Below are 72,089 nucleotides of genomic sequence, written 5' to 3'. Positions count from 1 at the left end.
CTTTCAGTGACGTGTGTAAAACAGGTTTGTCTACACGTTTGTCAAGTAGGTTTTCATCCCTCCTGGAGAGCCACATTCCTGCTTAGTTTAATTTCGTGCTTCAAATAATAGAAAACGCATTCTGTGCCAATACAAGAAATACTGTATGTTGGTGTCACATGTACAGGGCTGCCAACTCTCAGGAATTCTCATGAGACTCACGCAATTGATACTTTTGGCATCAGACCCCTGTCAGATCAGCTGTTGCAGTATTACATGTCAACACAAAACCATGAAGTGGTACAGAAAGATTTTTCTGCACTCTTTGGACTTTGCTGCCACCAATGCTTTCATTGTACTCAAAGAGTTATATATAAAGAGTTTATGAAACAACTTATTACAGAGCTCTATAGTGTGTCAGAAAGCAGCACCAGTAGTGACCATTGACTGGTTCCAGGAGCTGAGCTGACCTCAGATATGGCAGGGATGGTGACACTGCTGGTCACCGGATCTGTTTGTGTTGCAAAACAGTGCATGGTAAAAAGCAACAAACACTGTGGAAATGGCAAGCATCCAATGATCACTTATATCTTCAGTTGAACAGGAACTGTTTTCAAGAGTGGCACAAAGATGTGACACTGTGTTCTACTGTCCACAGCGTGAGGACTGCCTCAAGGACCGTTCACTTCAAAATTGTTAACAGTTCTTATGCGCAATACTATGTGAGTGAGTAGGCTAAGCATATTTGAGTGGGCTTTACAAACCATCCACCTTCAGTAATATTCTCGTCTCTCCCAACTGTATGTGCATTGGACACTTATTTTTCTTTCATTTTGCACCCTGTTTTGCCCTGAATGTCTCTTTTGCACTGTCTTCTGTACCACTGCATTATGTGTTGTTTTATGTGTAAATCCAAGTATATGTCTAATGTTTTAGGTAAGGTATTTTTGTAAAGTATATGTAGCTATGTGTAGGTTTATATCAGATTTATAGTTATGTGTAGGTTTATATGTTATCCTAGACAGCAACATAGTGTCGGCTCACATCTAGTACATGTGGATTCCATGTTGCTGTCTGGGATGTAGATTTATATAGATAATATGGTTAATGTTTCTTTGTTTTATATGTTTATGTGTATTCATATATGTTTACATATGTGGCACCATGGTCCTGTGAATTTGAATACATTGTGCACTATTTTGTAAATAAACTACAATACAATATAATAATACTATCTTTTATACAATAACAAAATACTATCTTTTAACCTTAATCTCCTCACAATCTTTCTTCAGGCTGCCTCACAGCATTCCACCTTGTATATTCATGAGTTTCCCGGGCATGCGCGTGGAACTGAGAGTTTTAGTTCTCAGCATAACAGGTTTAATGTATTATTAAAAAAAAAAAAAAAAGTAAATATTGTTTCAACATGAATATCAATTGTATTTCACATACAATTATTTATCGTTTCGTAAAGTTCATAATGTTTTTATTAGTTTGCACATTTTGTGCAGCCATCCCTGACTGTGCAGACATTCACTTTGTGTAATGTTAGGGTAAAGCACAGCAAACTTTTAACTACTCGTATACATATTTTTATTTCGTTTTACTTTTCCTTTGTACCTTGCAATGCTTTAAAACTGTCTTTTGTTATCATTTGTTGAATATGTCACTCCCCGTAACAACTAAAATAAACCTGTATAAATGTACATAATATTTTTTGTAACACAATATACTGGTGTGATGAACCATATGATGTGTTCAAACCTGTTCTGAGCCAAAATATTCAACATTCTTCACGTTCTCTGGTTGTGGTCTGTCTGCGGTTGTAAAAGTCATAGTGCTGAAAAATGTTACTGAAATTCTATTGATTTTTCATAGGCCTATTTCCAATAAATATATAAATAACTTTTATTTTTACAAACAAATATACATTTACAAATTAAAATTATCACAAGGATTAAGGTTCCATTTTTACTGTGAAACCAAAAATCCCAGAACACCTAATGATTACAGCTACACTTATTTCCAACAGATATAGAATATACTTAAATACATGAAACAATTACCATTTAATTTATTTATTGTTATGCTCTTCTGTTACCTTACCTTATGAAGCTTTAAAACTGTGTCATGTCTGGCAACGACTGAAATAATGTCCACAACCATCAGTGGCCCTATTAAATATTTTGCACCTTTGTCATGTGTTCTTTCTTTGACCATGTGTTGCACTGTGTAGCTGGATGATACACAATATGATGATCATTGATACAAATGCATGATCTATTTGGTTGCACAACAAACACTCATTCAACATTTTTAAAAGGTATAGTTTCATAAACATGTATGTGCTTGGGCTTCAATTATAGAGGCACTTTTGACTTAATCTTGAAAAATGAAACCTTTAAACGTTGTTGAATCTATGTTAAACATGACATTCTTGTCATTTTCATCACTTAAGACTTGCATTACAAAAGTTTGGAATCACTTTGATTTAAGAAATGTATACTTTTATAGCAAGCAAGGATGCATTAAATTGATAAATGACAGCAAAGATTTCTATTTCAAATCAATGCTGTTCTTTTGAACTTGCTACTCAAAGAATCCTGAAAACAGATTCAGTATAATGATTTCCACACTTCATCAAGCAGCACAAACATTTTCAACTGTGATAATATTCAGAAATGTTTCATGTAAATTGTCGTATATTTTTCTCTATTTCGCACCTGACCTAAGTGTAACCCATGTCACGAGTTTAAACAAATTTTGGACCAGTCATAGAAGACTAAGTGTGACTCTCTGGAAGAAAGAAAAAAACAGCAAGAGCAAGAACGGAAAAACCATTCAGACGTCAAAAGTAAGTATTAACTAAGAAAAGTATATTTTTTTCGTATCTCTTTTAGAATTTTTTTTTTCTCTTATTAACTGTTGAAATTAAATGAAGAAAAAAACCCAGAAACACATATAAACAACAGTATGTGCCTCGTTAACTTGGAAAATCAAATGAAAAATAAACAAAGATGGTGTCTCATATCAAATGCAATGTCTCAGTTCAGATGCAGAAAAAAAAAAGATAATGAAAAGATGAAGAGGGGTCACAGAAAAAATTGAAAAGTGCCCTTAGTTCATAAAAAAAGAAAGAAAGAAAGAAAAAAAACTATTCGGTCCAGTAAGAAGAGAAGAGAAAATAAAACAGAAAAACTAAAGTGATCAAAGAGGGAAAAATGGCTTGTCCTACTAATTAGTCTCACACTCTTGTAATTTATGTCACCAGGTACGAATCAAATGGGAATGGCTCGCCAGTCCAAACAACGTGCACACAGCAACAAGCAAGACAGTTCCTCAACAACAATCTCAGCCGCAGGATCTCAGGATCAACAGCAGAAGGAACACGTGCTAATCAACTCACATGTGGTTGATACACTATAATCTTATGTGCAAGACTAGCACCTTGTGTAACACTTTATTGGCAAAAACTTACTTCACAAACATTTACATCGTTTTTCTTTTCTTTTTTTCAACATTAAACACTTTTCACACATTTTCTTTTTCCCATCATAACTCACATTTCTCTACATTAAAGTAGGTAAGATGACAAAAATTTCAAACACCCCTAAGCTCAAAATGGATCACATGACTAGACAGCTATGAAAATTCCCTTTACAATGATACCTCGATTGTGAGAATCAGTTGAGGATTGAGAAAGTTATGATATTTAAAATATGGCGATTATATTAAAATAGTATACATTAATTACAATAGAAGGCATGTGACCGAAAATGCTTATTATTCACGTTTTTGCTTGCAACTTCCTCATTTTATCAGATATTTGCATGAAATTTGAACAGATGGTAGAATTCTGTTAGTTCTTCAAATTAAATCATGAACATTTACTGTTTTAGTTGGATTGGGCATCAGACCCATGGTGCCTCACTGAAAACAAATATAATTAATAAGCGTTCATTCATATTCATAAACATTTACTTTCAGAATAGAAGCAAAGACAACATTACACACCACTATTAATTGTGAATTCATATTTATACATGCTAAAAATACAGCACATGTGTGACTGTGCTGACTGAGTTGACAACTGGTTATTGACAGGCTATTGTACAACCAAGTCATCCAAGATGCCTTTGCATAGATGGACACATGTGCATCAAATTCATACCTCTCTCCGCTCATGGCCCAATAGCCAACAGTGTATTTTTTTAACATCGAAAGTTTCAATTTTCCCACTGAAAATGACCCTGTTGCCACCTAAATCCCACGCATGACATATAAATGCCCCCACCCCTCTGCCACACAACAACTCCTTGATCAAGCTCATTTTTTCTTCTGGGAGTTCTGGAAACGCTTCCTCGATCTTGTCTACACCTAATTATTCAATCTTTTTCTCTAACACTTTCCATTCTTCCATTCTTTCTCTTCTGTTCTTTTGTGGCTTGACATTTGTGCAATTCCTCCTGTAGCTCTCCTTGCTTCTTCCTCCTCTTTCTTCTTTGTATTACCCCCAGCCTCACAGCTTTCCTGAAGACCAGGGGTCCGTTCTTCATACGTTGCTTAAAACATCCGAGATCAATCAAGTTTATGATTATTATAGCTGGATTGAGTTATCAGAGATAATTGCACGTTCATGAGCTGGTTTAAAAGGGGATATGTATCAATAGTAGAAACATGGATGAGCAACGCTGCTATTGGCTGCTCACCGTGGCCAAAGAGCGCGCTCAGTTTTTCTCCGCAGCAGAGCAAAAGTTATCGCTTGAAAGGTTATGCTGAATTTGAAAACTTAATTAAAACACCAGAAGTCTGCAAAAGCCAGGAGAGAGGGCTGGCAAAAAGTAGCAGACAAATTAAATGTGTAAGTGCCCACCATGTTATGGTTCTATCACTTATTACAGTATATATTCTTGTATTTTAATAATTTCATAATTGCTTAATGTCAGAGCCACCTCAGGACCCACTAGAACATGGGAACAAGTAAAAGTGAAGGACAAGAATATTCTTCAAAATGGTAATCTTTTCTACTTCTACTGGTTAGTCTCTTTTACAAATAAACACTGTATATGTTCTCTTCATAAATATTATAATTTTATAGTAATTTATTTTTGCTGAACCTACACATAAATTTGCATAATTGATCAGATTGTCTATTTGAAATAGCTGTGTCGACAGTGTGGTGTCGATGATGTTGGATCCAAAATGGATCTCATTCTCAGACTTCGAAATAAAATATCAAAACAGAGTGACTTACAACAAGGTGTTTGAACAGGTGTGGGGTGCTTCTGTTTTTTTTTTTTTTGTAAACTTTTTTGAAGTTAACAATACAGTATTACAAAATAAACATTTATGAAATATAATATGACAAACTGCCTAAAATAGCAATTACTCGTACCTGTATAATTTCATATGTGGTGGTGGAATGGTTTCACTGATCTTTCAGAAAATGTAATTTTCATTCAAATGTTTTTTATGCTTTTAGGTGGACTGTGTGATAATGTGTCCTTGTGGTGTTGTGTACTCTATTAAATTTAACTTGAGAGCAGAGAGTCCTCTTGTCTTGGAAACACTTTCCCAATATCACAATTTATGATTACGCTAGAGGATTAGTGGCACACACAAATAATCAAAAACTACTTCACCCACCTTTCCATCCCTTTGAGGGCAGAGTACAAGACCCCTCCTCAAAAAGCAAAAGAAGGAAAGCTAAAGGTTCATCTTCCCTTGCTGGCTCACAAGAAAAAAACCTATGGATCCTGACTGCCACCCATTGACAGGGTCCTCAGAGCACTATTGCCTGTGTGACGTTTTCCACCAAAGCAATAGTAAAGACGAGAGCTGCGCACTATTGGTCTTGTACCAGAGCTGGCTGGAAAGATCAATAGTCTGTGCAGAGCAGCTGTTTTCTGAAGTAAAGAGAAACAATTACTTCATGAATATGTTAAGGCCTTCTGCACACATTTTTCTTGCTCGAAACATCCTTCACCACTGGAGTCTCACACGGAACAGGAAGAAGTTGGAACAATTCAAGAAATTGTTTAGTGGAAATCCTAATTTGCAATTAGACTCCAAAGGAAAGGTCATACTTGGTAATGTATAGATATTCTATTAATGTGCTGCACGTGAATAGGTCATTCCATTCTATTAATTGTATTAACTATATCTTTATAACACATGCATAGGAGCAGAACCAAATGTGGGACCAAATTTTCCAAAGACAACCCAAACTTTGAATACAACTCTGAATGAGAACGAAATGCATACAGGTTGAGGTTGTTCTTTAACTCATTGAAGTTTGTGATTTGCTTACATTTTAAGTGAATTTTTTTTTCTTTTTTTTTTTTTACTTATGTACTGCTGTCCAGTCGCAGTGTGACTTTAAACTTTGTCCAAATCCCGTGGTAACAAGCCTGAACATTGTTAAATCAAGCAAAACATTTTGGGGGACAATGCGAAATTGAGGGGCAACAGCAGTTGGTAAGTGAATTTTAGGAATTTTATCTTTACGAAATACTGTTCATCAGCCTGAGCATTTATGTATTTCTATCTGAATGTTAGCTAAACAATGCTTTGGATGTCAGAAAGTGCAAAGACGCGCTATTGACAACTGTATACAACACCACGCTAAACCGATCAGACCTGTGCTGCCTGGGACTGGAAAGAGAAGTTGAGGGAACGGTACACAATTCAAAGACATTATATTTGAATATTTCAATTAATGGTGAATGTTGTTTAAATTGAGTTTGTATATTTTATTTAAACACAGGTTCTCAGCTGTTGCCTGAAAGTGATAGAGAGCATAGCAAAATCACAGGTGAAATAGTCATAAAATGAAAATTGTCATAATTTAGTCACCCTCAAGTTGTTCCACACCAGTATGAGTTTCTTTCTTCTGCTGAACACAAAAGATGATGACGACTGGTAACCAAACAGTTGCTGATCCCCATTGTCTTCCATTGTATTTGCAGTGTGTGTGTGTTCACTACTCACGACTCTACTCCTAACGTGTGTGCACAAACTTGGATGGGTTAAATGCAGAAAACAAATTCCGAGTATGGGTCACCATACTTGGCCATCACGTGTCACTTTCACTTTTTCTCTTTCATTGTCTGCTCCCTTTCTAATATAATAAACTCAACTGTTTTTTGGGTGAATTCAAATAGGACGTTATCTTGTTAATAAGTGATGGTTATCCAATAAGATTAATGGTAAATAGAAGGCAAAGCTGTTATAAAATCTTCTTAGTTACCAAAATTGGTATTCCAAAAGTTTGTCTCTGAGAGTAACAGTAACTTTACAAGGTGACAGTGCCAGTGTTACACCTCCTATTGATGTATGTCAATCCTTTGATAGGGTCAGACACAGTATTTTATCTAACCGGCTTACTGGTTTGTCATTGTTTATATTGTATTAAACCACATAGCTTGTCATTTAATTAGTTAAGATATAACTGTGATTTTTGACATTTGAAAGTGACATTTTTATTCTTTTTTTTTTTTTTTTTTACATGTATACAGAAACGTTTCATGCAACGTTAGGTCATGAAAATTTGCCTAAAAGTCATGGGAAAGTCATTTATATTTATTGGTAGAAATGTGTACAAACCCTGTGCATTTCACATACCTTTCCTGTACTACTTTTCATTACAGGTCTGATGAAGAAAGACGGGCAAGAAAAAGGCAAATGAGGCATGCTGAAAAGAATGTATGAGACATTTAATAAGACATGTTTACTTCTCCTACCATGTATATTTTGACTTGTATTCTCTGCTATCCTTTTAGGCACAAAAGGCAAACAAGTGTGTTAAAGTTTAAATGTGTGTGGCATAAGGCCTCATGGGTATAAGGTTGGCTTTGTTTTTTTTTTTGCGTTCACACATTGAACCACTGTTCAGGGCCATTGCTTAAGGTTGTGCCTAGGGTGTCTAGACAACCACTGGATGACATATATACTCGTCACTGCCCTGAAGCATGAAAATCAGCCTTTTAAATTTCAAGTGACAGTTGGACCATCTCATTCTTCATCAAGCAAGGATACGTAAGAATTGCGTTTAATTTACCTCAGCTAAATAAGATACGTAATTATTCAAACACAACCTACAATTTCCTTGTCTAATGTGACATTTATTTGAACATCTTCTGGTCAGGTATGACAAATATTTTACTTTATGTCAAAAGTATGAAGCCAAAATGACTTTAATGATGAGTAATGGATTTCAGCACTCATTGAACAGGCAGTGACTTAAGCGCGTACCCTACTTGTTGCACGTTAATGTTTTTTCCTTTTTTTTGGAAACACACAGACAAAAATAAATAATAATAATAATAATGTTTGCAACCGCACCCGTTTATTTTTTCATTTGATTTGTCTTCTTATTCGTTTCTTTGCTAGATTTTCTCATGTCTGCTCATGCTAGTTAACATTAGTCCACTCCCTGTATAGTATGTTTTTGTTTTTTCTAACAAAGGTATTTTTTTTGGAAGTACAATTTGATTACCATATGCAGTTTTTAATAAGTTGAATTAGCTAACCTTCTATGTCATTTTTACTCTTCAAAGTGTACACTTGCAGGTGTTGATTACAATTAATTTACTGTTAGGCCCATAAATAATAATAAGGATAAATATTATCTAACATCTGACTAATTAAAAATTAACCACAAAACATAACTTGCTAAATGGGGGATATCTATATCTAGCATTAAAAACCAAAAATTGTCAGAACGTCGTCTCTCAGTTGCTGAATGTCGCGCAGCAGCGTTGCTACAGCCCTGTCGCGTCTTACAATTCTACATTGTTACAATGTTGGCGAGCACGTAGACAGCGACGTTGCCATAGCAAAAATGCAATGTGCCACAGACGTTGCCACAAAGTAAATGTGTTTGCTGGGTTATTGTTGCAGAGTTTGTGCTGAATACAGTATAATCAGACCTTAGCCATTATTATGTTACAAGAAACAGAAATAAGCACAAATGTCAGGGTATGTCAAAACACCTGCAGGGCCCAGAAAACACCTCAAAACCCCAAAGGGTTAAAGGTACACTATGTAACTTTTGGCACTCTAGCGTTTAACTCTTTCCCCACCACTGGCGAGTTTTCTCGTTTTTTTTTATGAGAAAGTGCTTCCCTGCCATTGACGACTTTTTACGGCTTTCTCCCTGTTATAAGGTAGGGGGAGCTATTACGCATCTCCTGAACGAGTAGAGTATCTCCAGATCAAAACATAGGCAAGAAAGAAGCAGAAACAAGCAATCTCATATGTGAGCAGATGCATATGAAAAATAATGCTGTCATCAACAATACAATAAACAGCATGTAATTCAAAACGGCCTAATGTTACCAAATGAAATGTCGATCCATACAGTGGTTAGGACTGTGAAGCTTTTGGGGTGTTGGTGGTCTCGATCTACTCCATCTGTGTTTTGATCATCGTTCTGAATCTGATCCAGACGTCATCTTTGACAAAAACGTGATTTTCTCAGCTTTTTGCTCAAAATGTTGCTTTTTTTATTACACTTACCCACATTCAGGTGTTGATTTTAAAAAAAAGAAAAGAGTACAGGAAACTAGAATAACATTTTTTTTTGCTTAAAGCTACACTGTGTAACTTTTTAAGTTGATTCTTAGCAAAAAACACTTTGTTCTTTCAAAAGTATATGTGCTCATTCATGTGTAATTACTTCCACCAACTAATAAAGTATTCTCGTAAGCGTAAAATCTGCCATTTATAATAGATACGAGCGAGTCGCTTGAATGGCGGCAGCCATGTTGCGCCTCCATCTTGAAAATACATTCACCAAAGAGGGACATACATGGAAATTCAAGCTTCGCCTTTCGCGTTTTACACTCAGTGACACTGTGACGAATGCAAGGGGGAGATTACTCGCGACTGCCGGCAGATTTGAAAGATTGCTGATGGAGGATCACGTCTATTTCCAAGGACATGTAGCAGAGTCGCCAAGGAAGCGAAGGAGAGAATTAAAACGTCAACGAGACAGGCAAATCAGCAAAAACAAAGTAAATATTGGAGTAACTTTTCCCAGATGGAAAGAGCTCATGAGGAGCAAAGATTTGAAAACGGACGCCGAAGTTGCCTGCTTTCTTCTCGACAGGTAATTCAGCCTATTTGTGTAAATTCGAAGTTTTATAGTTGCTCGTCTAACCATCTTGGTTGTGCATAACGCCAGAACGACCTCTAGTATAACTTGTGTTACTTTTCCTCGCGTCAATGGTGAAAAAGTCATGTTAATCTTGGAATAATACGGCCACCGTAGGAGTTAAAACGCCCTCGGAATTGAAAGGAACAGAAACTAATATTCACTGGGTAGTCATATACAATTTCACCGCTAGATGGGGGAAAATATCACACACTGTAGCTTTAAAAGCAGAGGGTCTTTCTTTTGATATATTGCATGTTCAGATATTCATTCAACAAAATATTCTGGGAGCCATGAAATTGTGAAAATGATCAAAAACGATGGCAGTTAACTTTTTTCAAAACCGCTGGCTGGGAAAGAGTTAATAAAACTGCATGTGTTTGTCAGAAGAACATAGAAGCTGGAGCTACTTCTCTCTGTTTATGTCAATAGTAAGCAGCATTTGTCTTCCTGCCAGATCTAAAATAGTCTGCACATAAAAACTTATACAATAGTGATTCAGGATAAGACAAAACTTTGAAAGGTGGATTCATGATGTACTCGCTTGTATACATTTTGAACAAAAGCCTATGACCACAACTGTAAGTTTCTCTTACCTAAACTGATGAGTTTAAATGTTTTCTGGTTTTGTGTTTCAGTGACGCGTGTAAAACAGGTTTGTCTACATGTTTGTCAAGTAGGTTATAATCCCTCCCGTAGAGCCACATTCCTGCTTAGGTCGTGCTTCAAATAATAGAAAACACATTCTGTGCCAATACAAATATTATCTGGTGTCACATCTAATACATTCATTTCTAGCATGTCTTATCACAACCAAAACTGCGCTTTATGAAAAAAAAAAAAAAATGTTAATGTCTCTGAACAAAGAAAACAAATATTCTTATTTATAGATTTATTATTTGTTTTTTAACCATTTAACTAATTAATTTTCCCCATAAAATATGCATTTTATGTATAATGTATATTTTAATGCATTTCATTTCATCCTATCAGTGGGCTGCAGTGGCATGTATATAAATGGGCCGGCTAGAGTGTATGGTGTCATGAGTCACCACCCCTTCTTTTTTTAATGCTTGAATAACAATTAGTAGTGATATCCCCCAAAAATACCGTAAATTCTTAAAGAATAAAATCTTTTACAAGATGTGGGGGGAGATACAACACTGCTAACAGAACAGGGCCATTCCACTCAAACCTTAATAACTGCACTTCAAAACCTTTACAGAAACCAATTTACAACGAGCGAGGAAAGTCTGTTTTAAGACAGTCACTAAGCCACCCCCGCGACCGTTATGATGGGGAGAATTAAAAAATGAGTAGTCATTTGGAACCAGCAGAAAAGGGACTTAAATCTCCCACCTGTGTCCAAGATTCTGTGATAAACAAAGTCCAGCTTGTGCAATAAGAAAAAATCATTCAGCAAGAATGTCTTATTCACCAGGGAACAGGCGTTTATCAAAGGCATTTTTGGTGGAGTGATGACTTTGAGAGTGAGCCGAGCTCTGCTTCGCATGATTCACCCCTTCTTGACGCGTACAAACGCTGATGTGGGCAGAATCGAACCTTGGGCCAGAAGACGAGCAGGCAGGGAGAATGAGGCAAAGCCAGTGCGAGGAGAATGTTCTTTATGTAGGCTAATTGTTATTCAAGCATTAAAAAATAATAAAAAACAGAGAGAGAGAGAGACAGGGTGAGCTACTTGAAATTGTATTCTTAGTTTTTAATTAAATGTTACACTGGTCAGCAGAAATAAAGCAGTTGCCCTTGTAACCTCTGTACACAAAGCAGCGCTGTGCTTATAACAACAGTCTCAATAGATTTCTTTCACCTCAGGATAGTTTGCCAACATACAAGCTAGCTAGTTGCAATGTGTTCTTTTTTTAACATGCAAATTAAACTAGAGATTGATCCAAATTTACAAAATAATCTCAGTGGGACATGTTCTATATAATTTAAATCAGTAAGAAAACCGTGTGCATTTAACGGCACACTAGTGGTTGAAGTAGTCGATCTCTCGATTACTCGACTAGTCTATGCAAGCCCTACCTTGAGGCATCACACAGTTTTTTGTTATGTCCTCTAAGACATTTGATGATATATATTGCAAAGTTCCTGAAAATACTTCTTTACGTACCAGTGAAAATATATATTTTTTAATGGTGATTATAACTGGACGCAAATAAGTGAAAAATTAACTTTTCTCTGGAGAAAATATGGAGTCATGTGACCTGTGCACATGTGCTGAAACAGGACACAAAATGGACCCCTGTGGGTCATGTGACCACTTTTTTGCACTTTTTTTTTTTTTTACATTGATTAGTATTTGAGTTCTCCTCCCCTGAGATAGGTTTGAGCAATAAATGGGTGTCTCATTTTTATTAAAAATAAATGAAAGTAGACTGTCACTTGGAGGCAACACCGTACTATAGAGGGTTAAATGTAACATATTCAATAAACGTATGGTTTATTTGGAAAAAGATTAACTATTATGTAGAATTTCAACAAATGTACATAATAGTCGCTGAGTTGGTAAATTTACAGATTGACAGGTAATCCTGCAAAATGGCTGTTTTCTCAAATAAATCTTAAAATATAAAACAGTAGTAGTGGCGGCCTGAATAAAATCAGTTGGCACATGACCTATTAGATTTTAAATAACTTATCCAAACAGCAAACAATTCCTTCTAGATTGATGCTGTCTTCCAGAGTCTCACTTGTAATTGCTGGGGTTGAAATGCTTTCAAAAGCTTTGGCATTCTGCACCAAATTAAGCTCTAGTTGTAGGTCTTTTTTTGATGATTATCTCCATATTTTCTTCAAAATTTATCTTGAAAACAGTGTGGACAATAAATTAGCAACAATGTCCTCCTAACTAATGTTGCTGGCAGTTTCCATATCGAATAGTGCTAGCAAATTTTCCAGCTTTTTTCCCCGATAGTGTTCCCCATAGTGAGCGGAACTTGTCATAAACTTATTTACACCCATTTAGAGGGACGAAATCATCGGTCAATTTTCCTGTCATTTGAAATGAGTCTCTCATTGACTTGCTGTTGCTTGGCCATAGCTGGACCACCTATCACAGAACTGAAAGAAAAAAAATTGTCTAAACAACACAATACACTGAATAGGCAGATTTGAAGGATACACTAGTTTAGGTTCCCCTCTTACTAAAACCTAGTTAAGGTCCTCATTTCTTGAAAATGTTTGGCATTATTTGAATGATAAAATCGCAGAATTTCCCCCCCCAGCCTTCCTGTCATAATTTCAGACTTCTAAGAATTGTGACAAATGCCACTTTGACGTACATCAAATCATGCTTAGTGAGAGGGATGTGGGTAACTGTATGCAGTCTCCAGCTATATGAAACTCTCTCCATCTCTCTCTCTCGCTCTCTCTCTCGCGCTCTCTCTCACTCACTCACACACACACACCCTATCTCATCTCATACTTCTGTACACGGTGACAATAAAGTGAGTTTTGTTAGACACCTAGACTAGGATGAAGGTTTTAGTTGTTCACGTCTGGCTTTTCTTACTGCTCCTGAACCAAAGAAACAGGAACATGGCTTCAGGTAAGACAGACAACAATCTTCAAGTAACTTGTGTGTATACATGTTATACTTGACATACTTGACAAACTACAAGGGAAGGGAAGGGAAGGGAAGGGAAGGGAAGGGAAGGGAAGGGAAGGGAGGGAAGGAGAGGGGTTGGGACGGGGACTCACAGAAGATAAAAACAACCAAAGTAAAACTTATTGTCTATAAAGAGTAACAGTGATTACTGTTATTATTTATTTATTTATTTAAAATACTTCATTTTGATTCAAGGCTTTACCTAACTATTTGAAGCATGTATGATGAAATTTAGCCAAAGTTAACTTAGTAACTTAAACATGAAGGTTATTTTAGTTGTAGACTAAATGTGAAAATGCAATTTACTCATCTCACTTGCATGAAAACATTCAGTATTACTCAAAATTAATAAAAACAGTAAAATGCAATCTCAGAATTTTATGCAAAACTTTTATAATTAACTATATTAAATTACACAAATATACTTTGTTTTTAATCTCACTTTATTAACCAAATGTCTTTGCTGCTGACCTTCAATGATCAAATTCAACCACAGGAATAAGCAAAAGTTATCTTTAGATTAGATTTAGAAATAAGAGTGTTGAACTTCCTTCTCCTGTGTCCTATTGTTCTTTAATCCAGAATGGCAGCACAGTTGAAAGGTTTGTTTGAGTGGCGCCCTCTACTGTACAAGCGTAAATATGCATTTCCTTCAGCCTGAGACTTATTCATTTATTCAAAGTTACCTTGACATTTGCTTGTTTTTGTTGTTATTAAAAAACAAACAAGCAAGCTTAGCCCAGGTGAGAAAAAGTAACGCAAAAGTAATGTAACATTACTTTTCATAAAAAGTAACTAAGTAATGCAATTAGTTACTTTTTTGGGGGAGTAACGCAATATTGTAATGCATTACTTTTAAAAGTAACTTTCCCCAACACTGCTTGTGAGGGCCAAATGTCCTCACAACATTATGACAAACGACTGACTAGTCAAGGCTTATAAACCTGACAAGGCTTATAAATTTGCCAAACCATGTTTTTATTTAAATGTAGTGTTTTGTGCTGGGTAGGTTCAGTGGTTGGGGTTTGGTTAGGCAATAAAACATAATTATCCTGATATAAAATCAATGGAAGTCTATGTAATACAGTAAAACAAAACAAGCGTGTGTGTGTCTGTTTTGAATTTTTATATATATATATATATATATATATATATATATATATATATATATATATATATATATATATGTAAATAGTATTTGAAGGAACACAAACTTCAAAATTGTATTTATTATTTTAAAAGTCTATAATTGTGATGTCATCTTAGATTAGGGGGGAAATATTAAATAGAACAAAACAATTAACAATGTAAGGGAATACATTTTGAATACAAAGTCTGTCAAAAGATGTTTTCTTTTTATATATTGTGTATATTTGGTTCACCAAGTATTGCTGTTATTGATGTTGTCATGTCTTGATAATTTTAAGATCTGCACACTCTTTGGGTTTTTCAGCCCAGTGTTCAGGACCCCCAGTGCTCTGCTGTCCTCGAGTGAATAACCGATGTTCCCGTGGGTGTTACTGTGATGAGGTTTGCCTCTCATTCAATGACTGCTGTCCTGACTACCAGCAGACGTGCATTCAATGTAAGACGTAATAGTCTCAACACAAAACATCCATCCAAGAAGTCTTAATACATTTTTTAAAGTGTTAAAAATCACACCACTCTAATGCCACATAATCTAATTTTGTATCATCTTCCTTATTCTTACCATCAGCAGCAAATGCACAGCCTTCCTCACCATCTTTAGCAACAGTGACACCAGACTCAACAACTTTAGCATCTTCATTGCCAGTTATTTCATCCTCATCATCTTCATTGCCAGTTATTTCATCCTCATCATCTTCATTGCCAGTTACTTCATCCTCATCATCTTCATTGCCAGTTATTTCATCTTCATCATCTTCATTGCCAGTTACTTCATCCTCATCATCTTCATTACCAGTTACTTCATCTTCATCGCCAGATACTTCATCCTCATCATCTTCATTGCCAATAACTCTATCTTCACAAACCTCAGCACCATCATCATCCTCACAGTCAACAACCTCTCCAACATCTTCATCAATAGCCTCAACATCAGGTATTATAGACTATTTTAACTATTTTAATAATTAATTTAAATTGGCTGTATACCACATTGTGTATGTATGCTTGTTACCACATTATTTTTATGTGAGATGGCATATTCTAGGTTAGGAAACCAACAGTAGTGCTATTTAACCACTAGAGAGCAGAACTTCTTAAGGGATGACAAAATGTACAACGGCATTGGCCGTCAAAATAAGATGACTTGTACAGGCGAAGAATTAGGAAAAAGGAAAGAAAGGTGAAATAATATAACATAATATTCATAATAACAGAAAGCAATTTTGTCAAAGCTGTGCTTATTTCTATATCTATCATGACAACTCTCGGATTGTTTGGCACAGTAATGGATATGACAAATGTTATTAAGTTAATAAGTACGGGACTTGCTCCTGCCAAAACATACACGACACGCCGCTGTGAGCAATACATGCTGCAGCACAATGGCATACATGAATCACCCCTCAACAGAGCAGGTGACAATGAAGACTGGACAATACAAGCCGAGTGTACATCATGTGAAAATCCCCCAACATGCAGGAGAAAGAAATGTGGGCAGCCATGAGGTGTATATAAGGCGCAAGAAGCAGGTTGCAGTGTAGCTCAGGGGTCCCCAATCCTGTTCCTGTGCTGCATCTCAATTCGGCGTGATTACTGATGTGCGACACACCAGTCTCATGTCTATCACGGAGGAGCGGAAGCATAAGCTTATATGCATAAACATGTTAAGTGTATAGCATAACAATAATGTCGAGGAGCGACGACAGGAAAGATGGAGAGAGGACTGGCCTGGATTGTTCATTGTGTTGTGTTTTGTTTTATTATGTGTGGCGGCAGTCGTCCGAGACTTTTGTTTTGTATTTGTTTATTTTTTAAAGTTTTTGAACATTCACCTGTGCCTGCCTGATACCAGTAAAGGACCTGTTGCTCGCCATGTTACTAGTTCCCTCGCTCTTCTCTCAGACACACTGTGCGGCAACAGCGGGAAAACATAGTGGGCGTGGTCAACCTGTCACTTCGATCCAGGGTGACCAATAGAAAGGGCCTTCCATTCTGGTTGGTAGAGACAGCCCACTGAGAAAAAGCACATGGATTCTGATATTCTCAGATCAGTTTCAGGCCTCATTCATACGTGGAAATAAATCTGATATGAATCGGAGACTTGCGTTTACTTCTGTCTTGTAAGGGAATTTATTTGATCAAAAATACAGTAAAAACAGAAATATTATATATTTTAAAAAATGTTCTATTTTAATATATTATAAAATGTAATTTATTCCTGTGATGCAAAGCAGAATTTTCTGCATCATTGCTCTAGTTTTCAGTCTCACATGATCCTTCAGAAATCATTACAATTTGATTTGATGCTCAAGAAACATTTCTGATTGTTATCGATGTTGAAATCAGTTGTGCTGCTTAATATTTTGTGTGGAAATGGTGATAAATTTTTTTTCAGAACTCTCTGATAAATAGCAAGCTCAATGAACAGCATTAATTTGCATTTATCAAATATATGTATTAAATTTATTAAAGCATTTATTAAAAAGTAACATTTTAAATGTCTTCACTTCACTCTTTTCATCACTTTAATGTATGATGAATAGAATAATTAATTAATTTCTCTCTTTTAAATCTTACCACAAATGTTTGAGTGCTTTCATTGTTTCCACAAAAATGTTAAGCATCATAAGCTGTTTTTAAGATTTATACTAATAAATAGTAAATGTTTCTTGAGCAGAAAATCAGCATATTAGAGTGATTTCTGAAGGATCAAGTGACACTAAAACTTCTCTTTGTAAACAACAACAGATTTATTAACGATTCCAATGACGAAATGTTGCATTCCCAAATGCAAATCCAGCAACTCAAATGCAGCTAGCATTTACTTAAAACATAGTAGTTACAGCAAACATGTAGCGCACCAGACTATAGTCTAAAATATATCAGAAATATATAATATATAAATATATTCAAAAAGAAAACAGCTATTTTTAAATTGTAATAATATTTCACAATATTACTGAATTTATCAAATAAATTCAGCCTTGATGAGGAGAAGATACTTGTTTTAAAATAATTTAAAGACAATCTTACTGACCCCAAACTTTTGAACAGCAGTGTATATTACAGATTTTTATTTATAATAGGCCTATTGGAGTGAGTTTACCTTCTGGGAGTCGACGGGGAGTGTTGCTGGGCCATAGAGGGCCACCAGTAGTGTTGGTTGAGGAGCGAGAGGATTCGCTGGCTACCTGGGTGTCCAGAGCCCGGAGGGAAGTGACCTGAGTCCATGAGGGACAGACAGCAGGTCGATGGTACAAAGATATGTCCCTCAGGACCTCCCGGCGGAGCAGGTTCGGTCAAAGTGGCTTGACGGATTTGGTCATCGAGTGCCCATTGGATGGGGCTGACGATCATGGCTAGAAGGAGAATGGGTTCAGGTGTTGTGGACTCTGGATCCGGATGATGAAGACGAGAGAGTGCATCTGCTTTACAATTCTTGCTTCCAGGTTGGCAGGTGACTACAAAGTCAAATCTCGTGAAGAATAGAGCCCATCTGGCTTGACGAGGGTTGAGTCGTTTAGCTTCTCTTAACCCTCTGGGGTCTAAGGTGTTTTTGGGGTCCTTGAGATGTTCTGACATGCCCTGACATTTGTGCTTTTTTCAGTTGCTTATAAACATATTAATGGCAAAAAAAAATTACACACTATTTAGCTACCAGAATATGTGAGCCACAAGAATGTACATGTCTGCATTTTTGAGAGAATAATGTTTATGCATGGTTATTGAAAAAACTAAAAACTAAAGTTTCTGAAATAAGGCCATAAAACACATTCTAAATATGTGCCAATAAGACTTTTGACTAATGGAAGTTTTTTCTTCAAAATCCTCTCCCCAAATTTGTCCTCTCCCCAAATTTGTCACTAATAAAACACAATAAAAATTATTTAAAGAAAATGCTTATATTTACCTTTTAATAGTTTGTTTACATCTACCTTGTAAATATATTTTTTATTAAAAAGGTTAGAATTACAACAACAATTCAAGTGTAATCTTTCTTTGTAAAAACTAAAGTATACATTTTATCATACATATTTCAAAGTTAACCCATAAGAACCCACAGTGACATGGGTGTCACAAACACGTGTGATTGTCTGGAAAGGTCTTTTTAAAGCATTATCCCTTACTTTCAACTCAGGAAGTCCCTTAGTGACAGATAAGGAACACCATGGTTCAGTCATGTGACAATGTGTGCATTTTTGTTGCCATGGCAACATTTCCAAAATGATGGCCTGTCTGGTTAGCACATGTTGCAGTGTCAGCAATTTTTAAAAACACTTGTTTTTGTTACTAAAGGTATGTTTCAACCCATGCAACAATTCTAATGTTTTAATAACATATCTTAGATTACACTTAACCTGATTTTAATACATTTCTTGAACAAATTGATATAAAACCAGTTGTGAAAATATTGTGGTGACATATATGTCACATCGGGTTGTTAACCTTAAAACAGTAGGTGGAATTTTGATGTGACGTATATGTCACATTAAGAAAAATGGTAATGATCTGCTCAATTAATTTATGTGATTCAATTATTTTATTGTTATATATTTTCTGCTGCTCATTTCAAAGCATATTTTAACTAAACATAATAAAAAATGTCAACATAAACATAAAATAATGTCAAAATGAATTACATTGTTAATGAAATGTATTTTGAAACTATTTTGCATATCTGTAACTAAAACAAGATGTTGATATCATATGTTGGTCCTATTTTTGGTAATTTTAACTTTTTTGTTGTAAGAATAACATGAATAGATTCAGAAAACAACTTGATGTTCAGAATGTGCTGAAAATTATCCAGGGAGATGACAGTGAGTATAAGGGATGTGACAGTGACTATAGGAAGAAGACATTAATGGCCCTGATTTCACCCTTAGCAAGAAAGACATGGAGGATGATGAATCAAGTGGGTCTGATTCAGACATTAGCATCAAGTGATTTAGATTTAGAAGCTGCACAACCAAACATAAACTCTGGGAAGCAAAATACAACCAGCCAGAAAGAAACATTTTGAAATCCCTGAGTACACATTCAAAGGGCCGAGTATCACACCTCCAGACAATCTTCCAACACCCCTGGAGTATTTCAGAAAGTTCATAACAGCAGAAATGCTTGAGCTCCTAGACTAGAGGAACAAACTAATTTGTACAGTGTGCAAAAATCTGGAACTCAGAAGAATGTTAACACCACTGTTAAGGAAAGGGTAATACTGATTGGTATCCATCTGCGCATGGGTCTGCACCAAATGCCAGGAAATCGTGCATACTGGGAAAATGACACAAGGTGTCCCATGGTGGCTGACAACATGTCAAGCTACCGTTTTCAGACCCTGCTAGCAAGTCTACACTTCACTGACAACAATGATTCATCAAATCGGCAAGCAGGGGTTAAGTGTTGGAAGATCCTTCCATGGCTTGATATTTTTCGCAAACAATGCCTGGCTATCACCCCGACTATCTTCCCAGAAAACTAATAATTTTGATATATGTTGTGGAAAAGAAAATAAACAGAAAAATAACTGTTATTTAGCAAAAATACTGAAAAAAAAATATTTTTTCAAATAAGAAATAAACGCCCAATGTGACATATATGTAACATTAAAAATGTATCATAAACGCCCAATGTCACATATATGTAACATTACAGATCTTTCACAAGGAGGGGTTGTATTTCAAAAACAACTGCAGAAACATGTTATAAGTGGTCCATTTGGTCTGTTTTATATGCCCCATAATTTTCCTATAAGGAGACATTGGTCCGGGTTCTTATGGGTTAAGGATTTGATTGACTTTATTCTTGACAAAACATACTATATTTAACATGAGAAAATATTGGCAAACAAAAGCTTATTTGAGGTGGCAGATATTTTACAGTAAAAATGTATAATCTATCCAAAACTAATCAACGAAATGTTGTCTTTCATATGTCTGTAACATAGGTCTTTCATTTTTATTATAAGAAATATAAATGTTAATTTGCAGTTTAATACGTTGCTTATACAAATACATTTTATTTCAACATATTTCAGTCGATTTTTACTCAGTATAGCAATACAGTTTGCTAAAACCGAAACATTCATTCACCAACAGAAACGCCTGACTGTAACGTTGTTTTTATGAAATATTAGGGCATATAAATGTTAATTTTCAGTTTAATACGTTGCTTACAAATAGCCTACATTTTATTTCAACATATTTCTGTCGATTTTTACTCAACTCAGTATAGCAATACAGTTTGCTAAAACATCATCATTCATTCACACAGAGATGCAATTTAAATTTAAACTGTCTTTTTGCGAGCTGTGGTAAACAGCGCGCATCTCTGCGGCTGCCGTTCATTCATTCACAGAAACGCGATTAACTTGAGAAGGAAAAAAAAACTTACTACATATTCGGATCCTCTCTCCTGCAATACCCGCACTCTGAGGTAGATTTTCCATTATTATTATTCCTCACAGCGCTGCCAGATGGTGTAAACACGTAGGCTACAATGATTAAACTTGTGTTTTCTCGAGCTGATATGGGGGCGTTCACAGGTTTGCTTGGATTGCCTCAGTAATTTGCGTTTGAATAGCACGCGCTCTCCGTGGGCGTGTTCACATTACATTTGAATGAGCTCTAATTAGCTCGACTGGAATCGCTCTCTTTTAATAAAGATTTCACAAGATGAGAATATTTGTTTTTTATATAAATTACCTCATTTAAAAGAAGAGAATTCAATCTTCATGCCTGTGTGTCTGTATGCCTGTTTGACTGAGTATTCGCTGAGTTACAGTTCATTTTCGGACGCGTTTCAGAATGGTCTTCACTGACAGAGAGAAGGCAGAACTCGCATCACGTTTATTTTTCTTTATTTGGCAAAAAGCACAACACTTTGTTTTTATTGTGAGTATACACAAAAATAATACACATTTAACAGAATCGATTGATGTATGAAACTTGCTTGTAATATCAAAGTCAACAGAGCAAAATTAATTTCTTTTGAACTGAGCTGAAAAAAAGCGAGCCTATCGCGCCGGCGCGATTGTCGACCTCAGGGGGTTAAATACTCAAGATTTCTGTGGTCAGAAATTACTTCAAATTGGAGAGTTGCTCCCTCCCGCCAGTGTCTCCATTCCTCTAGGGCGAGTTTTATGGCGAGGAGCTCACGATTCCCAATGTCGTAATTTTGCGCCGCCGGGGACAGCTTCTTGGAGTAGAAGGCACATGGATGGAGGCATAGGGGATCACCCTGCCGCTGCAACAGCACTGTTCCGACTCCAGTGGTGGATGCTTCGGCCTCGACGACAAACGGCAGCTCAGGGTTAGGATGGCGGAGGACTGGAGCGGAGACAAATGCTGTTTTGAGGTCTTCGATGGAGACGAGGGCAAGAGGTGACCAGGACAGAGACTTGGGCAGTTCTTCAGGAGAGAGGTGAGAGGTGAACTGATTAAGCTGTAATTCTTGATGATACGAGAGTAAAAGTTTGCGAAGCCCAGGAATCTCTGTAATTCTTTAATGGTGGTGGGTTGTGGCCAGTTCTGGATGGATTCCACCTTCCTCTGGTCCATTTGGATGCTGTGTTGGTCGATGATGTATCCCAGAAAGTGGACAGAGGAAGTGTGGAACTCGCATTTCTCTAGTTTGAGGTAAAGTCGGTGATCCTGGAGAACTCGTTTCACATGTTGATGATGTTCCGACAGGGTTTTGGAGTAAATCAGAATATTGTTCATGTAGACGATGACGAACTGGTTGAGGAAGTCTCGAAATACCTCGTTCATATAGTTCTGTAAGACGGCTGGAGAGTTAGACAACCCATATGGCATGACCTGATATTCAAAGTGGCCTGAGGGGGTCACGAAGGCGGTCTTCCACTTGTCTGCCTCGCAGATGAGGATTAAATTATAGGCACTGCGGAGATCAAGCTTTGAGAAAATGCGAGCCCCACGCAGTTGTTTCAATGCTGCTGGGACCAGAGGAAGGAGATAGCTAAACTTGATGGTTTGGGAGTTCAAAATACGGTAATCGATTCACGGCCGCAAGCCTCCGTCCTTCTTGCCCACAAAGAAAAAGCTGGAAGCGGCAGGGGATGTCGAGGGACGAATAAAAAGCACCATGAACGAGATTTCCTCCGTGTGCAGACATCTGATGCAGAGCGTCAGGGTGGGGGAGACATAACAGATGCAACCACGGCCCAGCGGTTTTCCCAGGATGGATTGGATCTCTAGTGCTTGGGGGCTACGTTTCCTCTTAACGTTGAGCCTTTTGAGGAGGTTGAGTGATATGAAGTTTCCCGCTGAGCAGGAGTCGATGAGGGCTTGTGCTGAAACAGAGGTTTGATGAGTCAGAATACACACGGTAGTACGGATTTGAGGAGAAATTTGTTGCGGTAGATGGACTGTACTCACTGCTGGGCGTGGTGGTCGGATGGGACAGTTCTGTAAGACGTGTCCTTCTCCTCCACAATAGAGACACAACTGGTTGTTAATTTGCCGCTGACACGACTGTGCCCACTGTGGTGCTCGACCGGAGAGAAGAGAAATCATGAAGGCCACCTTAGCGCGATCCGTGGTGAAGAGATGCAACTGCATTTCATAATATAGTGAGCATTGAAGGAGAAATCCACTGCAATTCTCCGCCTCGCTGGAGAATGTCACTGGACAGGCCATGGGACTGGCAGAGGCAGCAGCAGAAGAAGAGGGTGGCAGTGATTGCCGACTGCTTGAACCAGTTTGGTAAACGGATCCGTGCTCGTGCTCTGCATAACGGTCTGGTCTTCTGTCACGACACAGAAGGAAACAGACAGTAAATAAAGGTAAGTTTATTTACAGAGAGTGAGCAAAACAGAACATTACTGGTGATGAATAGTAGTTGAATGTCACATAGAACTTAGCTGACTGGAAACATTATGAAACATTATGACGACGACACACATGCATTATATTGCATTGCATATAATGTGTGCTGGTCAACTAGTCTAAAATCAAGAAACCCCTTGAAAACAGTATAAAAAAAAAAAAAAAAAAAAAAAAAAATAGGAACATTGTGTACAATTAAGATAGGCTACTTAATTGATTATTCCAATATCCAAATATGATACTAAATACCACAGGGAAAGGGGCTTCTATTTGTGACGTGCTGTCTTTGCATTTGAACATTGCACATTTTAAACAGGACACGCATTAGCTGAATAAATGTTAGCCAATACAAACATATTTATAGAAAACAGTTGACAATGAATAGACAGGAGTCCAATAATAGCATAACAAATCACTTATTCTAAAAAGAATATCAAATATAAGTTAGACGAAGCCGACATATAATGAGGGCTGTGTTAACAGTAAAACGTCTGTCATTTAACGAATTTTAAAAACATGGATGGATAATACAAAATGCTTTCTGATATTTTGACAGAAAAAAAACAAGCAAGAAAAAAATTTAAACTTAGCCCGTCAATTTTCATTTTACAATTATCTTCTCTCTCTGTGTGCACTCGTCTGTACTGTCCTTGCTTATGAAATCAGTCAGATGGCGGGCCGCGGGAGTGGAAGGGGGATCGAGCGGGATTCTTTATTGGTGTCGATTTTCAGCATCTGTCAATCATCCCTGCTTGCTATTTGGGGATTGAACCCAGCGCTATGATTGGTCGAACTCTTCTTCTTTTGCTGTTGTTTGATTTGAGGACTGCGCGAGCACAGAGGCATCACCAGGTTTTTGCGTAGTTCAGAGTGACAAATCATACCAGCGTACTTTGAAGTCAAAATGCGTACAGGTTGGCAGGTCTGCCAGGTAAGGTAGAATGTAACTCTGAAGAGAGCAGGTAGAGTCTGTGTAGCATGTGACGAGACCAGACAGTGAAATGAATGGAGTGTAGGCTTGATATAGTGAGACTGATGAGGTTCAGGTGGAACAGGTGAAGGTGATTAGAATTCCGGTGTTGATGAACAAGTGGGTGGATCTGATGCTGATTGCTGAGTGGATGGTGTGAGTGACTCCATGACGCCTATATTTTGGTGTATATTATTATTACAATTACTATTATTGAATCCCACATATCAGATTTGATTTGAATGAACAGTTGGAATATCATTATCATTATCTATGTGAATAGAAAATTCAGCAAACAAGAAGCGTTCACTAATTTTTCCAACGGAAAACAAGAACAAGAAAAAAGGATATCGTCTTTGTATTGTGTATGAGTGCTAAATGCTCTTGTTTTCACTGGAAGTTTGCAGCTGCCATACAGAAATCTGACAGAAACACTGATGTAAATAGTAATTGCTATGGAAAATGATACACAGTAGATTCTAGTCGCATTGGTATAAACTGTTTTACACTGTCCACTACACGTTCCACATTGGACACGCTCCAAATCGCAGACGGTAAACTACGTTCAATAACTGATGCAGCAGATCCGCACACTTGCACTTCTGACAAAAGCATTTGGAACGTTCATTTTGATGTACAGTATGTAAGGACGCGTCGGTGTCAGAATGTTACAGACCATTTTCTTTTACATGTAGTCACAAGTTTCAGCCTGTAAATATTTGATGTAAACTCACATTAAACAAACGCCTCCCTTTCAAAAGTATTGCTTCCAGTATTTCAATTTCTGCTAGTAAAAACTCATTTGAAGATATCCAAAAATATTTTGTATGAGTAGTCAAAATGGCATTGTAGATATCTTATTCTATCTTATTCAAAATTGGAAAAGAGATATCTGGAATTCTAGTACAGCCAGTGGTATTTAATGCTAAAACGGCTAGCCATACCCGATGTTTCCGTTGGGTTTTTCATGTCGATGGTGGTTATTATGGTAATGGTTATTTTCTTGTATTTATTTTTGCAGTTCTTTTGCCAATTTCAACGGTTTTCTTCTTGTCTGTTTTAGTTTGTAGTACTTGCACTGAAAATGAGGCTTGCCAGGAGAGAGGTAGTGTCTATGGCTGTTGTTGCTTTGGGCAAAGACCAAATCCTGAAAACTTTGGTAAGTGCTCTCACACGTGTTGTGTATTCATACATTCATCTAAAAACAAAACAAAAACAAAACACACGTTTTCATTCACTCAAGTGACAGTTTCACAGTCTACACAACTATCTGCTCGTCTCATTCTGTGGAAATGGTGAATTTGGGTGTTAATTTCTGTATGTGCTCAACTGCACTTACAAGACCCACTTTTAGGAAACCAACACATGTCCTTCTCTGTCAGACTACCTTGTTTATGCTACTAGTAGCTTGTACTTTTATTCAAATATTAATTCATACAGGTGTGATAGAAACAAATAATAAACAAAAACAGTAGTTTGATAGTTTTGTATTGGTATCAATATTGCCAATACTGGCCATAGTACTATTTGTTGATTTTATTAAAGGAATATTAAACATATTCACATTAATATAATTAATCACACAGAAACATTAGATAATATTTTTTAATCAATTCACAGCACTACATTGCATATTATTAATAAGAAAATCGTAGATAATGAACTGTTTGATATTTAACTAATGTTTATTATATAATGGATTTTTTTATATATATATTTTATGTTTTCCATCAGAATGTCACACAATTTTCTCCATTCGATTTGAAGGGTTTGTATAGAGGAGCTGAGGGATGGTTGTAAGACTTGTAACACAATCAGTTTAAATTAGCCACATAAATGAAACTGCAGTCATTCATATTCACTTGTGGAAATCTGACTGTAAAAAATATTCTTACATTTTACATATGGTTTAAAATTGAATTTGAGATCACATTAACTCTTTCCCCTTCAGCTTTCTGATAATTTTTCACAAAGTTTTCATGGCCCCCAAAATATTTAGTAATATGAATATCTGAACATAAAATATATCAAAAGAAAGAACAGAGCCTATGCTTTAAAAAAAGATTTTTTTTTCTTCTTCAATTCTAGCTTCATTCATTCTTTTTTTAATCAACACTTGAATGCGGGTAAGGTTCATAAAAAAAGCAAAATTTTTAACAAAAAGATGAGAATACAATTTTTGTCAAAGACTATCCAGATCAGACTCAGAATGATGATCAATACATAGATGGATTAGATCGAGTTCATCAACACCCCCAAAGCTTGCAAATACCTGTATCTTTTCCTGGGTCGACATCTCATTCAGTAATGTTAGGGAGTTTTGATTTATTTATTTTTATTTGATTTGTTTCTCCTTCTTTGCCTGTGTTTTGAACCGGAGATTCAGTACTCTTTCTGAATATTTGTAATAGCGCCTCCTACTGTATAACAGTGGCTTTTCTAGACAAGTTTGTTTAAGAGTGCTGCAGTAGAGGCAAAATTAGGCATGAACTGCTAGTGATAAACCAACACAGATGACTGTATTGCAATCACCCACTTTTGCAATAAAAAATTATTTCACAATAAAATTGCCACCTACATCTATTAATGTGATCTCAAATTCAATTTTAAACCACACACACACACAATATACATATACATAATCTTTGCAATCCTTTCTTTGCTCAGATGCTGTGGAGTCTTGTGGCAGCAGCACCGGCTCCATATCTCTATCCCGCTGCCAGCTCTTTGAATCTGGTTTTTATCCTGAGCACCTGCACCTAAATGACCCAAACTGCACTGGAACCCTCGAGGATGGCAGACTTGTGTTTTATTTTGACAATGAAGGCCACATATGTGGTACTTCTCTGATGGTAATGATCTTTCCATTTGGGTTTCATCACTAGAGCTACTAATGAGATGCATATCCATACTGTACATACAGTACCGTGTATGTAATGATTAGTAAGTTGTCCCATAGCTTGAAATTGACATTTGTTCACATCCTCATAGAGCAACAGGACTCACTTCATCTACCAAAACTCCATTCAGTCTGACCTGACAGACACTGACCACAGCATCATTTCAAGAGAGATATGGATAAACATGACATTTTTTTGTGCGTACCCTCTGATCCAGACCATATCTATGCCCGTAGGTTTCCGAGCCGAAGGCAGGTAAGGCTTCTCAATATCTTCTGAATAACAGTGTGTAGTATCAAAGACTATAGATCATTAGCTTGATCCAGCCTGAAATTTTTTGTTTTCTGTCATGATTCGAGCGTTTAGAAAACAATTATGAGACAGTTGTTGTCAGATTTCATTGGTGATCTCAAATATGAAATTTAATCGTAAGCTTGGCAAACACTTTTGGAGAATTTGATGTTTCCCCATTCAGAAAGATAGGAGCTGCACTTGCATGCCCGAGTGGCATTTCAAAGATGGCCGCCAAGTGAAAAGACTTGTCTTAAAGGGACTTTGGTAGTATTCAAGCAATCTATAATATTTTTAGGTACCACTTTATATTAAGGTTCCATTTGTTAACATTAGTTAACTACATTGCTTAACACGAACTAACGATACATACTTCTAACGCATTTATTAATCTTAATGTTAATTTCAACATTTACTAATACATAACTAAAATCAAAAGTTGTATCTATTAATGTAATTAAATGGACCTGAATTAACATGAACCAAGAATTAACAGTTTTATTTTTATTAACAACGTTAAAGATTAATAACTACTATAAAAAATGGATTGCTTATTGTTAGTTTATTTTAGTTTATGGACATTAATGGGACCACAAGTTTTACCATTTTTTTAATTGCAGTGATTGTGGCAAATTTGATAATTTTGTGATTTTGATAAATCACCATGTTTTGCCAAATTGGATTGACTGCATTCACTTTCTAATATTTAACATGTCTGTCTTTTAGAACATGACAGGCACTGCTTATTATATACTCAAATTAATAAAATCAGTTATCTGATTTAGGACTTTCCAGAGAATTTCACCTGATCCACAAGTGTTAATAGTTAAGTGTTGATAAAGGTTACAGTGGTTATAAAGCAGGTTTGCTGCCTTAGGCTGATATTTGAAAGGCTGGAGGTTTGAGTGTCATAAGGCATGAGCTATCACCATTACAATCGACTTAGGCCATGGTTGCTGTTATTTTTACAGGGTTCGTACAGATTCTGTAAAATGAAATTCCAGGACTTTCAAGGACTTTTCAAGCACAACTTTTTTGGACTATAAGGACTAAAATCAGCACTTATCAAACAAAGTCTTTATTTATTTTATTTGTTGTTGTTTTTTTTTAACTCAAATTACATATATATTCTATCTGATGTTTCACTTCATCGAGATCAATCCATTGACCAGCGCTGTCAGGCATGGGAAATCCCCTTAACCATTGAAAAAGGATACTATGACAAATATATTGCCTTCCTTATTCATATTTCTATGAATATATGATTGACCTGAAGAATGAAAGTTGTATTATATACTTATAAACTTAATATCATGCGAAATAGCTCTATATCTCAGATGGGCTGCAGTGTGAATTTTATGTGAAAAGATTCACAAGAAATTAAACACTAATTTCATATATATATATATATATATTTATATTTATATATATTGATATATATATATATATATATATATATATATATATATATATATATTTATATATATATATATATATTTATATTTATATATATTGATATATATATATATATATATATATATATATATATATATATTATATATTGTATTTCAATAATTCAAGCACTTTCCAAGTACCTCTTCAAAAATATTGCTGTTTTCAAGGGTTTTCCAGGACTTACATTTCAAAAAGTAAAATTCAAGTATTTAAAGCACTTTAAGCACCTTGTACTAACCGTTTTTATGTTTTTGCCTACAGTGTGATAAGTGAGGAACTTCCTGCTGGCCAGGGCACATACCAGATCCGCATGATTCTCTACCATGATGCAGAGTTTACTAGCCCATATGACGGGGAGGTGCAAATGCAGGTGAACCAGCAGATATATGTGGCTGTTGAGGTGGAAGGAGTTGATAGAAACCAAATTGCAACAGTTCTGGACAACTGCTGGGCCACACCAGTTAACGATGCCGAATATCATGTTCGCTGGAATCTAATTATCAACGAGTGAGTGACTTAATGTTTAAATTGTTATATGATTAAATTTGTTGCAGTCTCAGAAAGTGAATACAACAAAACTGGATAACACTTTAAAAAATAATGGTCCATCATTAATATGCAGGAAGTAATGCAGTAGAAATGAGTACTACATTAAAGGGCACCTATTATGCAAAATTCACTTTTACTTGGTGTTTGAACATAAATGTGTGTTGGCAGTGTGTGTACACTAGACAGTCTGCCATTGTTTTGATGCCAGAGCAGCTGTAGACAAGAATGTCTTCTAAGCGATTGAGGTGTTTTGTTATAAGATATAAGAATGAACATAGCAGTCTTCATTTACTCTCGTTGTTACTCTCGGATGGATCAGTACAACTGTTCGTGATCAAGCTTACAGTTTCCGGAGTGACAGATTAAACTAGACTATACCTGTTCTATTTCCATACAGCATATATTCTCTGACTCTGTAGGCATTATTGTCCGACTCAGGGTTGAAATGAACACCGCTACTGAGAGTTTCTGTTTTGATATTATCAGAAGAGATTGTCCTGGCTCTGAGTGCAGCTCGTGAGGCTCCGCCCTCTGGGTCGGCAACAGCAGCTTTTTTGCATTTAAAGGTCACATAGGTCAGATTTGATCAGCCCAGAGAGGATTTACCATTTTATTTTATGATACTAACTAATGTAAAATAGACAATTGTGTCAGGTTTTGTCACAGCAGTCTTATGGAGAAAGACGACCCAGATGCAGAATGACCAAGGGATTGAATTTTATTGACAAGACAAGGCACAATAGGGATGGTTAAGAGTGAGGATGATCCAAACAGTAGGACAGGGCAGTCAACAGGAGAAAGGGAAGCCAGATGAGATGGCTATGCTGGAGAATCGAGGAGATGGAGAAGTACCAGATAATGACTGGAGATCAGGCTGTAGCTTGAGGAACCAGAGGCTGTAAACTTTGAGCTGCAACCGAAGCTGTATCAGTCTCACTGCCTGGTCTTGAAAGCAGCAGCCAGGATGGATCAGGATAGAGGATCAGGATGGAGGAAAGGAACAAACACAACAAGACAACAAGAGAGAACAACAAGAAAAAGCAAAACAGAAATAAAAACGGACTCAGCACAGTGACTACAGAAAAGAAATAAACTAATTTAACTGAAAAGAATAATAATAATAATAATAATACATTTTATTTAAAGGCGCCTTTCTCGGCACTCAAGGACACCGTACAAAGATACATAATACATTTAAAACAGCGCAGAATAAGAAAATAAAGAATAAAACAATATTAAGAACAATTAAAAGAGGCAGAGCATATTACAGTACATTAGATATGATAGGCAGTTTTAAACAGATGTGTTTTAAGTTGAAGTTTAAAGTGAGAGAACGAATCAGTGTTTCTGAGTTGTGGTGGTAGTGAGTTCCAGAGTCGGGGAGCAGATTGGCTAAAAGCTCTGCTCCCCATAGTGGTGAGACGGGCACGGGGGACAGAGAGGTGTGTGGAGGAGGATGATCTGAGTGAGCGGGAGGTGGTTGGAACCTGGAGGAGATCGGACAGATATGGGGGGGACAGGTTGTGAATGGCTTTGAATGTTAATAAAAGGACTTTGAATTGGATACGAAACTGGACCGGGAGCCAGTGAAGCTGTTGGAGAACAGGGGTGATGTGGTGAATGGATGGTGTTCGTGTTATTATGCGGGCAGCTGAATTCTGGACCAGTTGAAGTTTATGGAGGGATTTGTGAGGAAGACCGAAAAGAAGAGAGTTGCAGTAGTCTAAACGTGAGGTGACGAGACTGTGAACAAGGATGGAGGCTGTGTGGGGGGTATGGGAGGGGCGGAGACGATTAATGTTTCTTAGGTGGAAGTAGGCAGACCGGGTAATGTTATTGATGTGAGATTGAAAAGATAGTGTGCTGTCAAGGATGACACCCAGACTCTTAACCTGAGGGGAGGGTGAAACGGAGGAACTATCAATAGTGAGAGAAAGACTGTTGGTTTTGGATAAAGTGGATTTAGTGCCAATGAGGAGAACCTCAGTTTTATTACTATTTAATTTGAGGAAGTTCTGTGTAAACCAAATTTTTATTTCTGAGATGCAGTCAGTAAGGGAGGTGGGTGGGAGAGTGGATGAGGGTTTGGTTGAGAGGTAGAGCTGGGTGTCATCAGCATAACAGTGGAATTGAATGTTAAATTTACGGAGAATACTACCCAGGGGAAGGAGGTAAATGATAAAAAGCAAGGGCCCTAGGACAGAGCCCTGGGGAACACCTGAAGTGACAGTGGAGGGACTGGATTTAAAAGATTTAAATTGAATGAACTGAGTGCGGCCAGAGAGATAGGAAGTGAACCAGTCTAACGGAATGTGAGTGATACCAATGGCAGATAACCTGTTGAGGAGGGTGGTGTGACAGATCGTATCAAAAGCTGAACTTAGGTCGAGGAGAATGAGAATGGTAAGGAGTCCAGAATCAGCTGCCATAAGGAGGTCATTGGTGATTTTGATAAGTGCTGTTTCAGTGCTGTGAAGTGGACGGGAACCAGACTGGAACTGTTCATACAGGTTATTTTGGGATAAATGAGAATGGAGTTGAGAGGCAACTGTTTTTTCAAGGATTTTGGAAATGAATGGTAAATTTGAAATTGGACGGAAGTTATTGAAGTCAAAGGGGTTGGCACCAACTTTTTTCAAAATTGGAGTAATGGAAGCAGTTTTGAATGATGTTGGAACAGTTCCAGTGGTGAGAGAGGAGTGGATGATAGCAGAAATGTGGGGAACCAAGGATGGGAGACAAGTTTTAACAAGTTGTGTGGGGAAGGGGTCAAGTTGGCAAGTGGAAGCCTTAGATTTCCTGATCAGTTCAGTGATTTCAGAGATAGCTGGGAGGTGGAAGGAAGAAAATGAATGTGTGGATGGGTGAAAATCGGTTAAGATGCTAAGGTGAGGGATATGTCCAAGGTTCTGGTGAATATTTTTGATTTTTTCAGTGAAGAATGACATAATGGAGTTGCAAAAGTTTGTTGTATACAGGTGAGGGGGGAGGAAGTCCTGGGGTTGAGTGATATTGTTAAGTATGGAAAACAGTGACTTCGAGTTTCCTTTATTAGCAGTGATTATACTGGAGTAGTAGTGACTTTTTGTGCTAGCGATGGAGTCCTTGTATTGTAAGATGTGATTATTGTACATTTCTTTGTGAATAGTGAGACCAGTTTTCTTGTAGAGACGTTCAAGTTGCCGACCTTTGGCTTTCATGAGACGAAGATCGGTGGTGAACCAGGGGGCAGAGACGGAAAATGAAACGGATCTGGTTTTTAACGGAGCAAGGGAATTAAGAATATTATGGAGTCCAGTGTTGTAATGAGAAACCAGATCATCGGGGGAGGATAGATTATGAGTGTCGGGGGGGCAGAAGGAGTGGAGACTTGAAGTGAGAATGGCAGGATTAATATTCTTTATATTCCGAAATGAAATAAAACGTGGTTTTTTAAAGATGGAGAGAGTGAGTTTCACTGAAAATGAGATGAGATAATGGTCAGTTATGGGGAGTTCAACAGGTGTAAAATCAGAAGGGGTGACACCAGAGCAGCAGATTAAGTCCAGGGTATGTCCTTTTGAGTGTGTGGGAAAAGTGATGTGTTGCTGGAATCCAAAACTCTCTAAACAGGAGGAAAAGTCTTTAGTGAGGAGCAGATTGATATTGTCCATGTGGATATTAAAATCACCCAGCAGAATTATGTTTGATGAGAGAGAGGATAGATGAGTAAGGAAGACAGCAAAATCATTAAAAAATTCACTATTCAGTTTGGGGGGGGGGCGGTAGACAGTAGCAATAATGGTTGGAGTGGGACCAGAAAGCTTGCAGACAACAGATTCGAACGTGCTAGAGACAGGCACAGAAACCGGCGAGACTTTCCACTTCTCGTGATGGATTATCACGAGACCTCCTCCCCGGCCGGAGCTGCGGGGTTGACAGATGTAAACAAACCCACTAGGAGTGGATTCATTAAGCTGAGAAAAGTTGTTGGGCTGTTGCCATGTCTCGGTTAAACAAAGAAAGTCAAGCTTACGATCTGAAATGAGGTCCTGGATGAGATGTCCCTTGTCTGTCAGTGAGCGGATGTTGAGCAGAGCGAAGTTGAGTGCGGTGTTGTCACAGCTGGTGGTGGTGCTAGCCGACATAGCTAGGCGGGCTAACACGCTGTGGTCGACAGCCCGGTTGATGGATCGTGGAGGGCAAGGAGAGCTGGACCAGATGGATTTTATTGCAGTTAAGCTGTTGTGGTGGAAATTCCGGCGGGACCCTCGGTGGATGTATCTCGGGCGAGGCTGGAAGGCGATGTCCGGATGAAGGTGGAGAGCCTCAGGCGCAGGTCCAGGCAGGTGACAGCGCAGCCGGAGAAGATCAATGGCCGAATACTGGAGCAAGCCCGTCACTAGCAGGTGAACAGGCAGTAGAAAGAGCCAGACACAGACGAGCAGAATGTATTTCCTACCAGCCCGCATTGTACTTTAGGCAGCGTCGACGGCCAGAAAAGACGGCGGATGAGGCATAAGCCAGGATAGAACAGGTGAGCTAACAGCAAGCAGCGGCAGCAGGTTGCGCCAGCGTTCACTCGCGTCAATTTCCGATTTCCGTATTAACTCAACAGTCTCAAAAGAACAGTCTCTGTGGAGGTAGCCGTGCTGATTTGAATGCCCACCTTGTACAAGACAGAACTGGTAAAGGATTCAGGCTGTGCAGTCCCAGGTTCCTTCAACACAGGCATAGCTGGTGAAGTAGGCGGCTTAGGGTTTGGTTCTAGGTTAAATATTTCTGGAACCACTGAATACAGGACCAACTGAGTCGTGTCCTCCTGGACCAAAGGATTAGGAACTTCCTGACTCAGACTCTCCTGGACCTCTGGAGCAGGGGCCTCTTGACTCAGGCTCTCCTGGACTAGGGGCCTCTTGACTCAGGCTCTCCTGGACCTCTGGATTAGGGGCCTCTTGACTCAGGCTCTCCTGGACTTTTGGACTAGTGGTATCTTCACTCAGGCTCTCCTTGACCAATGGGTTTGACCTCTCCTGAATATGGTCCTCTGGGACCACTGGATTTGGGACCATAAGAATCAGGTCCTCTGGGACCACTTAACACCTGACTCGGGGCCTCCTGGGCCAATGGATTTGGGACCTCTTTACTCGGGCCCCCCTGGGCCAGTGGGCTTGGGACCTCTGAAAGAGCATTTGACTGCACAACATGCACCCTCCCTTTCTCACGCTTCCGGGGGCACAAAAGTGTATGATTGGCCACTTCTGGGGTGACTGCAACCTTCTTAATCGACTCTGGGATGACTGGAATGGGCTGGACAGACTCTGGGATGACTGAAACGGGCTGGACAAACTCTGGGATGAGTCCTTTGGCATAGGCCCCGTCCTTCGGCCAGGTCTGGAAGTTAACTGGTAGGTCCTATCTGATGATAGAGGCAGGGGTGGAGCCTACCCTAGGGCGAGTGGACGGGAGCCATCCTGGTGGTGGTGGGGAGGATGGAGGGGAACTTCGCTACGACACCTACAGGCAACAAAATAGGAGGTTAAGATCAGTCTTTTTATATTTGATGTCAAGCTGTGATTGGCTGTGCGAAATGATAAATTAATGACGTGACAGTGGAGTCTTTCTGGTAGAACTTGCGCTTACGCATTCATTTCTTTATAATTGGTCATAGTTAGATAATAGTTCTTCATGAGGCCAATTTGATTTAGTAATGATTGATTACATAATAAGAAACTGTCACAGTCCTAAATTAGCTATTGCTTAGTTCATATGATTAGTTCATCATGTTTCCATATTAGTTAAGAAACTGACTAATTTGTCCTGCATTACTTCTTGCACAGTTACCTATTAATGATGGACCATTATTCTAAAGTCTCACCATAAAATACTCGGCACCTAGTTCGCCTATGCCTAGAAACAGCCCTGCCAACCAAGTACATCATAAACAAGGCATTCAAATTTTGACATGCTCTAATTTTCCCTTTATTACCTTCGTTTGAAAAACCCTCCTCCCTTCCTAGATGCGCCAACCCTGAAGATACCACTGTGGAAGTCCTTCAGAACGGTATTGATACAAGCAGCCATTTCTCCTTCAGGATGTTCACCTTCTCAGGAATTTCTGACCACATCTTCCTGCACTGTCAGGTTAATCTTTGCCTTGTACAGAATGGCAGATGTGCTCTGGTAAGTTTGGACAGTTAATTTCAACTGCATTACTGACAGTAGCCTTCAAGCAAATTGTAAACCTTTTACAACGGGTCTTTCTAAAAGAAAACACATTCAACAGCCTTAGTTTTGTAGAAAGCATGTATTTGATGTTAAATTTATTTTCTTGTCTGTCATCTTCAGTTATGCGACCATGGATATAGAAGTAGAAGGCAAAGATCTTTGGACTTCCTCCACTCTTCAGCGATCTCCATGGGTCTGAAAGCTCAGTAACCCTGATGAATGAAAGATCATGTTGTAATCAATACTTTGTTAAAAAAAAAACATTTAAATTAAGTTTTGCAAGCACTTTGTTGTCTTTAAACATCTACATTTTAAATAAGCACATCACTTATGATAACTTACTGATAGGTGAAAAAGGACTACTAAATTTAACGAAGACACTACAAATAAATTCTTTAAAAATCTCTCTAATAACTCTCTGCACATATGTATTGTCTTATCGTTATAGAGTAAGTGCTATTCAAAACAATATATGCAAACTTAATTCTTTAAAGAGGTCATATAATGGTACATGCACTTTTACAAGTTGATTGTACTGAAATGGATGTTGACAGTGCCTGTACACAACCATCATAAAATGATAAAAATCCATCCAGTGTTTTTTTTTTTAAATCTTCTTATATGTTTTCCCGTCTCAAATCAAGCCGTTCGACCGTGTGACGTCACACGGTCGGACACCCCTCCCACGATTGTTGATTGACAGCAGCGTTTCAACACAGACCCGCCCTCGCTCGTGAGCGAGCTGTCAATCATAATCCGCGCGGACCGGCGTGGTCATTGATACGCTGGAGCACTGTCTATGAGCAGAATGGCGTCTAAGCGATTGTGGGGTTCTGTTCTTGGGTGCAATAAGGAACACAGCAGTCATTTTGATGTTCCTAAATCCGAACCGCTGGAGACGCAGTGGCTGAGTTTTGTTTTCGAAGGGAATATTCCCCACGATCAACGTCAAAGCTTTCATGTTTGTGCGAATCATTTCACACACCAGACTGCTTTACAAACGAGGGTCAGTAAAGCTGGTTTTGCTAAGAAGCTGCTCCTGAAAAAAGGATCGGTACCAACTATTAGTGTTCCTGCTGCACCTCCAGAAGAAGAAGTGAGTGTAACGTTTTATTAACCTTTATATTAATATTTATATTAATCTTTGCAAATCGCTTGCACGCTTCACAATGAATGCGGCTGTTTACACTCAGGGTATTGTGTTATTATTACAAACGCAGTACGCACAGAACAGAGGGGCGGGTGTGAGCAAAGCTCATTATCATTTAAAGACACATGCACTTAAACGGCGTGCTGAAAACAGAGCTGTTTTTGACCAGGTAAAATTAGTGTTTTTTTACAATACTAATGAGAATTTTTAATTAAAGTATATTACAAACTTTTAATTTAGACCCTAAAGAATCATATTAGCTTGTACAAAAATGGCATTATATGACCCCTTTAAAGTCCGTTATCACCTCTGCTCCCCTGAACGATCTTAGCAAGAGACTGTGTCTGCAACCCTCAAAGACAGCAGAGCTGACCAGACGACACTAGCCATTTGGTTAAAGACTATAGAGATAAACTCAAATAAAAACTCACCCATTCTTACCCACAAACTTTCCCAAATATTTAAAGTATTTCCCCTGTGTTTTATTCATGTCCCTATGTTTTATCAGCCTACTTATGATTTTTTAGTTATGTTAGAGTCATTTTAAATGTTGATATCCAAAGATGATGTATCACTGCTTTAATGTCTTCAAATCCCCTCTTCATTGGTATCAAAATAATCCTCTTTTGATTTTATAATCATTGGTGAACAATATGTTATGATAAATTGCATCATAATATTTTTACAACTAAAGACTGCACAAATTCTCCATGCCACCATGAACATGCAAATGGGGATAAGATGGAACAAAGACTTTCTCCCGGTCATCTTAGATTGGTCACCTCAACAAATGGGTGTGAACTGATAGGACCTTTAAGAGTGTCTGATTAGTTCAGATCTTGGATCTATCTCTTTGAGATAACATTCTCCTGTCTCCTTCCGGCAACTTCATCTTCAACTTCTCCAACTTCTTTGGATTCAACGTGGACCACCCCAAGAACCCAAAACGAACGCTTCAGCGCACTCCTGACAAAATTATCAAGAATCACACGAATCTCCTGCATCTGGACTTATTCAGGAACCAAAGTCAATGCAAGTACCCGTTCGCAGCCTTTAGATGCGTTTGTAAGTTATTGTGCCCCTTTAAGGTGACCCTGATTCTCTGATGTTTCTTGTAGGTTGTGGTTAACTGATTGTAATCTTGCCATTCTCTTCTCTTTTCTTCTCTCTCTCTTTCTTCACCTTCTTTACTTTCTTGATTCTGTATACAATCTTTGCCTAGTTTAGTTGTGTGTGTAGCCTACGTAGTTTTGTTTATTAAACCATTAAATCCACGCTTTACTGTGTCTGTGTTTGCCACATTTAAAAGTCACTTAAACATCTTGATCTAGCAATACCTATGTTATTACCCAGCTAGAACTTTATTTACTGTGGTTGGAAAAGGTTATTCTGTCTTGGCCAGGAAGATAATTTATTTCCTAGAATTAATAATTGATTATGCTTTCTGTTCATTGGATGAACTGATTAAATGATTGTACTAATAATTCTGCTACAGTCAATTCTAAAAATAATAAAAAAATATTTATAATTCCTTAAAATTAATTATAAATATATATTTTGAGCTAATTTACAACAACCTCCGTGCCAGCTTTGTAGTTTCGCCGATTGAAATTGTTAGAAACTCTAACGCTCACAGATGACCGTTATGATTATTACATTCGAATGAATACGCTACCTACAGATGATTAACGAATATTTTTAAATCATCCACCAAATTATCATCTCTTCCTTACAGTTTAACGAAGTAACAACAATGCCACAAATTATTAAAACACCTGGCTGTTAGTAAAACACATTAAATTCAGTTAATGTCTGAATAATATATTTTAATAAAAAAATAATATAGGCTACCCATGTAATTTACCTTATTAATATAATTTCATTTCATTTTAAAATTCATCTATATAATATTGAATCAGAAAAATCCTATAAAGTGCATCAGAAGTTTTTCCAGTTGTGGTCGAGTTCTGCGTAGAAAATGATCTGGAATGTTCTGGTTCATAATGCATTGAAATTCAGTGTAAACCCAAAACAGAGGGAAATATAGATTTAATACACAGATTAAAATCAGTCAGACAACACTTGTGTACTAAAAACAAATGAGTGAAAATCAATTCATTCTAATGCATACCATATTTTATTATGAATACAATAAATGACTTTTGTAAAATTTGTTACATTTCTAATTATTTCTTACTTACAAAAGTAATGGCATCTGTTGGAAAGTTTTCTTTCATCGAAGCAAGACCAGGAGACGTTGGGATAAGCAGAAGTGATTTATTGGGATCTTTGCTGTGTGTCGTCTGTAGTGTTCTTCCAAGTCTAACTCAAGACAGTTGCCTTGCAAATTTATAGACATTTAGGGGGAGGGATTTACATTGAGGTTGAACAAAGCATGCAAATTAAGTATACAGGTTAAGGAACCCGCCCGACTCCAGCGTGTTACCAGTCTCAATCCAATTAGCATAACCATTCAAACGCATATGTGCTAATCCAATCAGCCCAACGATTCAACGTCTGGGCTGTGGCTCTGAGTGAAACTGGGACTCCATGTTTTAAAGACATGAAAACAGGAATTGCAACTTTTCTGAGCAGAATCATTATCTTAACTTTAAACGCCAAGTACAATATTCTTTACCGTGATGTTATGTATGGAAGCATATTTGAAATAGATTTAAAATTTGTAACCCTTCACATCCAACTTTTTCAAATCTGAGAGGAAACATTCTAGACAAGTCCTAGCATGGACAAAAAAACTAGTTTAATTTCAGCAGCCTATTAACACAACTGGTTAAAACTGTGTAATCTAAACATGCACTTGCTTATATATATCTCAGGGGCGTAGGAGCAATTTTGAACCTGGGGGGGTGAATATGAACCTGACTATATATATATATATAACATATATATATATTGAACCTGACAGTAAATGCAAGGAGGGTTCGGGGGAAATTCCCAGAATTGTTTTTTTTTTTTTTTATATAAAGCACTTAAATGCACTTAAATGCTCATTTCTAATGACTTTTGGGAACAGACTGTACTACTTAGTTTGGTTGTAAGAAGGTATATGCAGTGACAGACTGGGTAGATTATAAAAACAGAGAGAAGCAGTCTAATATAACTACAACCAAATGACTACATACCATGAACTGTACAAAAACATACTTTATTTAATAAAGAACAAATAAATGAAAACACCATTTAGAAGACGATCGGGCTGGGACAGAGCCTTGTGATAAAGAGTTTGGGGCAGAGCCTGGCAATGGAGAGAGGCTGAGGCAGACTGATGGAGAGAGGCTGAGGCAGAGCCTGGTGATGGATGGAGACTGAGGCAGTGATGGAGAGAGACTGAGGCAGAGCCAGGTGATGGATGGAGATTGAGGCAGTGATAGATGGAGATTGAGGCAGTGATGGATGGAGATTGAGGCAGTGATGGAGAGAGACTGAGGCAGAGCCAGGTGATGGAGAGAGACTGAGGCAGAGCCTGGAATCGCTCCAAAAGCCCCCTAGCTGTGATTGTTGTTTCAGAGTAACCAGATGAAGCCATCTCCTCCAGACTGAGCAGCACTGCCTCATACTGCCCAAGAACAGCTCGAATAGCCGTCATCCTGACAACCCATCTGGTAGGGCATAAGGGCTTCAGTGTTTTGATGTTCCCATGTTCTGATTTGGCAATCTCTTTAAAGACCGTTTTAAACTTGCCTGACTGGTTGAAGAGGGTTCCAAGTTTGTGGACCAATGACAGTGTATCCATAACCACACAGGATGAACTGCAGGCAGCCTGTGTTACAAGATTGACGCAATGTGGGCCACAATGGACATAGAGGGCAAGAGGCTGAATCTCCTTGATTTTGGCCTGCACTCCACCAGTCTTGCCAGACATGTTTGCAGCTCCATCGTACGTTTGCCCACGGAGACCAGATAGCGGCAAATTCATTCTCTGGAGGACATCAATGGCAACCCTAGCCAGATTTTCCCCTGTGGTCAAAGACACTTCATAAAGACAGACAAACTCTTCATGAGGTATTAGATCATGGTCCACATACCGGATGCAGATTGACTCCTGCTCTACCCCTGCAACATCTTGGGTGCCATCCATGATGATGGAGTAAGTTCCGCACAGCAGATGCTATCTCCCGCACAATGTTTAAAGACCGGATCTGCAAAATCTCATTTTGAATTTGATGGCTGAGAAAATTCGACTTACTCTCTATCCAACTCTCCATCCAACTCTCCAGTCCCTCAAAATCCTCTGACCTGAGACGAAGGAGCTGCCTGAAATTTCCCTCACTGTTTTCATGACCGTGAATAGCAGTACCTTGTCTAGCAAGAAACTGCAATGAGCCAACAATTTTTAGCAGATGAGACCTTGCCTGCTGTTGCTGAAGAGCCTTTGCTGATGATAACTGTGTGTCTATTGATTTTGCCTGATGTGTGTGTGTTGTTATGGCCACTTTGTGTGCTTGAGACATTTCATGTGATTTAAATTTTTCTATTGCTTTTTTCCAGTTTTGGAATCCTGTAGATACAAATGACTGATCTACATGATTTTTAAATGCTTTCATGCAATAGAAACAGAGTATACCTCTCACATCAGGACAGTAGTGTAGCCATGTGTGGTTCTTGTACCATCTATCATGGAAACTAAGTGTCTTGTTTGCAAGCTGCTGCTGAATGATACATCCTGCCTCAGGTTGATATGGCCTTTGATGCTCTGTCTGGCTGACCTGCTCTGAAACCCTGACCTCTCTCCAATTCTGGCTGCTCTATAGAATGTACATGAAACAACACAAATCAAACTCTATAAATTGTTATCATAAAAAGCCACTTTACTTAGATAATCTTTGCATGTAGTGCCCTTTGATTTCCGCAATGCAGTAAGGCGGAAATAATAAAATGGAAATGGAATCAGCTGTTAAATGTGGAATATCGCAGAATCTGCCAAAATTGAAAAAAAATAAATAAATAAAAAAAGGATTTCAAAGGGCCCTATGTAGCTTATCATTATAAAGCTTCAGCGATAAACTCATTTTACATTCAAATATATATAATCATAAGAACAACTAGTTAAATTAGCTGGACACAGTACCAATGTATTCTGTTATCCTACACAAATGAGCATTCTGTCATATTCCCATTACCTGTGTCTCACTTGGCCCTAACTCTCCCTGTTCTGTGGTCTCTTCATCTCCTGTCTAGGAAAGTAACAAATGTTTGAGGACACAGAACTGGTTTCAATGCAAACTGACATGCCGTTGGCCTAATTTTACTGATCTAAAGTGCTTTTACTATGTGAATATTAGAATACACTGTATGTTGCTATCCATACAACTTACAAGCTCGTTCTCCTTTGTCCTCTTCCTCTTAAAGTACTGTAGGATGCTCATCTCTGTGGGAACATTCTGACTAATGTTACTTCTACATAGTTTATGGACATGTATCAATGGCACATTCACACTCTTGGCTGTTCTTCAGCTTTGATAGCATATAGCTAGTTAGCTAATTAGCTAACATTTGCCTGTTTTACACAACATAAAATTAGATAGTTTGCTTCTAAGTAGGCTATATTTGACAGTTTCAAAATACAACAAAACTGATGATCAAACTGAAAACCAGCAACCTGCCATTTCATCAGCTGAATTAGCCTACTCCTACCTCAAACACAAAGTGAGTCTCTGAATGCTGTCGTTGTTCTGTTGTAACGTCAACCGTCCACCAGTGTTGCCAGATCCAGCTGATGAATTCCAGCCCAAAAACTGTTCAAAAACCGCCAAAATGCACGCAAAACCGCCCAAAATATTTTATCAGTATTTATTTCAGTATTTTAACTTCCACGTTTCCTTTCCTACGTTACGTTACATTTACATACAAGAAATGAACACTGGCTGCCAAAGCATACATAAATAAACTGTTTTAGGTGCATAAGCGCCACTTCCTGGACTGGAGTGTTGCCCTCCTTTTAAATAAATGACGCCATCAAAACCTTACGGTGAAATGACAATATCTTCCACACACTCGTTTGTAAGGCGGCCTCCTGTATTTTTGCTAGTCGATTTTATTTCATCCAGTGACATGATGGGTTTTAACTTCATTCAGGAGATTTTGGGTAACTGCACAACTGATAGATGACTTTGAGCGCACCGCCAACGGTGTGTGTGTGTGTTTGTTTGTTTGTGTGTGTAACCATAGCGACAAATCGACCAACTTTCGGACCCTGCACTTAAGCCTATAATTTCTTTTTTTTAAATATATGTATTTAAAAGTTTCAGAATGGATTCATTTGGAGACTCCGAAATCGGCAGAGATAGGCAGGCAATGCAAAACAAAATCTTATAGTGGGGGGGACAAAACTTAGATTTTGAAATGTGGGGGGGACATGTCCCACCACGTATAATGGCTCCTACGTGTATGATATATTATATATATATATATATATATATATATATACACAGCGGGGGAAATAAGTATTGAACACGTCACCATTTTTCTCTGTAAATAATATATAAGGTGCTATTGACATGAAATTTTCACCAGATGTTGATAACAACCCAAGGAATCAGTACATACAAAGAAACCAAAACAAATAAGCTCAGAAATTAAGTTATGTGTAATAATGTGAAATGACACAGGGAAAAAGTATTGAACACATGAAGAAAGGGAGGTGCAAAAAGGCATGGAAAGCCAAGACAACAGCTTAAAACTATTTGTAATTAAAAAGCAATCCAGCCCCCTGTCCGTGCAAATTAATAACAGCTGGTTCAGTCCCAACGGATGGCCTACAAAAAGGTCTCATTGCCAAGGTGTCACACAAGACACATCTCATGATGGGTAAAAGCAAAGAGCTGTCTCAAGACCTTCGCAACCTAATTGTTCCAAAACATAATGATGGCATTGGTTATAGGCACCATTCTAAGCTTCTAAATGTTCCAGTGAGCACTGTTGGGGCCATAATACGGAAGTGGAAAGACAATAATTTCACCATAAATTTGCCTCGACCAGGTGCTCCTCGCAAGATTTCTGACAGAGGACTGAAAAGAATAATCAGAAGAGTTGTCATTATAAAATATATATTTGTTTATATACACACTATAAATGCATATATTTGAAAATACTAAATTTTCCGCTTAAAAAAGAAAGAAAAAAAAGTTCCGTACATAGCCTAGATCTACGCGCCCCCTAAACCCACATAATAAAGATGGACAGTGACATACGTTCCATACAGTTGAGGTATTATCGAAATATCTAAATTTTAATAACGAGTGATTATTTAACAAAAGGCATGTAAAACAGTCAGGGTTACATTTTAGACACACACACACACCTCTGAAGCGATAGAAAAGTCCTCGGAACCGCATCACTCACAAGACGCAACCTGCATTGGTTGCTCCGCATGCTGGCCAATACTTAATTATATTACCTTTGTTGTACTGAAAATTATATAATTTAATAAAACAAGCTAAATGTAATTTGTTTTGTCATATGACATAGCTATGCATGAATACACTCTAGATAAATGCAGTGAAAACATTACAATTTTCAGTCAAGCAATGAATTAATGCATTAATTAAATAATTATATTTTATTTACTGACAACAATAAGAAACATGAATACATTAGTAAAAGAACAAATAAAAGTAACCATCAATACACAAATGCATATACAAGTCAACAACACATGAAACTTTATTCAAACTACAATCATGTATTTACAGGTGGTGAACCCCCAGTCCTACTGCCATCTCAACACAGCGCTTCCCATTCTGCGGCTTTATTCTGATGAATCAGCTGACCACCAGAGGTGAGCCGTGCCTTCGTGCTGGAGGTTGTTGCGTGCTGCGCTGTGCTTCACAATCTGAGGCAATACATGGTTCCCACAGGCCAATTAATGTCATGTGACCTCCCCGGAGACGGCATCTTTGAGGGCATAAACTGCTGTGTTTACAAAGTTTTACAAGCAAATTTCGAATATTTCTTTCTGTTTATAATGTTACGAAAATCATGAAGAGACAAAGTGACAGAGATTATAAAGAGACTCCATTAACACAAGACAGAGAGAGGTACAATGCGAAAATTTCAGTCATAAATGGTGTGGATCCGTATGCGCTAACGCTGTCTGTCTGTCTGTCTGTCTCTGTGTGTGTGTGTGTGTGAGTGAGAGAGAGGCGCGGGCGCGATCGAACAGTGGAAACAATGTTGTTTTTGTATGTTTTTAATACCTTGTCATTTTGTTCATACAGGACATCATTCAAACTGCAAAGTCTTAACTTATATTTGTGTACACTCGCAATAAAACACAACATTGTGCACCTGACACAAAGTGCTCTGAGCAAATTCTTGTGTGTTTTGAGGGAGTTTCTTTCCTGTTTATCCTCGCCAGCCATAACCTCCGTCGTTGTTCTGACAAAAGCTTAGACTTCATGAATGTGAGAAAACTAATGACTGTAAAATTCAAATTTAACTGAACCTCCGGCACGATTTGAACATCCATTGACCCAGCAGGAGATGACCATTTTCACTTTTTATCACGAAATTAACTCGTTTCAGCTTCTTCTTCTAATGTTCTGCCCACAACATGCCCACAGAAATGGCGCCGGGTCGGCAAATGCCCGTATGTTGTAACGTCATGTGGGAACTATGTATAAGAGCAGGTGGAGTGATGGAGGGTCTCATAAGGGATATTTAAATAGAGTAATATTTAAATTGATTTTGTTATTCATTTCTGTAGTATACTCACTCAAAGCCTTCTTCAGCCACTCTCCACCGGATAAACACACATCTGTTCATCTGACCCTGTAACATCCAGACAAGATTCACGTTATAGGAGAGGTTAGCCCTAAAAATGGCGGCTAAAGATCACACGCGTCTGGCAGGTGCTGCGTGTGGTTGAATAAAGCCACCTATTTTCTCATCAGAATCAACAACAAAATTTAATCTCTCAGTAACCCTTTTTTGTAAATTGGACTGTAATGTTATATATCCTAACAATATCGGTACTATCATTGCGACATTGATATATTAACATATCATCGTAGGGCTTAAGAGATTCACTTAGAGATTCGATTTCTTGGGCATATGGGACCAAAATGGTCGCAATTTCTTGCATTTATTTACTCTGACCACATCACCCTACACTCCCTAACTTACCACCTACCTCAAATTGCGACACCATAGGAAGTAGTAGAGATTCAACTGTACAGTCCTGGCTGTCTATAGGCCTAGAATTATTATAATTGGAAGTCGTTGGTCTCTCCTTCACGTGAGGCTCAAGGAATGACATAACGGCCATAAACTTCCATCTCTTATGACAGCCTCCTTCAGCACCACTCCATTTATCCTTCTCTGCTCTCCTTTCTTTTAAATATTTGTCCCTCCGATATTTCCATTTTCGTTTGCATTCCTCTTCTACCAACACAGGGTAAAAATAATATTAGCTAAGAAACGATCTAATAGTTAACGGTAATCAGCTGAGAACACGAACTGTTGCTACTGCCGTTAACATTTACTACACTTTAAATTAATAAAAAAATAACTTACCCGACTTGCCACACCTTATCTCTATTGCCACACTAACTTGCCTCCAGGCCAGCTACTTTTTAATAAATGTTATGGTAGTTGCAGTTGGTGAAATCGTAGAGCTCCGGGTAACCCGAAACAGCCACCACAAGTTTCTCCTCCATCATCGCAGTCTCTGGACGTTGAAGCAACTGTAAACTTCCGTCAACACCACAACGAAGGCCCGCCTCTCCATTCATTCGATTGGACAGTGGAAAAAAAACGCGATGACGTCGGGCGCCTTTTCCGCTCGAAGTTGCTTTTTTTTCAGCTTCAAAAACGCGAGGTGCAGCAGGCGCAGAACGCTCGCTGCCATAGGAAACCAATTGAAAAAAGGCGCCTCTCGCTGCAAAAAACGCGTCAGGTATGATCGGGGCCTTTTTCTCTTTGGAAGAAAATTTTCTCTTTGACAAATGCTAACGACGTTTAAATATTAAGTATTCATTTTATTGTTATTAGACGATAACATAACTGATAAGGCTAGTTGTGATTACAGGTATTCTGCTGGAGAATGTGATTTCTCCAGAAATCAAATCTGTTATTTTTTCACGAAATGTTGATATTTTTTGATACTTTTTAATGTATAAGATGGTTTAAAGTATTCTGAAGGTCAATGTGAGTGGAGGGGATAAGTAATTTTTTTTTTACAGATGATTGAGGTGATATGTGAGTGTGCTAAGTGGCTTTTTTATTAGTTTATTTTTTGCTTGGTAGCTAAATATCATATGGTAAAGGTCTTCAAAGGCAAAGTCCTTGTCAAGTCAGTATTTCAGTATTTTTTTTTTAATTCGTGCATGTCTTGTGCTGGTATGGTTGATTGAAGTTTCGAAAATGTATGTGGATCGTCTTTTAAGCTGTTAGGCAGGAGTGAATTAAAACGGAAAAGGGAATTTAATTTAATGTTAAAATTGTTTATAATGTCATATAGCTATGTAGGCCTATAGGTCTTATATGTACTCATGTCAATATGTCTACATAGTAAAAGCTAAAAAATACCTTGCACACTAATAATGTAGTTCATTTCTTTAATCTTGTTTTATACCCTAAAACTCTCATTTCTGTCTCCTGTGACACATTTTTTTTTTGTTCCTTCCACATAAGCTCCTTGGATTACTTCTTTCTTTCTTCTCTTTTACAGGTCTACAGGTCTGCTTCCTAACAGACTCCATGTGTCCGGGATATTGAGAACTACCTACCAACTGCAAAATGCTGGGTGCACCCAGGAACTACTGTTCTGAGATCTGAGCAACAACACGTGTACCACTTTGAGACAATACACAGCAATGCAATGGTTATCCTCCACATCGGAACAAATGACATTGCCAGTGGAACATCTCCATCACTTGTCTTCCAGCGAATGAAAACACTAATATCAAGAATCTCTCAAGCAAATCCTCACATTCTGTACTTTGCAAACAGCTCTGTCTTGCCGTGACTTACAGATGACTTCACAATGAAAACAACAGTCAAACAGTACAACATGATTTAGCGCTGGACTATGCAAACAAAGAACATTGTGTTTCTAAACACAACATCACCATTTCTCAAAAATGGAAAAATACTACAACACCTACACAAACTTAATGGACTTCACCTCACACATGAAGGAAAAAACAAACTTTTCACTCACTTTGAGCGTTTCCTTTTCACCACATACAAAACATGTTTAAGCATCTGAAAAACTTGTAAACAAAGCTGTTTCCACTAGTTTCCATGACTTGTCTCTTTCTCAAACAATAAAAGTAAATTGTTCTGTATAACAAAGCATCTATGTTATTCTTGCTCTTCATTTTTGTCCACACAAAATACCTATAGATATAAACTAATCACTTAAAATGTATTTGGAATTTTTGCATACTCCTATATTTACATACTCAAATGCAGATTGCCCATCGTGCTCTGTCTTCCTAAAGCCACCGTCACCCGGGACTATGTTAAAATCCTATAATGACTTTAACATAGTCCTCCTATATTTACATAATGCCCACCGTGTTCTGTTTTCCTAAAGGTGCCGGGTGGTGGTGGCACGGGTGCGAGGGCCCTTTTCATCGCTGCTTGCAGCTTTAAAGGCTATTTTTATAAATAAATAAACGTGAATGCATTATGAGAGATAATCATCACTTATCTTGAATTGGTAACAAATTGTTGTCTTGCATTTATTGAAAAAGTCAATATTCAAGAAGTCATAGGCAAAAAAAAAATAAAAAAAAATATTAAAGTTAAATAACACTCCCTGAAAATAAGTGTGAAAATAAATTTCATTCTATTTATTTGTTTACAATTTTTTTTAATTTTTAAAAAATGCACATTGTACCACAATTTAAATGTAAAGTGTTTTTTATAACTCCTTTATAATTTCTCATATTACATTTCTTAACATGAAGTTTTTCTTCAATTATATTTTATAAACTATTTTAACTGCATATAAATTACTCTTTAATTTATTGTAGATGCCGAGGAAGAAGGGCTTTCGTACACCAAGAATCGTCAAAAGTAAGAGCGATTCTAATGCATGTTGTGAAGAATTGCAGCTCTCTGTTGTAGCTGGGACTGATGTCAGGGCTGTACCATTGAATTGCGATGTGAACGACTCAATTGCATGTAGTGTTGTGGCTGCAATCAAACATGTGATTGCTCCTGTGTGTACATGGGTACAGACAGATGTTGATGACATATGTGTGGAAGGGAGTAAGTTAGCCACATGTGTAGCTAAGGCAAGCCAGAAAAGAGATGGTAAATGGGAGTTGTGTAAGTTGATTGAACAGCACAATGTGTTTGGCAGGAACTGAAATGTAGAAATTGGTCTGCCAGTATACAGAGATTTTGGATTTTTAGAAGAGTAATGTATGAAAAGCTGCAAGAATATTTGTTGAGAGATGTGTCTGCTAAATCTTCAATGTCGTCATTCATCATAAAGATTATTTTGTGGTGGTTGATTTTGGCACCCGTGATATGTTTGGGTTGGCTTCGGATATTGGTATGTCTATTGTTGTTTTCAATGCATGCTTTAATGATCTGATGATTCATATCAGTAATCTAAAGAAATCTTTAGATACACAGTGCTATGAAGATCCTGACCTGCAGAGTGGAAGGTGTTGCCAAGGTTGATAATTCTAGTTCTGTCAGGTTTGAAAGGGCCAATAGGCAGACCAAAGATCACATGGCACATGGCAGACCAAAGATCTGGATTGAGTTGTAGTTTAAGGTGATGAGTTGTACACAGCTTTGCGAGACACTAAAAGGATTAGCCACCCGTCTAATCTGTTGTGTGTTGCTGATTTGCCAAAAGAGTCCCGTTATTGATGGAGAAAATTTTCTGTTTCAATATTGTGACTTTGTCAGTGGTAATGTTGATGTGGTTGAAGGTGAATTTATTAAGAGTGGTGTCTACACCAGTCTTACAGTTGGACTGGAAAAAATGTTGGCGCAGTACGACACATGACTTTTGACATGTGCAATCATTGCTCAAAATGGACAGTATGCAGTGGTCCGACTCTCATGCACGAAATGCTCTTGGCATGGTTAATGGAAATGGAAGAAGTGTTGCTGTATATTTTTCTTCTCTTAAAGAATTGTTTAATCGCATTTGCCATTTAGCTAGAGGGCTCAGTGAGAAGCACAAACCTTTTGAAATATCTGGTGTCTGTGTAAATGTTACAACTGTGCAATCTAGGCAATTGGCAATAATTTCAGCTGTGACATGTAAACCAACTGATGACTTTGGTTTCAACCCTTCACAAAATGTATTGCAAACTCAGGATGTGAGTAGGTCTTTTGAAAAAAAAAAAAAAAAAAAGTGACTTTTGTGACCAATGACCATAGACAGTAAAAGAAATGGACACAGCGACCCCATTGGATTCAACAGAGACAAAGTGAAGTCAATTAGAAACTCTTACTTCCTGGGGGTTGAGCGTACTGCGAGACTCAAACTGAGCTTGACGACGTAGATGTGAGGTGAGCAACCCGTCTGTCTTCTAGTAGCTGTGCCAAGAGAAATCTGAATCATTCCCTTCCGAAACTTGCAGAGACGGAGATTGTGAGTAGGAGGTGTCCATGAGCTGGAGCAGGAGAAACGTTTGCTATGTATTCTGATTAATTATTTTGTCACTTTGCCTCCACGTCCCCCCGATTGCCCGCGAGCTTCTCCTCCTGTCCATACGGTAATTCTCTACTCTATCACAGTCTGCACTGATCTGGCCTCTCATACACACACACACACACAGCCGTGAACGTCTTGTGCGACAGAGAGTCGCGTGGTTATGACGCAATCGTTAGCCTATTTTTACAAAAATTGCTTCTGTGGCAGGTCTAATGAGATATATCCTGCCTGCAGGTGGCTGATTAATTCATTTGAGCTCGTCCTATCAGTGAGCTGTAGTAGCGCATATAAAAAAGCTGGTTAGAGTGTATGGTGCCATGAGGCACCGCCCCCTTCCCGTGTCGTCATTCAGGTATGTTGGGTGTTGTGAGCTGGCCGATCAATGGCATACTGTAGCTAACATTAGCTTATTTCCAGGGCGACATGCAAGATTTCGCGGCTGGCATTCGGCTGAGGTTGTACTCTTGATGGTCAGAGTATGGTTGTTTATACTTTATGTCCGGAATGCTTAGTTATTGCCGACGCGCACGCTGTTCACCTGATAGATGGGATGAGCCCACATGCATGTTGTCTGCCTGACTGAGTTAGTCCCCAGAGATCGCACCTAAAAGGTATGTAGTTTTAAATTTGCGCCTACGTTAAATGGCAATCTGTTGAGAGAAACAGCTTTTATTAATTGTTAGCAGTTAAATCACAGAGTTTGTCTGATTGTTTATTTGTAAATTTATAGATGTAGTACGGACCAATGGGTCGCATCTGCACCACCGATTAGTTTCCGTGCGGTTGACTGCGTGGGACTACTTCTGGAGGCGCTGCTGCTTTGCTGCTCTGCTGCTTTGCTGCTTTGCTGCTCTGTTGCTCTGCTGCTTTGCTGCTTTTGCTTTTGCTGTTGCTTTGCTGCTTTTGCTGTTGCTTTGATCCGCTGTGGACAAAGGACTGAAAACACTGTCCTTTGTGTTTATTTTAGTGTGTGTGCCTCCATGTGAGCCCTTTATTTCGGGGTTGTCTCTGTGTCCTGTGACACCAGGAAAGTTTTCTTTTCATTTGTATTAGTTTTTATTTTGTATTTTGACTCAGAATTTTGTAATATGTTTAACGTGAAACTGAACATCTCTACTCCAATTTCTGTCTCTTGGAGTGACAGTTCTGAGTGTGTTTCAACAGTGACAATTCTGAGTGCGTTTCAACAGTGACAATTCTGAGTGTGTTTCAACAGTGACAATTCTGAGTGTGTTTCAACAGTGACAATTCTGAGTGTGTTTCAACAGTGACATTTCTGAGTGTGTCTCAACAGTGACAATTCTGAGTGTGTTTCAACAGTGACATTTCTGTTCCAGGAGCTGAGTGCACAAAGCAGGGGCGGATTGTTGGTGGTGGTCTCCCTCACGAGTGTGGTGTGCTGAGTGGTGTGAGTGTGTGTGTGTGTGTGTACTGGTGTGAGTGTATATGCACAGGCGTACGGAAAAGGTGACTTGTTGTGGAGGCCTTATGTGCCCTTATCCACTGCTCTGCCTCGGCTCCTGTCCTGCTGACTCAGGTCGCTCCATGTGTGCTTGTGGAACCACAAAATTGTCTACATTGAGTGCTGTTGATGTTTGTGCATTTTATATTGATTATTTATCTTTAATAAAACAAATTTATATTTTTGTACCCACGTCTCCTGCCGCCTTACTGTGGACGAACCTGTGTTTCCTTAAATAACAAACTATATTTTATTGTCCCTGGCAAGATTCCAGGGTGGCGTAGTCGTTAGCAGAGATCATTTATGCTTAAAATCATTCCATCCCATCCTCGTGCCGCTACACTTCTATGGGGCCATAACGGAAGCTACAAGGTAATGAAGCCTTTTATACATTTTCGTGTTTCTTTAGAAATAAATAATGGACAAATGGAGTTTTTAAACGCCTCAAATGTGAAGTTATTCGCTGTCAAAGTGACGCCAAAATGAATGGGAGTCAATGGGATGCTAACAGCAGGTGGGGGTCCGCTAGCCAATGGTGGCGCCCGGGGGTACCTTCAAAATAATAGAAAACCCTGCCCCCCTGCCAATGACTTGGTTATGGACAATGGTTCTGTTTCACAGCAAAATGCACCAAAAATCAAAAATGCCAAATGTAAAAATTGTGTAGGACTGGCAAAGAATTGTAAAGAGTCTGACAAGAAATTTGACATGAATTTGATTTGGATTCTGCAAAAGATGTACCGGTAAATAATGATAGAAATACCAAGTGTAAAATTTCAGTAGGTAATTATAGTTAAAAAAAAAAAGGAAAATATATTATGTTATTGAAGCTAATTCAGATGTTGAATTTGTTAGTGTAATAAATAAAAATATGATGTTAAGTCCTATTTGTAAACATGCATGTCAAACTTTGTGCAGCTATTTAAAGGTGGATTTTGAAAAATATATTGTTCCAGTATTTACACATGTTGTCCATGCAAAAATGACAGTATAGAGCCTGATGGGAACTGTTTCTTCCGAGCCATCTCTCGAGCTGTAAGTGGTACACACACAAAAAAAAAAAATCATAGGAAAATACGACTAGCTGTTGTGCAACAGCTGGAAGAGAATGGTTTTGAGAAGAGACTATTCTTCAGTGTCAGAGTACAGTAAGAAGTCTAAAATGCGATATCTTAATAGCTGGGCTACGGAAGTTGAAATACAAGCAAAAGCAGATTATTTAGGAATCGATATATTTACATTTTATGATGGTCGTTGGTTGCAATGGTAAACGTTTGTCAAAACATAGCATTTATTTAGAAAATTGCCACGGAAATCATTATGAGACTGTAGTTTGTGTTAATGAGCCTGAACAACTGACTTGTTATGGCTACTGCAAAACCAGTACATATTATATTGAAGGGTACAATATTAGATCACACATTAAGAATGAAAATAATGTTCTAGAAACAAAGCAAAATGACACATGTTGTGCAGCGGGAATGGTAGTTGATTCAGATGTTGAAGTTGTGGAAAATGAAGATAAAATGACATTCACATATAGTCCTCTATCTACAGAAGTTGCACAAACATTATGTAATACATTTAATTTGAATTTTGAAAGAGAGAATATACAGGACCCACTGTTTATGGGTCTTTAGGATCAAGTTGTAAAGGATGGTAATAGTTTTTTTCAGAGCAGTAGCTCAAGTGATTAGTGGTTCTCAAAACAGTCACCGGAAGATAAGACTAGCAGTTGTCAAGTATATGGAAATTCACAGTGAAGAACATATGAAGTTAGTAGGAAAAAAAATGTGCTTCAATGTCAGAATATATTTCCAAGTCCCAAATGAAATATGCTAGATATTGTGCTTCAAACATAAAATTTCAAGGTACAGCAAATGCTTTATGTAACGCGCATCGCGGCGAGATTGCAACCCTCACTCTCAAACAGTGAAATATGCAAATGGGAGAGAAGGGAGTGCACCGTTTCAAGATTTGGACCAGTGACCAGAAGATTAGACTTGCTCAAGAGACTGTGTCAACAACAAGGGGAAAAGAAAATGGTGACAACACTGGCTGCGTTAGAAACAGGTATGATGTATTTAAGGGAAATGATAAAAAAATAAAGCATATAAAAAAATATGTATACAATTTATTTTTACCTTTTTATTCAAATTGTTTCTAATTGGCTTATTTAATGTAAAGAATTATTTTTAAATTCAAATACAATTATTCCAAATGATAACCCTTTAAAAATACCCTTTTTACATACCCTTTTTACTCTCGTTCTCTAGAAAAAAATAAACAATAACAAATAAAATAAAATACAATAGAATTTGAAAGTGTAAAAATAACAGTAGGGAAAATAAAATCACAATAAATCAAATTTTACTGCTCAATTAGCAGTCTCAATACGAGTTAGTTTTTTTTACTAAATCTCAGTCCCAGTTCAAATGCTGCTTGCACGAGATCCTTCTTCCGCAATTTAGTTCTGATCAACACAGATCAGTCAGAAAGGGAGAAAAAACAAAAAACATGTGCACAATCCTACCACTCCATTCATTCCTTGATTCACAAAGCTCAGTCCTTATATGGGCATGGCTCGCCAGTCCCTGCTCGCAATAGTTTTTTTCCGATGTGAAGCAGGGACAATACACGTACAAAATCTTCTTCAGGAATCGTCCAGTGTCCAGGAAATGTGCATCATCCGACTCAGAAAATTATGAAAAATAGAGAAGAAAAAAAAACGATAAAAAGGGGGGAAAAGAAAAGAAAGAAAAGACCCAACCTTGCAAAAGACAAGGCCAAAAATACAATTAGATATTCCTTTCAAAAATATACAACATTACAGCAGTTAGTCTGCATATAAACAACATTCAACATTTTTTACTTTATTTTCGTCTAACTTTAGCACATTGAATTCACATAGGTGTCCGAAGAGCTATTTTTCAAATGACGCGCTTAGGCCTCATCTGCCCGTATTACATGTGCTTCATGATCGGTCATTAATTCATAGCTCAAATACACTACGAAAACTATTAAAATAACAACTGTTAACTGCTCAAAATAACTTTTAACTCTGAAACATTAGTTATTCAACACATTCACGCAATATTCTTACCATTATAAAATAGAAGATTAACTCTTATGCATCTTTTACATACCACTGCATATAACATCAGCATTTAATATTTGAACACCATTTATCAAACGTTTATACAAAAAAAAAAAGAAGCTCGGTAATAGAGAATTTAATAATTTCACTTTCCAAGAGAACTCAATTTTTCAATTATGAAGTTTTCAGAAAGGTAAAACTCCCAACTTTAGGCCTGTATTTTCTCTGTAGTATTCGTGTAATCAATCACACATTCACCCGTAATCATTGACTGATGAAATTCAATCCACACTTTTATTTAAAAGTCTCTCTGTTGTTTCTCTGATACAACTGTTAGTTTGTTTGTTCTAATTCTATTTTTTCTTCTCTTTTTAGGATCGCACCAGCTGCTTCTCTATCTTGCGAGTAGTGTTGCATCATCTGTGTCCTGGCTCCACCTATACGCTGATTTCACGCAGCCGCCATTTTGAAATCGAAAGCGAGGCTCCAGTGGGAAGAAAACCGGAAGTGCCGCTTTGAATCACAGGAGAGTTTCGATTGCGATGGCGTATTGTTGTGTACCAGACTGTTCATCCTATCAACGGAAAGAAAGTGATAAAAATATATCCTTTCAGCGCTTTCCGGGTGACCCAAAAGCCTGTCGTGAGTGGGTTGTGAAAATAAGAAGGGATATTGGACCTCATTTTCAGGTAAGTTAAAGCAGAAATAACTTTAGTTAGCTAATACTATCTTTCCAAGTTACACACGTTTTGGGTGACAGTTATAAAACTAATTAAGTGATTCTCTCATAAGATTACAGACTACACGAGAGTATGCTCCAAGCATTTTACTCAGGACTGCACTGAACTTTCGCTCACGGGTTTACGTAGACTGAAACGGGGAAGCGTGCCGACTTTGTTTACATGGTCCTGAGAACTCAAGCCAAGGAGGACACTTCAGAGAAATCAAAGGTGCGTTAACTAGTTTGATGACAAAATATGAATAATCTTAAAAAGATTAGGATATCATGTTATGAGAACATTTGTTTTAACCCTCTGGGGTCGGCAAACGCGCCCGCGCGTTTTGCTGGATTTTCTTCACATTGTAGCACAATAAACTTAAATTACTCTGTCATTTATGGTCATACAGAAAAAAGAAATATGAAAAAAGAATCTGTGAGATGTCTACTTTTGTATGTGTGCACTTACAATCAAATCAAAACATTGCTTTTTTAAATAAAGAAAATAAACAGGGTGTGTTTTCTGCCTCTGCGTCGCGGTGAACTTTTTTTTCTTGAGCACGTCTATAAACTGAAACAAAACTCAGCGAATACTTGTCACACATTTATGAGCCATATACCTTTATAAACATTTAAGTGTGTACTTTTAAATGATCGGATTCAAACTGAATGATCGGATTCAAACTAAAACCAACAAGATGTCCAGTTTCTCAAGCGCTTGCTCATTATTTTTAATTTGAAAAGAGATTGACATGCAAATCGTCCACACCTCACACGAACGTGCTCGTTACCTCAAAAACAAAGCACCAAACTTCACCAAAGTCTCTGCTTTTCGCCGAGTTTGGAAGACACGCCGTGAGCTTACATTGGATTTACCTCAGAAGAAGAAGAACGCGATTTGAAGACAAGAAAGATGTAAGGTAAGGAATTCTTAATTATTAGTTAATGTTATCGTTGCATAAACTTCACATTGCAGTTGAACCGTTACTGTGTTTGTGGATATCTGCTCAAACGTAGATATGTATAATAAGGTAACCATTAGCCGCCATAGAAGGCGTGCTAACATTCTCTATCCTGTCCTGGTATGGTAATGCAACCAGTCAAGGCAAGAAACAGCTTGAGAAAGTAGTGAAAAGAGCATCTAAGATCATAGGCTGTAGTATGCCCTCCATAGCTTCACATTTCAATTCTAGAATCATTAAGAAGGCAAGAAACATCGCCATTGACTCCTCCCACCCAGCAAATTATTTATTTAATATTTTGCCATCAGGCAAGAGGTATAGAAGCATTACCAGTAGAACATCACGCTTCAGAGACAGTACCTATCCTCAGGCCATACGTCACCTAAACATGGTCTGAGGCTAGGATACCGAATGCTTTTATATCAGTTTACTCCCAGAATGTTTACTATGAGGTTCTGTTTTCAAGCACCCTTCATCTGGTCATTCTGCTAACTCATCTAATGTGCAATTTGAGGCTTTATGTCCGTGTATTTGATGTTGTTGTGAAGTATGTGTGGAACATGTTGTAATGTCAGTGTATTATGTCAATTAAGCTGTATGTGAGCATACCAAGACAAATTCCTATCAACTCAGTTGAAATGGCTTAATAAATTTGAATTGAATTTGAATAATGTATCATATTTTGAAGCGCGCTCTGCGTTTGAATGTATCATATTTTGGAGCGCACTCTGAATTTAAATGTATCATATTTTGGAGCGCGCTCTGCGTTTGAATGTTTTATATTTTGGAGCGCGCCGTGCGTTTGAATGTTTCATATTTTGGAGCGCACTCTGCGTTTGAATGTATCATATTTTGGAGCGAGCTCTGAGTTTGAATGTTTCATATTTTGGAGCGTGCCGTGCGTTTGAATGTTTCATATTTTGGAGTGCGCCGTGCGTTTGAATGTTTCATATTTTGGAGCGCGCCGTGCATTTGAATGTTTCATATTTTGGAGCGCGCTCTGCATTTGAAAAGCAAAACGCACCAAACAATAGGCTTCATTTTTTTTATATTGTAATCAATATATTTTTCTCTAGCGTAGTTGTTACTGAAACCTTTTGAAGACTTAATTTATTGTTATTATTATTTTATGCAGCACTGAGCGTAGCCTATACCTACAAGGCACAACAAACCTGGTGTTCATTATTGTTGGAAACATTTGTGTGTGTGTGTGTGTATTCTGTGAATTTTAAAAATAAATTTTAACCAGAAAAATCTAAAATCTATTCCCAAAATCGTGCAGCCCTATAGTTTCTCTTGATATCAGTATGTTCACAGTTTTTTTTTGTTTTTTTTACAGGGTCCTGCTGACTTCAACATTCACATGAGTCTCTGTACATGAACATGGTAAAATGAAAATCAAACACCTTGGAAATGAAAGGTATGTACAATGTTTTTAGGAATGGCACAAAGGTCTCTGTCTTTGGATCATTGTTTTCAATAGTGTGCTTTTTGTCATTTGTTGTGTATCTTTGGATTATGTTGTGTTGTCCAAACAATCAAAAAGCCATTCTTTTTTTAATCTCCTCATTCTTTGTGCAAGTTTGCTCAGAATGACAGGGCCTGATAGCTCCTAATAGGCCATTAGGGGAGTGTCTTTGTCTTTCTCAGGTGTGAAAAACCATACATATTAATGATGTGTTCACGCCTCCCGCATAAAGCTTTCTTACACAAAACACGTCTTACAGTTTTTAAATCAATATATTGTCTTCTCTGAATGAGCAGTCAGGATGATTTTCACATAGTTTTGGAGCAAATATTCTAGGCTACGTCATACAATTTTCAAAAGTCTTGTGAAGAAATAATCAGTATGGGTTTCATGAGCTTATTTCAGTGATAATTGTTTTTTGTATTTTCACAAACCACACATAAACGTCATTATCTCAAAACTACAAACTTTTACACACATGCTGCTGATATATTATTGTAGCAGAGTTTGTGCTAAATACAGTGTAATCAGACTTTAGCCATGAAAATGTCACAAGTAACAGAAATAAGCACAAATGTCAGAGCATGTCAGAACACCTCCAGGCCCAGAAAACACCTCAGACCCCAGAGGGTTAAAATGACTGTATTTTAAGTATTTTAAGTTTAAGTATTGTTTCAGTATTTAACACTTGCATATGACATTGTCTTAGGAGGATGACGACCTGCTGACTGGGTCCTTTGAGCCACCCTCCTTGTCTTCTACACTACTATCTATATCATCTACACCAGTTATGTCAACATCTACACCAGCTATGTCAATATCTACACCAGCTGTGGAGACTCCTGTCCAACCCAACACCAACAGAGAGAGTGGAAGAGGTCGCAAGAGGAGAGCAGAGCACGGAGGAGAGCTGACAGACTACCAGAGAGAACTCCTGAAAGCTGCCAACAAACCTCTTGATGAGGATGAACATTTTTTTACGAGTTTGATCCCTGCCATGAAACGTTTGCCACCAAGGAAGAGAGCAGACATTAGACTAAAATTTATGCAGCTCTTAAATTAAGCAGTTTGGTGATGATGACTAGTTTTAGGGGGGTTTTTTTTACACAATGATTAGTTCATGATTGTAAATATTAATCCCAGAATCATTTAAATTATATAGACATTTGAATGTTCTTTCTTGAACACACACACATAGTATACATAATGATTAGTTCATGATTGTAAAAATTAATCCCAGAATCCTTTAAATTATTTAGACATTTGAATGTTCTTGATTATACTCAAATTGTTAATATAATTGTAAATACTACTTTTGCATGGCATTATGTGACCTTATATTATTAAAGAGATAGTTATATCACCTATTTCTTCATCATGCTTTGTTGATACTATAGCCTACCTGTCAGCATGTTTGCTGTTGATAAAACACAATTAATCACACACACAAAAAAAACATTATTTGTTAGATGATGTTTTATAGTTTATAAACCTCTGTTTATCCCAAGGTTTACCGCAGTCCGCCGGATCCATAATAATAGAGATAATATCCAGAACATTTTGTAATTCTGTATTATACATTTTTAAGGCCAGACAAGTCATTTATTGAGGTCAATTTGTAAAGAAAGACTATACGCCTGCGCACATATATATTCAAACGCACATACCTATAGACAAAACACGTAATGCGCATGTGCACGCCGTCAACGGTTTCACAGATTCGCGTTTTTTAAGTTTAAACGATGTAACGAATCTAGGTATTAGCTCAATTGATATAGGGAATCAAAATTGATGAATCGGGGTTGTGATTCATCTAATTCGCAATACAGAATTAATAAAATTATTGAAACCGAAAATTAGATCAATTGTATACATTAGTGACCCATCATAATGAATCATGATTTAATCACTAATATATCAACATTCCATTCCTCAGATCAATTATCAGAATAATTTTTAATGGGAATTAATGTAGCTATCAAACAATTTGTTTGTCCAGGAAACGGCCGTAAGATTAACCCATCAATTTCTCAACAAAAATTCTCTTTCTTATAATTCGAAGAAAGCTATTTTCTGGCCACTGAAAATCACTTTCCTGTCCTTATAAAATTTAGGTTACGAATAGTAACACAATTGTAAAGCTTTTGTAGCTTGGATCCTGCGTTTCAGGGACTTCGTAATGTGAGCAGCAGACAGAAGCAATCAGGAATATATTGTTTTAATAAATGGAACTACGAGTATAAAAACACTACAATTTACACGAGTATGCATACACAAAATACAGAACACATAAACAATACAAGATACGAATAACGAATGAGAGAGAGAGAGAGAGAGAGAGATGAAAGAGAGCATGAGAGAAAATGAGTGAGAGAAAGTGAAAGTGAAAGAAAAATCTCAGTATGGCAAAATCACAGACAAGTAACCTTTTTAAAGACAACAAGGAATCAAATCACCTTGAAAAAGGGAATAGACAACCTTAAGCAGCATTTAAATTTCGATACTTGCATGTGGCTTCGTTGTGACTGCGAAAGACAAGCGTGCGTGTGTCCGTTTGAGTTGGGCGCTCTGCTCCTGCTTCTGTAGGTGAACAGAGTTTGCGGGAAGTTCAAAAAGGGTCTTCTTCGAGTTAAAGTTGCTGGCTGTTCACTTCACTGAACGTAGGAAAAGTCCGAAGACGAAAATAAAGACAGAGATTTAAAGAAAAGAAAAATGGAGAAGAGCTCCCTAAGGAGCCATGGAACCGAAAAACTCTCACAGAAAAAGTGCTCTCGAGAAACTTTCTGTGTCAGTCTCTTATGGAGAGGATGGGTTCATGCCTCTGTTCGCGCGAACAACCAATGACCGTCCGAGAATCTGAAGTGGGAAAAGTTGCCTTTGTCCTGTCGGACGGTTCATCTACATAGTTTATGACGGCGTTTAGAATTCGTCATTTCTACCCAGAAAGATGGTACACATAGAATAATACATTTTACTGTAATCTCCTGTATATGGTTGGTTCAGTCAGAGCGAGATGGTTAAACAGATACCAAGAATGAAATATAAAACAGTTACAAAGTTGCAATCAAAAGCATGATTATAGGCATTTAAAGTTCGATTAACACACGATAAAATTGTAGATACTCCAATATGACATGGTCATATAAAATGCAACACAGGAATATATCAAACATTTGGAAATGTCTGTATATGAGTAAGTCCATTGAAAGTCTGTTTGTGTGTGTGTGTGTGTGTGTGTGTGTGTGTGTGGAATGTCACGTAGCAGGAGAAAGTCCTTATCTCTTCGGTGCATCACTTTGAGGCTTGCGAAGCTAGGAGAAGATGCTGTATCGTGTTGTCCTGGTAATACTCCAAGGTGCAATAAAGTGTCGGGAGAGACCATCTATTGCAGACTAGCTGGAGCCGAACGCATGATTTGTATTTGGGAGTTCAGAGGCTAGAGCTTAGATTTTAAGGAGGAATGTGCATTTGTGTTCAGATTCAACAAGCCATGATTCATTAATTCAGAACCAATGAATGAATGATCTGCTCATATGCTACATTGAACATGATAAAGTTTAAAAAAAAAAGTCAAGGCCTGTACCTTGGAACGTTTTGTTGTGCAAATAAGCGGCCGGAGCGCGTAAAGGGTTTCCTGTTAGAACTGTGTCGTGTTAGCGGCCCCTACGTTAATAACAAATGTTCTTTGCAACGGAAGTGAATCAATCAAAACTAACTTTAGTTGGACAATAACTTTATTCTAGAGCTGCTGTAAAGCTAAAACAATCTCTGTTACTGTAATTTCCTATTATCACTGTAAAGCTGTTTTGAAACAATCTATATTGTTAAAAGCGCTATATAAATGAAGGTGACTATAAATGCACTGTTTGGAATTATTTTCTCATACTGAATATAGAAGAAACACAACAAAACTTGAAATAGCTATTTATATGTTATTGATATTAAACTACACAAGGTTGAAAACTCTGCAGCACTTTTAATACATTTGGTAACGTTTATTTGTAACACTAGATGACTTGCAGAAATGTTAACAGTTATCATGAATAAGAATTAACATTATTAACGTTACTTAAAAACTTACATCCCAAAGAAACAATTTGAAGCAAATCAGTTAACCTGAATTTATGAGTGTGTATTTGGATATCAACTGAATATAACGTTACTAAGATAGGGTTAGATTCGTATTAGCTAACATAAAAAATGTTATTACCACTTTACATTTCGTTAGCATATTTTTTACAAGCTGTGTATTTTTCTTTTTAGTGATCGATTTTGAGGTGATGGCCACCCGTGATGCATCCACCACGTCTGCACATAGCTTAAACTGTTAAGTACCTGTCTTGGCTATTTGACAGCTGATATTATAATGTCTGTCTTAAAAGGACAACAACAAATTGGATTGTCATCTATATTTTGAGGTGTTGCTCCCTTGATCTATGTTCTCCCGCATGTGACAGTATTGTCAACATAAAAAACTGAGCTACCTTTCATAGTTAAATCCTTCATTTTCATTACCTCAAGCATTTATTAAACTAATTTATTTTCCTTCCATAGACACGGTGTGGATCATTGGTGATAGTTACATCAGACGTGGTGCCCAGAGAGCTGCAGAGACCATGGGAAGCAACCTCAGTCTGCCAGGAGTCCGGATGTGTTGGTTTGGGTGTGGTGGACTGCGGTGGAATGGACTTCTTCCCTTCTTCTCCCACTCCCTGCGAGGAAGAGCAGCACCGGATGTCCTCCTCATCCACTGTGGCGGCAATGACATGGGGTAGGTCAGCAGCGTCAAGCTGGTGAACAACATGAAGGAGGACCTGCACCAGCTTAAACTCCGGCACCCGGGCATGAAGATCATGTTTTCAGCTGTGACCCAGAGGTGCCGGTGGAAGGCTGGTGCCAATCCGGTGAAACTTGACAAGGCTAGGAAGTTTGTTAACAGTGTTATGTCTACATTTGTTCGTAGCTTAAATAGTGCCATGATTGAGTACCCTCACATTAGACATGACAGTCCTGGGCTATTTTTGAAAGATGGAGTTCATTTCACACTTAGGGGAAATGATATGTTTTTAAATACAGTAGCTAACTGCCTTAAAGGCCACATCCAAATGCAGTGAACTGCTTACAGTGGGCAGTGTTACTGCTTTTTAATTTTGCCTTTAGGGCCAATTTTGTTAGGCCTAAATATAGCCCTGACCATCATGGCTAATGTTGAGTTTTTTATGTTAATTTACAGTTTTTTTTACAATCACTTTGTTACTATTTTCAGAACCTTGATGTCATTTTTCACAACTCTAGACACAAAACTCACAACCAATGATCAAAATGCACATTTTTCAAAACTCTAACCCTTTTCTCAATTGCTTGGATACAATGCACATAAAACTTAGATCATTTGTTCATTCAACAAAAATCACCTGTTCAATATGACACAACTTAACATCAAAGTACTACTATTTCAAAAGGCAATTCACACATTACATTTCAAATGAGTGTCTATTCATTTCCTTACAATGATCTAACTATCAATTGATACAACTGCTCAAAATGATAAGTAACTGTTGCATTACTCTTAATGCATAGTTGTATGGAAACAGACAAACAATCTTCCATGTTTACTAAATCATGAAAGTTTCAAGATAACGAGATTCATTGTCACCAATTAGCGTGGAGCATGAACCAATTAGACTACAATATCCATGGATGTAGCCTAATATTTTATCATAATGCTTCATCAGACACTGTGTCTATGGTCCCAAATACTGTACCACCTTTTCAGACTATTGACAGTATTGACAGTACTGCACTGTATAGATAATCACTCCTGTTTTGTTTCTTACAGTACAAGCAAGCAAGTTGAGGAACACTGCATTTGATGTTTTACAGTCTTTTCTATTTCATAGCTAATTATTTTTGCTTTGATTCAAATAAACCTTTTGTGATTGTACTTTAGTGTTTTGCATCAATATATTACAAACTTTGTTCAATGATTCCACTGTAGTATTCTGTCTACAACTGCAGTACTTTTACAGAGATGTATTTACTGTACATGTAGTACCATAATGAAACCTGTATCGCCTATTTTGTTCTACTATATTTAATGATTGTACGAACAATGACACAGTGAAACTATCGGTTGCTTCTATTTTCTGCAAGAGATTTCTGTTATTTGCCTTAACGTTGTCGGCTGTTTCTGTTCTATATTTATGCAAGGGGAAGTTTTCTGTTTTTACTCTTCATCTGAAGTAATTTCCCTTGTTTCATTAAAGACATTGTTATTTTGCACTTTCGCATTTGGGTCCTCTCTTACCTCTTATGACATGCAGTCAAACTTTTTCCTTGATTTGCATTGAATAGAATCTTCAGCTGGTTCTGGAGTTGAATATTGTCCTAATAATGAAGATGATCTGGTCATCAAAGCAGCGTAAGACATTTGATGTAACTATAGACAATGAGGATGTGATTAGGATTTTGTTTTTACACTTTACAACTAATACAAATTAATTTGTATAAAAATTTGTGCTTAAAGCTTTAAGCAATTTGTGCTTAAAGCAACCATTTATTAATATATATTACAGAGTTATGAAAGTTAAAACCAATTTAAAAGATAAAAATAGTCTTACCTGTTTATCAATACACTGTAAAAAGTGAACAGTTGGATCAACTTAAAAAAAATTACTTCAGTTGGTAACACCTAAAGAAATTAAGTTTTCTCAACTTAAATTATCACGGTTTCACGCGCGACCCCCTTAACAGTGTTTTCCATATTACAAACTTTGAGAAATCATTACAAACTGTTCATATTTGTTGTGCCAATGAAATTTAATTTACTGACACACTTTACATCCATAACAGTCTTTTTGCAAAGTTGTCTTTGCACTGCATATATTTATAAAAAGAAATATAAAAAGTGGTTATGCCCTTAAATGAGCCACCTGAAAACAATTAAAGGGATAGTTCACTCAAAAATAATGGTTCAAGTTGTTCCAAACCTGTATGAGTTTCTTTCTTCTGCTGAACACAAAAGAAGACGTGTTGAAAAATGTTGGTAACCAGACAGTTGACAGCTTCAGCAGAAAAAAAGAAACTCATACAGGTTTGGAACAACTTGAACCATTTTTGGGTGAACTATCCCTTTAATATATCCTTAAAATAGAACCATATAAGTGTATTTAGAAGTGCTTTAGAACAGCTTACAGGAACTGAGCCATGTTTTTATTAAAAAAAACAACAACATCAAACAGATCATGGAAAATGTTTTTAACAGCTTAGAGTTATAGGTAACTACCCTTTCACCAATGTAAAGGGAACCAATCAACTACAGATTCAAACAACTACACATTCATACTAGACATATGACTGAACAAATGGATAGACTTACAAACATAAGAACGCATGAAACATCCAACTAAAACAGAGACATTCTTTCAAACACATATGTACATTCAAACATTACTGCAAGTTCACTGTAGTCTCCTGAAAAGACTTTGAACTTTTGGTGACATCTTGTGCTGATCGAGCTGCAAGAGAACTTTCTGGAATACCTCAAATGTAAAGCGAAGTGGTTTTGGATAAGCCAGATTGATGATGTATATCATCCCGAGAAGCAAGGCACAAGCTGATCAAAGAACGAAGGCAGCTCATTCAGAACTTTAACACCCTCGATGACGACACCTATGTCATCCGATGGTTCGTGATGTTCTCCCCCCTCCTTCCGAATAACATACACCGCCATGGTGAGCTGCTCCAGCTCACCCTCGCAATCATCTAGCTGGTTCTCCTAAAGTAGTGTACATAATTTATTTATTTATGTATTTTTTACATTTTTTGTTCATAACTACAAAACACAAATTTGTACTTTCTGAAAAATAAAATCAAAATAGAATATGCGGACTTCCAACTCACAAGGTACTCCTTGATAAGATTTTGAGGATTTTCCCCCAGGAAAACGATGAGGGCCTTCAGGACACACTCTCTTTTCACGTGAATGTTTTCAGTCTGTGATAAAGCAATCGATAAAAAAATTATTTTTCTTATTTTAAAAATTTGGAGAAATCTGTAATTTCGCCATGGATAGCAAAGGACAAGAAAATATAAACATTTACAAAACTATAAAAGTTTGTATTAAATGACTGGCCAAAGTATATATCACATCACAGAAGTATACACAAGTTCATTATTCAGATTCAAACGCTGATGTCTATACGCTGATGTCTATGTTACCGTTCAAAATAGAAGAAATCACCTTTAGAAAGTAACTGTGTGGTTCAAATAACATATAGAATAAATTACTTAAATTAATAGAAATAACTTACCATGTAACGTTATAGCAAAGTGTCCTCCTCAGTCGTCAAATATTAAAAAAGCTTTCGGTTCTAAGGGGAGAAAAATTTTGTAAGTTAGTATTTAAGTGGTAGAAGATAGTTGTGCCCTGATTGCTTAACTAGCGAGCTGATTGAGACGCACCCAATGACTTTCATCATCATCATATTTCTGGGCGAAAAAATGTTTCGATGAATAAATCAGAGCTAACGTTTTCAAAGACAAATAAAAGAACAGACAAACATTACTTTAAAAGCATACTCAATATTTTACTGCAGGAAATCAAATTCGAGCATTTTATCCTGCTCCCCGAACACTTCCCGCCTAGACATGTGCCGGTATTCGGTAATGCGATAAATCGCGGTAATGAATATGCACGATATTGTTATCGCGGGCACTTCAAAATACCGTGAAAAATAATAGATCAGAATTTATATTTATATTTATAGAACACGCATTAGCTTATTTTCCATCAACCGCTTAAACAAACACTTGCGCACTCTGATGTAAACAATCCCCACATGTAGAAGCACTGTGTGCATGCGGCGCAGTGAGCACTCTAGTCTAATGTAAACAATCCTCACATGGAGAAGAAGCATGGCGGAAGGAGGAACGCTGCCGTCGATTTATCCCCTTCTAAAAGCAGGGCTGTCAACTCTACGCATTCAGCGTGAGACTCACGCAATTTACACTTTTCACACACTCTCGCGCCACACATCCATTTTCTCACGCAGAGAAAAATCACGGAGCAAAGAGGACACTGACACCGACAGACTAGACAGAGCAGGTTACTTATGATATGAAAAAAAATTCTCAGCTCTCAGGTTCTGTCCATTTTATTACGAAATTCAGACAATAAATACTGTTTTGGTGCTTGTAAATGTGACGTGACCAATCGCTGTAGCGCCTCAGTTCAAGTAAACCCAGAGGCGGCCTTTACATATGTTTCACCCGTTTCAATTGAAACAGGCCCCGCCCAACAAGGGGGGGCCCCCAACAGACCAGCAAAATCCCATTCATTTTCTCCGTAGGATATTGATTTTCAGCCATAATGAGCTACGAGGTTGTGAAACGAAAGTTTCTGCTCCTATAAAAGCCACAAGGTATAAAAATCAACCTTGTTATTTGCGATCTTCTGGAGAAATACTACACTACCCATATTTCTAAGCAAAACACTGACGTCTCTGATTGGTCGAACTCGAGTCGCGCCGCGGTTACCATGGCGACGTTTACCGCCCCCACGAACGGTGATCTTAAGTAAATAAATACCGGTAGTTTGTGTTTATACTTTGCCTTTTTTGCTTTAAGGTTAAAACGTTTTTTTTTTGAGCAGGAAAATAATTTGAATAGGAAATGAAACGTACATGCCAGTGGTGCTGAAAAACGAAAGATATCAGACAACAAAAGAAAAGTTTTATTCAGTCTACCAAAAGTTACCTCTTTCTTTGGTCCAGCATCATCCACGGATTAATAAACCGTACCCAGGAGTTTCTAATCCGCGCTCTCAGACTTGTAAACCGTGCCTTCAGTTTTTGCAATCTGTACCCACAAATTCATAAACCGTGCCCACGCTTTCGCAATCCGTTCCATTACTCACGGATTTGTGGCTCGCCTTCATTTTAGAAGAACACCAGGAGGTACGTTGTTAACGAATCTTATTGTATATTGTTTTATTGTGTATTAAGTGGAATACATCAAATTGTCTCAACTGCGTCTGCATGCTTAAAGTGATTCTCAATTGAATGACATGCATCAAAATCCTTTGTTTATTTGTGATAATCTTAGCACTTAAAAAATAAAAATAAAATAATCTTAGCACTTTAGTATTATTGTCTAAACTGTATTATGACTGATATTTGATGAATTGCTTATAGTTCCTTTTTTGTAAGTTTTGGACAAAAGCGTCTTCTAAATATGTAGCCTATAAAATGTAATAATTATTATTATTATTATTATTTGAGTTTATAACTATAAATGAGTTCACTTAAGACAGTAATATTTTTATCATAAAATAATTTATGAACGCTTTATTTTTAAGCAAAAATTATGCAAAAAAATGTAGGCCTATTTTATCCAAACCTGTAAAAGGTTAGGTTATAGCCTATAAAAATAAAGCAATTGCCAATGCAAAAAAAAAAAAAATGCAAAAACTGAAGGCACGGTTTATAAGTCTTAGAGCACGAATTAGAAACTCGTGGGTACGGTTTATTAATACGTGGGCACGATTTGTTAAACCGAGGGAACAGTTTGAGAATTCGTGAGTACGGTTTATAAACTGAGCGGACGGATTGCAAAACCGTCGCCACGGATTGTTTTTTTTTTTCCTCCCACAGGTGACTTCCCGGTCTCCGTAATAATTCAAGTTGAGGGGATGTTTGAGCTGTTTTTTTTTTTTTTTTTAAGTCAGCCCAGACAGCTGAAAATATACTGCGCAAATCAATTAAGCAGTGAAGTTGCCCTGCGTGAAAGGGTGAGGCTTATTCCAACGTAAAACGTTGTATAATTGTATATAGTTTCAATCAAATAAGGTTGGATTATTTGTTGAGCTGCCTATTCATTAAGCTGAAAGTGCACGTAATAAAATAATATACCATTGATGCAAACCAACAGGAATCCTTGCTTTTTCTGCTCTATTATGTTTATGTTTTATGAGGGTAGGGCCCCATATTAGTTATTGAAATGGGCCCCCAGATGCTTAAGGCCGCCCCTGAGTAAACCGATCATCTGTTACTTTTTATTTAAAGATACAGTACAACTTACCGAAAGGTATTTATGCCTCATACATAATATTGATCAATCAGTGTTTTTCAACCACGGAAAGAGGTTAATTAAACTGCAGGTGAACAATTACGTCAAGTCAAGTCAAGTCAAGTCAAGTTTATTTATATAGTGCTTTTCACAACATAGGTTGTATCAAAGCAGCTTCACAGTAATAAATTAAAACAATACATCAATGTTTGTTTCTAGTGGAACGTCCACGTTTGGTAATGCTGATCAATAGTATTGTTGATTGATTAATTCAATTAAATATCCCCAAATATCCCCAACTGAGCAAGCCAAAGGCAACAGTGGCAAGGAACCGAAAAACTCCATCAGGTGACCTAATGGAGATAAAAAAAACCTTGGGAGAACCCAGGCTCAGTCGGGGGCCAGTTCTCCTCTGGCGTTTATGAACTAGAGGTCAGATTTAACTGTAAGATTAAAAGTATTATATGAACGCCTGGCTGAAGAGATGCGTCTTTAATCTAGATTTAAACTGGGAGAGCGAGTCTGAGCAACGAACAGTATCTGGAAGACTATTCCAGAGTTTTGGAGCTAAATGTGAAAATGCTCTCCCTCCTTTGGTGGATCTGGATATCCTAGGTATGACCAAAAGCCTCGAATTTAGTGATCTTAAAGAGCGCGATGGATTATAGGGCGATAGAAGATCGGTTAAATAGACTGGAGCTAAGCCGATTAGGGCTTTATAAGTCAGTAGCAATACCTTGTAATTAATACGGAACTTTATAGGTAACCAGTGTAGTGATGATAAAATTGGTGTTATATGATCATATTTTCTTGATCTAGTTAGAACTCTGGCGGCGGCATTTTGGACTAACTATATCTTGTTTATTGAGGTTTCAGGACAACCGGCTAATAAAGCATTACAGTAATCTAGTCTCGAGGTCATGAATGCATGAACTAACTTTTCTGCGTCAGAAACTGATAGCATATTACGTAGCTTAGCAATGTTTCTAAGGTGGAAAAAGGCTGTTCTTGTAACATATGAAATATGATTTTCAAAAGACAGGTTACAGTCTAATACAGGGACGGGCAACTTCGGTCCTGGAGGGCCACTGTCCTACAGAGTTTAGCTCCAACCCTAATCAAACACACCTGAACAAGCTAATCAAGGTCCTCAGGATTACTAGAAAATTACAGGCAGGTGATTTTTTCAAACGTCGCCAACCGTTAATAGTCGGACCATTCCACCAAAGCGATTCTAAAAGCTATAATTGGTTTTAGAGATGAAATGGACGACAAAAAACCAACAACTACTGCAGATGAAGAAAGTCACTCTATCTGCATATATATTCAAGGTATCTCCAATAAAAACATTGTGAAAGAAAACCAAGTTCTTCAACGCCGTGCTACAAACAGAATGCGACGAGTACCATGACACAATTGTATTTTCACCAGAAAAACATGGCATTTTCACAACGGCAGCTACAAATGAGAGTGCGGTGAAATTGACCAAAGTCAGACGACAACTGAGTAAGTACTATACACATAAATCAATAGTGGAAAATTACATGCACATAAATTGACTACATGATCTGTAATGTTAGATGTTAGCGCACACACATCTTGTAATTACCAACCTCGCTTCAAACTATAATTATTCAGTTACCTATCTGGTAAAACTGTACAATAAAATCCCATTTTATAACATTGGTTAATGTATGAAGTAAAAAATATGGTCGGTTATGGCTCAAGTATACAGTACAGAAAGTGTATCATATCTCTGCATTAATGTAGACTCACTGCATTTTAACAACATTTCAAGCCATTAAGTTAACATATGTGTAAGTTACTTATAAGCCATAAAAGTAATGTTACTAACATTAATCATAATTTCTATAACATTAAGTTATTTGAGGACCCAATAAAAATGAATCTAGACTTCATTTTATAAAAGGAACTTTTAATAACATGAAAAAGATGAACATCAACAAAAAACTATATACATTTAAGGTTAGATTTCCCCCTTTCCCTGGTGTGTCCTGGCCTCTCTGCCCGCCTGTTAAAAAGAAAAACATTAATGCTTTAAAAACACTTAAAGCCATAAGTATAAGAACTCACAACAGTATTAATATTACAATTTTAACATTAAGTTACAGAAAAGCTTATGTTAGGGAAAAATGTCAGGGAAAAAGAGATACAGCAGGGAAATGCTAGACGCAGCATTGAATGCTGTAAAGTCAGGAGAAAGTGTGAGGAGTGTCTCACAGAAATTTGGGATACCGAAGTCTACCCTGTCAGACCACAAGCTGGGGAAATCTGAATGTGGGCCTCATCCAAATAGGGCCCTTACCCTGGAGGAAGAAGAATCTTTAGTGAATTATATTGTTTGGATGGCAGATCAT

At 37.5% G+C, this 72,089-nt stretch overlaps 1 protein-coding gene and 3 long non-coding RNA genes across 4 annotated transcripts; 3 read left to right on the top strand and 1 right to left on the bottom strand.

Moving 5' to 3' along the window:
- Positions 1-13,641: 13,641 nt before the first annotated feature.
- On the top strand, positions 13,642-15,648 carry LOC307157448. The gene is made up of 3 exons (XR_013820984.1): positions 13,642-13,709; positions 15,223-15,354; positions 15,487-15,648. It is a non-coding gene; the product is annotated as an uncharacterized lncRNA (long non-coding RNA).
- A 75-nt stretch (positions 15,649-15,723) lies between these two features.
- Positions 15,724-27,847, top strand: LOC307157451. The gene is made up of 4 exons (XR_013820987.1): positions 15,724-15,852; positions 25,798-25,893; positions 27,402-27,586; positions 27,726-27,847. It is a non-coding gene; the product is annotated as an uncharacterized lncRNA (long non-coding RNA).
- Positions 27,848-27,860: 13 nt separating this feature from the next.
- On the top strand, positions 27,861-36,386 carry LOC307156997 (pancreatic secretory granule membrane major glycoprotein GP2-like; the record flags this gene model as incomplete). Its single annotated transcript, XM_079868725.1, has 4 exons — positions 27,861-27,889; positions 29,642-29,887; positions 35,929-36,091; positions 36,257-36,386. The coding sequence occupies 4 exons, from the start codon at positions 27,861-27,863 to the stop codon at positions 36,344-36,346; spliced, it is 528 nt and encodes a 175-aa protein (XP_079724851.1). The 3' UTR covers positions 36,347-36,386.
- A 29,504-nt stretch (positions 36,387-65,890) lies between these two features.
- Positions 65,891-66,983, bottom strand: LOC307157915. Its single transcript, XR_013821125.1, has 3 exons — positions 66,957-66,983; positions 66,547-66,639; positions 65,891-66,421 (listed from the first exon to the last, which is right to left on the bottom strand). It is a non-coding gene; the product is annotated as an uncharacterized lncRNA (long non-coding RNA).
- Between the last annotated feature and the right edge of the window lie 5,106 nt (positions 66,984-72,089).

This window comes from Squalius cephalus (genome assembly GCF_949319135.1).
Source record: "Squalius cephalus genome assembly, chromosome: 4".
NCBI lineage: Eukaryota > Metazoa > Chordata > Actinopteri > Cypriniformes > Leuciscidae > Squalius > Squalius cephalus.
This window is presented reverse-complemented; position numbering and strand designations above follow the sequence as displayed.